This window comes from Microtus oregoni, unplaced genomic scaffold (assembly GCF_018167655.1).
Source record: "Microtus oregoni isolate MIOR12 unplaced genomic scaffold, Mior012 000001F_ref0000356, whole genome shotgun sequence".
Classification (NCBI taxonomy): Eukaryota; Metazoa; Chordata; class Mammalia; order Rodentia; family Cricetidae; genus Microtus; species Microtus oregoni.
Genome location: NW_024543060.1, coordinates 12649269 through 12721357, shown reverse-complemented (window position 1 = coordinate 12721357; position 72089 = coordinate 12649269). Strand labels below are relative to the sequence as shown.

General features: G+C 43.3%; 1 protein-coding gene across 1 annotated transcript; it reads right to left on the bottom strand.

The window, feature by feature from the left end:
* Positions 1-24192: 24192 nt before the first annotated feature.
* On the bottom strand, positions 24193-59680 carry Sucla2 (succinate-CoA ligase ADP-forming subunit beta). The gene is made up of 11 exons (XM_041677646.1): positions 59536-59680; positions 52628-52808; positions 48641-48740; positions 48347-48509; positions 43722-43850; positions 41424-41562; positions 29289-29450; positions 29055-29197; positions 28263-28383; positions 26631-26719; positions 24193-24976 (listed from the first exon to the last, which is right to left on the bottom strand). Exons 1-11 carry the CDS (start codon positions 59623-59625, stop codon positions 24902-24904), a joined length of 1392 nt encoding a protein of 463 aa, XP_041533580.1. The 5' UTR covers positions 59626-59680; the 3' UTR covers positions 24193-24901.
* Positions 59681-72089: the final 12409 nt, after the last annotated feature.

Sequence of the window (72089 nt, the reverse complement as noted above, 5' to 3'; positions counted from 1 at the left end):
ACTTCCTCCTCACTCTAAGTCATCTTTAACCCCAGAAGTTCCAAAGTCCTAACCTCACTCATTTCCTCCATCACCTCCTTGCGCCCAGCCTTCCGAGGGCATTTCCTATGCCTACTCGACTAGAGAAGGAGTCTGTGGGAAAGTGTTGTTAGTTCCCTAAAGCCTGTCTGAATGTATCAGACTCCAGTTGCTTTAAAGAGACCCTCTAAGTGGGGAAGGAGTCTAGAGTCCACAGATCACCCGGAAGTCCGGTGTTCTGCTCTTAGACGCTGTTTGCTCTGGGTTTCAACACATTTTTCTCTCTAAGTTAACAAGAAATTTCAGAAGGATAACTGGTATAGGTGAAAGGATTAGAAAGCATCAAGAAAGCACTCTTGAATGATGGGCAGGCGGAGGGATGGTGAGAGAGCATCAGTCTGAATCGTTTCAAACCTCCGTGGATGAGCTAAGGTAGCAGCGCCAGACCTCTGTGGATGAGCTAAGGTAGCAGCGCCAGACCTCGGTGGATGAGCTAAGGTAGCAGCGCCAGACTTCCGTGGATGAGCTAAAGTAGCAGCGCCAGACCTCCGTGGATGAGCTAAGGTAGCAGCGCCAGACCTCCATGGATGAGCTAATGCAGCAGCAGCGCTGCAAACGGAGAGGGTGGCTACTGCTGATGTCGATTAGAGCCCTGGTTCACTGCATTTCGGGTCTTCCCACTAGCTAATAAGGAGGCAAGAAAAGGCCAGTGTTTGTTCGCTGTGCTCCACGGGAGACTGCAGAGGATGTTCTGACGAGAATACAGACCTTAAGGGAACATGGAGGGACAGCCACAACTTTGCAGCTGGGTCACAAAATGTACCACTCCCTGACTGGTCACTGAGGCCAGGCCACAGCAGGGACACACAGAACCTGAAACACTAGACCAGCTGGGGCTTGAGCTGTGCTAGCTGCCAAGGAAGGGGGGATGCTGACAATTTTGAACAAGCCCTTAGGATTATTGAGAGTTCTGTAAAATTAGCTGTTTAGAACGCATGCAGACAGCAGACCATAGCTCCCAAGTCAATCGGAAGAGCATCTTCTATACTTTTTTTCTTTTCTTGGTTTCCCATGAGTTTTGGAGTTAACCATTGGATGATTACATTTTCGCCAGGACTGAATGGAATAAAAAGTCCCCAAATAAGAGCCAACAGATTCCATACGGGCGGAGCTGTAAACGCTCCCCCTGCTAGTCCTGTGACTGCAGGCTAACAGTTCTCTCAAGTGCCCACAAGAAACGTTTAAATTAAATGTGTAAAACAACCACTTATATATAACTAACCAAAAGTGAATTTGGAAAGAAAGAGAGATTCCTGGCCACAAAAAGCAGAGCAACTTAGGGAACGCTTCGTACCACTTCCGGGGATAGCATATCTGGGTGGGTTTGGATCAAATCCTGTCTGGGGATGCCTCTGGAGCCCATTTTCAGGATATTTCTTTCCTGACTCCCGAGAACGATGGGGCTAAGAAGTAGATGGAAGTCTCTCAGCCTTTGATTCACTTCACACTGCCGCACACTGAGACACACACCTCACAGCCTGGGCCCCGCAAAGCGCTTGCAGGGTCTGTGGACTTAAACTGGGGAACCGTGATGTGAACCAATGTCGGCAGTAATTAACAAAGTCATGAAAGGAAAAAGCACTTATCAGACCACAGAGGGTCTTCTAGTTTCATAAAAGGCAGTGAGAAACTTCTCTGATTTCTTTCTATTCATAATAGGAAAAGAAAAGGGGGCTGGAGAGATGGCTCAGCAGTTAAGAGCATTGCTTACTCTTCCAAAGGTCCTGAGTTCAATTCCCAGCAACCACATGGTGGCTCACAACCATCTATAATGAGGTCTGGTGCCCTCTTCTGGCCTACAGGCACACATGTGGACAGAATATTGTATACATAATAAATAAATAAATATTTTTTTTAAAAAAGGAAAAGAAAAATGTTTTTCACATTATTGCTATGTTACAAAATCCTGAACAATCCCAAACACACAACTTTAAAGGGATGACGTAACACCTTGAGTGAACTGACCTCACGTCACCCTTATCAAGGTGGCGTTTCCAAAAAACAAAGGCAAGAGATGTTTGTGTTGAACGCAGCAGTCAAGAATTTCCAAAAGTGTCTTAATAAGTCTACCCTTCTGCTGATTCTGGGCTCAGGATCCCAGTGCTGATCATTTACATCTGGATCTCCAATAATTCCCGTTCTCTGGGACTCCATGAAAGCCCCTGGGCTTGATGGAACTGACCACATGTGTGTTAATAAGCCTCAAATTTTTGGATCATTGTCTTGGGCCTAGCAGTGTTGGTTGGGTGCAATCCTTCTGCCTAAGCCTCCCGAAAGATGGGATCGCAGGCTCACCGTCCATGCCTGGCTGGGACACTTAGATGGAGGGCAGCATTTTTTGTGTATGTGAACATTCATAAACTACATAACAGTCAATGTTTATTTTTTTTCTCTTTTTTAAATATTTATTTATTTAACAGTCAATGTTTAATATGGGAAATTGTTCTTCTGTAAATGAAGGACTTATCCGCAACCTAAAATTTTAGCCTACATTTTACAGTGTGTTGACAAGACTCGGGGCTTCTTTAAATTAAGCCAGTGGTTAAGAGCACTGGTTGCTTTTCCAGAGGACCTGGGTTTGATTCCCAACACTCATATGGTGTTCACAGAACAATTTGTAACTCCAGTCCCAGAGGCCCAACACACTCTTCTGCCTTCTAAGGTCACATGCATAAAATAAAATAACATAGAACCCCCCCCCACACACACACACACTTTACATAGGTCCTGTGAATGGTCACCCACCATCCCTACATCTTAGGAAGCAACCCAGCAGCTCCTGGGGTCCTGACCAGGACTTCCCTTATGGCTGTATCCATGGATACACATTTTGCTTATGAAGCAAACAGAACAAGCCCACCTGCCTTTTTAACAATTTCGCCTTTCACACGTGACAATGGCCACTGTGTCTGCCATGCCTTCATTACCACTGGGTAACTTTTGTCATACGCCAAGAGACACTTTTTCCTTGTGCATCTTTTTTCCCTGCATCGGTGTTCATCCCTCTTGTCAGGTCAGATTGGGAATGAACTGGATCCAGAGCAAACAATGGAGCAGCTTTGTGGTGTGTGTGGGGGGGGGGGGGGGGGATATAGCTTTTTGAAACCAAACCACACAAGCTGGGCATGGTGACATACTGGTCATCTTGGCAGTTGAGGGTAAAAGACAAGAGGATCAGAGTTTCAAGGCCAGTTTGACTGAGCTGCATAAGATACTGTCCCAAAGAGGGGAGAGAAAGAGAGAATGGTTAGTACTTCAAAACATCAGAAATAGACTTTCTATAACATGATATTTCATTCATGATAGCAAACATTATTTTTATTTTTTTCTCTAAAGTTAGATGCCTTCAAGTATTGGCCAACACCAACCTTAGAGGGAATCGATTGCAAAGGTGCTGATCGCTGCTGCTGGTCAGGAAATGGTTCTTTTGTTGGCAAAAGAGAGGTCCCCAGAGGGCTTCTGTAGGAGCAAACTAAAGAAAACGGCTTTTAAATTGGACGTTTTTCTCGAGAAAGAGGGTGAATAGGAAACGATGTGGACGGCAGCTTCCTACACTGGAGGGAGAATAATGAGACATGAAGAAGGAAAGTCACAGAAAATTACGCTGGTGTTAATTAGTGACAGCACAGAGGACTGAACAAGAGAAAAGAAAAGCACGCATTAAATCTCTTCTGTCCCTTTAGCTCTGCCTGCTCGTGGGGTCCACCGTGATAACCTGATGCATGTCTGTGATGTGCAACGACCTAATCGCAGTAACCAGTATCTTGACCTCCATCAACTTAAAACAAACCACAGCTGCTCTCGTCTCCTGACTTTAGGGTCAGAGACAGCCCATGAAATCCTAGCCAGAGGGTGGCTTCAAAGAAAGAGGGGAACCGTATGGGCTGGTTCTCTCTTATTCTCAACTTGAGTATATGGGGGGGGGGGGTGTATATGTGCACATGTGTGCACACCCGTGTGCGCGTGCTTAGAGGCCTGAGGTCAAGGTCAGCTGTGTTCTTCTGCTCCTCCAGAGTTAGACAGAAAGCTCTGGGGCTCCTCCTGCCTCTGCCTCCCCAATACTACAGACTCGCACCACTAGGCCCAGCTTTTCTGTTAGCGCTGGGGATCCAACTCATGGCCTTGTGCTTAGGTCGCAAATGCTTAGACCACGGAGCCACCTCTCCAGCCCAGCTTTGAGTATTTTGATTGTTATACTCATATATATAATATACTTCATTGTTCCAACATTGTTATACCAATATATATATAATATGCTTAAATCGTGGCAACACTTGCACCTACACACACTGACCTCTCTTGTGTCCCAGGCCCTCCTGCCAGCCCCCTTCTTCTTCTCAAACAATCATCTACACTCATGAGAGACTGGTTGCCTGACTTTTCAGACAAGGAGTCCCACAAAATCCTGCAAAATATTTACTGAAAATTATGTTCCTCGGACCATCTCTTAATTAACAAAAAGAACAGAAATTTTCAAAGTGTTTTCATTTCTTTCCTTCTCTTTCTCCCTAACTGCATCTCAGTTATAACTGGCAAAATTGTAGATAAAAAGGATATGGACTGCTCATTGAAGAAGAACACAGCACGAAAATCTGAATGATGGTTCATATCCATTGGCAGGCACATGGACTTTCAGTGATGCTAGCCTAGAATGCTATTAAAAAAAAGTTCCAGAAGTAAACCCAGAGGCGTGGATTCGCACCACGGCCATACTCCTCCAAATTCTTGTATCTTGAGAGTAATTCACGGGTAGTATAGTGTTGTGCGACTCCTGAATCCTGTTATCATTTGGTAAATAACTTGCTCTCTCCCAGCACACACGTGAAAGCATGTTAGCACAGCAAATATTGGAAGTTCAAGAAAGTGACGTGTGTGCCGAATGATTCTGCGAATGGAGCAAGCTGGCTGGCAAACACTGTGGTGCAAAGATGATGTTCTATCCCTGCTGGGAATTCTCGCGTCCCCTTGGCAGCCAGCATCCTCTGTGGCAGAATGGAAAGAGGAGGAAGCGTGGGGCAGAGAAGGGCAGTGAGCCCCGCCTTTGCCAGCTGAGCATGGAGAGAATCTCATCAACTGATTTGGAACCATGTTAGGTCAGAGCAGACACTATGGGTTCCTCGTGTATGTGTGCTGAGGATTCGGAACCACGTTACAGCCACAGCACATGCCTTGGCTTCCTCATGTATGTGTGCTAACCACGTTACAGTCAGAGCACATGCCTTGGCTTCCTCATGGCTAAGGACGCCTCTCATTTTTAACTTGTTTGAAATCTTATCAGCCTGTTAACCTGCATAGGGTAGCCACCCCATGGCCTCATTTACTTTTAAAAAGTTCCTTAGAAGAAATATCATGTGTACTCACTCATAAGTCGTTTTTAGATGTAAAGAAAAAAAAAACAACAGCCTACAAATCACAATCCCAGAGAACCTAGACAACAATGGGGACCCTAAGAGAGATATCCATGGATCTAATCTACATGGGGAGTAGAAAAAGACAAGATATCCTGAAAAAGTTGGGGAGCATGGGGACCGTGGGAGAGGGTTGAAGGGGAGGGGAGAGAACAGGAGAGGAGCAGAGAAAAATGTATACTTCAATAAAATCAATAACATTTTTAAAAAAGAAAAAAATTAGAGAGGGAGAGGAAGGGGAGGGAGAGATGGGGTAGAAAGAGGGAGAGGCAGAGGGACAAGGAAGTTAGTGGGTATTTGGGGAAAGGAATCTACACAGATATTCTCTGTTATGGAAAGAAAATAAAGAGCTGATGTATTAAAAAAAAAAAAAAGTTCCTTAGAAGCACACCAAAACATTTTACTTTGAAGAGAGTAACTTCCTAAGCCACCAAATTACTGTAACTCTAGCAATTCCTGAGACACCTAAATGTGACCTCTTCCTGGTTTACCGGTGCCAACTCCAGGCATCTCCTGCGTCCTTCTTACCTCTCTCCCGCCCCATCTCAATGCCTGTGGTCCAATCTATACTAGACGCTCTCCCTAAGGACCTCCAGTTTTGTATTGACTCATCTTGAAATTCTTCTCTGTGATCTAAGAATCCTTCCGGCCTTCGCCTGAGTAGAGGTCTCTGAAAAGAACTCCTTGGGCTGCTGCAGGCAGCAACATCCGTCCTCTCGGGCTGTGGCTGACGCTTCCACTGTCATGATTCCCCTCCCAAACACCACCCCGTCACAGTCACATCCGCTAACCACGCGCCACCTCCACTCTCCACGGCCCAGCTGTTGTAAAGGGCAACGGTGAGATTCCAGGGAGCGAATCCATCCAGCACTGGGATTTCTGGCTCGGATCGCTACACAGTATAACCGCTTGGAGAGGCGCTTAGAATGCAAATGCCTAAGGCTTGGGACCGCCAAGGAGGAGGGGGTGGAAGGATGGCAAAAGCCAGAGCGTGGAGAAGGTTCTACTGCCAGCAGAGAAATGACCACGAGAGGCAAAAAGGAAACTCGGCTCCCCACAACTTACCCAGGCTGGTTCAAAATCCTGGAGTCTGACACCAGGCAGTTTATTTTAGATAGAATTAAATACAGTGCAACTGGGGGTGGAGGGACTGTCCTGGTAGCAATTCTTTCAATCCCATGTGCACCATAAAGCTTAAGGCTACATCGAAACCCTTTGCAAAGTACATGTGACCTCTTCCATGAAGATGGGTCTGGGATCTGCTGTGGACTCTGACCCAAGATATCGTAGAGGTCACCAGGCTAAAGGTACCAATGACATCTTCCCTACTGACCGAGAAACAAAGATAATAAAGGCCTAGAGAGGGAGAGACTAAAATAAACATTCTGGGGGATTTGGGTGTGGCCTGACCCTACAGATAGCAAAGGTCACCAGGTTATTAACTACGTCCACACTCCCAACCTTCTGGTGGGAAAACAGGTCTACACATCTCTTTCTTTGAAGAGATAAACACAAGAATGCCATGCCCTCTACACAGGAGGACTAGAAGTCTAGTGGACAAGTGTGTCTTTTAGATATGACAGGGGAGTTGCCCCTATGAAATCTCAACAGTATGGTTGGCTAAACAAGACCTGAACATTTCCAGTGCCAACTGGAATTGGGAGATCTTGAGGGGCCCCACTCTTGAATGAAGAGCTACAGATAACTGACAACGGCTAAGGGAGAATGAGCCCCCTGATTGGTTATCTAGTACCAACTGGTCAGCCCTACAAATACGTCCACATAAGCAACACTAAGTGGAGTAAGCAGGTCACATATATGACAAAAAATAATAATAATTTGATTAATGAGAATGGGGGTTAGGAATCGTTGCTCTGAGGCCCAACTTTCTGAATGATGCCATACATCATTCCCATCACTGTAGCTATCTATCTATGTCCTACTGCAGAGGGGACAGGAGTACAGAGACTCATGGCTTCTTCACAAGCACCCTGTCCTCGGGGCTAACTGCAATCAAGACCCAAATGATAAAAGATGATCCTAGGGAGAGCTTTGCCTAACAGGCATGGAGTCCTGAGTTGACCCCTCAGTACTGCATAGAAGGGAGAGGCTGGAGAATCAGCAGGTCAAAGTCATCCTTGGTTGCATAGCCGATTCCCATGGAGGCTGGGATACGTGAAATCCTGTCTCCAAATAAACAGATAAGGAGCGGGGGAATGGCTCAGAGGCTAAGAGTACCTGCTACTCTTCCAAAGGACCTGTGTTTGTGTCCCAGCAACCACACAGTGACTCACTACCACTGAGAATTCCTATTCAAGAGCATCCAACAACCTCTTGCGGTCCCTCTAAGCATCAGGCAAACACTAGGACACAGACATACATGCAGGTAAAAGATGCATACACATAAAATTTAAAAATAAATAAAACACAAACATACAAAAGTGATTAGGAAAACACCAAAAGAGAAGCACTGAGGAGAACTAGTCCAACCAGACACCAAAGCACATTACAAAGTCTCTATAACACACAGGCGTAGACAACCAGATCACTAAAGAAGCGGGGAAGTCCCCAAACAGAGCCAATGACACAAGACGATGGAAATAGCGCTATACTGACACTTGTAATAAACAGTGTTGGGACAATCGGGTTGGTAGGAGAGGGGAGAAATTTAACCCATTCTTCATACAGTTAAGTTCCTTTATGCTTTGAGCCCTCTTGACTGCTGGGAGCTTAGGAAAGCCTGAAGGAACACAGTTCCTCCACTTCCCCCACCAGCCCCCTGGTTCCACTCACCCCTTCTTGACTGTGCCCTACTGGTTCACAGCTTGGTGTACTTGGGACCTACCCACGTGCATCCGGGCCACTCCTTACCGGGAAGCCTTCTCGCCTAGCTCCCCCGCCCCCCACCCTTACGTTCGTTCTTCCAGATCTGGCTTTGAAATCCTCCCCCTGATCTTCAGCATGGTGAAGCGCTGCTCCCACTTCTTGGGGCTTCTATGTCTGTAGAAACCACCGTCTGGTAAAAGCAGAAGGTATTCACCCACTTTGGGCTCTAAACCCCTAAAGGGCAGAGGTGCCGCTTCTGTCATTTTTATCTTCCCAGTTCCCTCTGGTATCTAAGCACTTGGTTGGCCACTTTGTTCTGCAGAAGGGATCAGAGTTTTCTTGCGAGCCACGAGAGGTCCCAGTGCTGAAAGAAGAGTCTAGGAAACCCTGGAGTAGAAGCTACAGTGGATGGGAGGCAGGGGCTTTACCATTCAGAAAGGAATCCCCTGCAAGCATCCTCTCTCTAGCCAGATGGTGTCACACCAGGAAGCCAGGAGGCATCTTTAGCTGAATACCATGGACTGACAAAGAAAAGAATCTCTGGCACTGTCTTAAAGGTGGCTGAGATCTTATGAGATGACAGCAGATCATCACTGGGTGCTTAACTGGAACACTGTCTTGAGTAGAAGTGAGGAAAACATATTGAGCAGTGTTGACCCAAGGCGCTAACTAATAGTAACATGGAAGTGGATTTTAGCCATCCTCCCCAGGCACTGCCCTTTACTGATGGCAGGTGGGACAGAGGTGAACTCCTTGTCACTCATGGACAAAACGGTTATCTGATTTTGTCACCTCTAGGGAGTCGGTCACATCCCTCCCTCTGAGGTCTGTGCCTACTCCTGTGCTGCACTGACAGCCTTTCTGGAATGTACTCATGAAAAAGCACCCTTTCGTTATAAATGCGATGTCTGTTCTGTGTCCTTAACCAATGCTCTCACTCGGCAGCGATCTGCAAAGTAGCATACTGCCTTTGTGTGCTTTTGCACTGCCTCCCCACCTGGGGCACAGAATCTCTCGCTGGAGCGATGTACTTTACAGTCTGGATACCTACCAGTCGGGTTAGCATTTAACTCCCTATTCCACCCTTGTGGATTCAGAGGCACTGAAAGTCTAACCTCTGCTCCTGACAGGGACCGACAATGTGTCAGCTCTGAGGTCACAGTATCCTCTCATCCCTAAGATTAAAGCCCATGAACCAGAAGGGAAACAAAGCCAAACTTAAAAACAGAGAGCAGAAAGGAGGGCCAACAGAATGGAGGAGGGGGAAAGACCAGGGAACAAAGAACTGGGGTGTTATGAATACTGCCAGGAGCAGCTCACTGTTGTCCTGCTAACACTTGGAAAAAGACCCTTCCGGATTGAGTTCACGGTTCTTTCAGCAATGACTACAAAGGACAGAAAGATTTTAAAGCCTAACATCACGTCTCCACTAAAGCCAGCACAGTGAAGGAAGAGCCAAGGCAGAAAGGCTGGCCCAGGTCGTGGCACTGAGAACCCCTGAGTGAGTCACTTAGCCTTTGCTTCTCAGGGTCGAGTCCTGCCACAAAGTGCTGCTGTGACTGTGCGCAGGACAGGGTTAGTGGGTGGAAAGAGCGTGCCACGCCGGTGCTTCAGGGGACTCTAAGAACTGCAGCCTGAAGATCTCCATGCAAAGCCCAGGTGCAACTGCCCCAGCAGTGTCTCCTGTGTTCACGTGTATTTCTACACACAACTGCCCCAGCAGTGTCTCCTGTGTTCACGTGTGTTTCTACACACAAAATGGCAAGGGGGGAGCTGAAAGGAACAAAGATATTTCCACCATATGAAACAAGAGTTAACTCTATACATAGCTGACTGAAGACAGAAGCACCTCGGTCAAACATGCGAATCAACGCTACAGGCAGAGAGGTTTGACATTCTCTAACTAGGAATCTTTCCAATGCTCAGAGCTGTTTGAGGACAGGAAACTCTGATTAGCAGGGAGCCCCTTAGAGGGAAAATAATTCTCAAGAGACATTCAGATATTGAGTCAGGTCCCAAGCTGCCTGAGGGCAGGCACGCGCGTGTGCCTGTTGTGTTCGCTGGTGCAACTCTGCGTCTGAAAAGTGCAGCTGGCACATAGGAGACCCCCAGATACAGTGATAAGGGGATAATGGGGATAGGCAAACCCTGTCTGCGATCACTTTGATTCAAATAATGTGATTTCCTGACAGATGTTCAACAGCAGCTGGAGTTCTGCTGGGTTGGTGCCAGCTCAGCCATTTGGTTGGGGACTCAATGACCTGGCCTCCTCTCATTCTACCACCGTGACAAAAACACTCTGACCAAAGCAACTTGAGGAGGAAGGAAAGGGTTTTCCTGGCTTACACTTGCAGGTCAGAATCCACTAACGATGGGAGTGAGGGCGGACGCTGGAAAAAGAGCCCCTGAGGGAAGGCTGCTTGTTCACTCTTATACCCTCCAGGACCAGCTGTGCAGCAAATGACACTGCCCACACTGCCCACACTGCCTTGGCCCTCCTACACTAATACACCCAAGACAGTCCCTCACAAACATGCCCACAGGCCAGTCTGATCTAGACAATTTTTCAGGTAAGGCGATATCACATTGACCACCAGAGCTAACCAGGACAAGCCAAAAGCATTTTAACAGACCTTTCGATTCAAATTCCCTTCACCCTGGGATGTCCGCCTGGTTGCTACACTCAAAGAATATAGGAGGAACAGCGGTTAAAATTGCCAAACCTGGACAAATCAACCACAACATCAAATGAGAACTGAGGAGAGAGACCAGATCCAAGTAGTTTCTGTCTTGAATACTTAGCGCGACACCTGGTACCAAGTCAGTACTCAGAACAGTTTGCTGGCCCACACCATCATGGCCACTGCTCCCACACTGGCCACCCCTGCATCCTCTGCAGGATGAAAGGGACAGCGGTTAGGGGTGGGGACGAGCTAGAGGACAACAGTGGACAGCTCGAGGACACCGTGGAAGGACTCTGGACCTGACGACGGTACCGCCGGAGCCACTTTTGATCTCTCCCACTTTATGACCCAAAAGATGCATATTTCTCCACTGCAGCATTGTGAACGAGGCCACTTCGTTTATGATCCTGGCTCTTCCCATCTTTGAGACGGAGAAGTTACTAAAGCAGCAGCAGCAGCCTTGGGAGCCTGACACAGGACTGCCAGGAAAGCCAGGGCTCTGTCTTCTCTTCTAGGAAACATCTGGATTGCTACTGCTATAGCTGAGGTAACTTGGAAACATCTGGATTGCTACTGCTATAGTTGAAGTGTCTTGGAAACATCTGGATTGCCACTGTTATAATCAAGCTATGGAAACATCTGGACTGCTACTGTTATAGTTGAGCTAGCCTGGAAACACCTGGACTGCTACTGTTATAGTTGAGCTATCTTGGAAGAACTTTAAAATTCAGCTCACATTGAGTGATTATTTGGATTTCCCACCACCACCACCACCCTCACTTTTTAAAAATTTGTCTCACTGATCTATTTAAATCTGGTGGGGAGAGCTTATCCCCCACTGTCTCACAGAGACATCTGTCCTCACTTGTCACCTCTGTCCTGCTCTGAGTGTGCCCATTTGGACCGCTGTCCCAGCTCCACCTGCTTGAGTGAATTGGTCTGAGCTGGGAGTTCTCCCTGTCACTGTGGGTAGAAACACTAACGCCAGTGGAAGGGAGCGAGCACAAATGACCTTTAACCACTTCTTTGTTTGTCTGTCTGTTTTTTAAAGGAAGGAAATGTCAGGAGAGCAGGAGCACCGTGTAAAACTGACACAGGACCTCATAGCTGTCATGTAAACGAGCAGGAGCCCCGGCTGCTTCCAGGGAAGGGAGCTGCAGCTTCGGCTGCAAGATGGAGGCAATGGGAAGCTCATTTCGTTGTACATTTTGCCTAAGTGTGTGGAACAAAAGGTCAGTACTCGCTGTAGTTAGATATCAAAATGATTCCAACTGAAAAAAATAAGCATTTGCCAGATTTGATTAGACTGAAACTCATACCTCATGATTATCAAAGCAGTTGCCTCTCATCAGTGGGTTCTCAGCTCGTGGTTATGTATTCGGTGGATGCTGTGTTGGAGTTAGCTGCTTATGTGAGGGATTATGTGTCATTCATTGATCGGGCCCTATAGTGCCTGCACTATGGGGTGGTACACGAGCTGGGGAAAGGACTGGAGATTTAAAAACACACGCACACAGACAGAGACACGGGGACTCGGGTCATCCTTGAAACAAGAATCCTAACTTTACTGTGCTCCAGGGAAGCTTATGTAGGGATCCTTATCTGATAGCCATGCCCCAGCTCTTGGGATTTTCAGCTGGAAAACCCACCAGAAACCACTCCCCTGCCATTAGGAACTCACGAGGGTCTTGTGCTCAGAGCAGCTGCAGGCACAGAAAAACAAGTTGTTTCACTATAGCAGACAAAGGGTCTGAAGCAAGCAAAGAAACTCAGGGGGTCAGGAGTCTACAGGCCCCAACATGGCCCTGGGTGGTACATAAGAGATCCTCAGTGTGTACTGAGTGAATTGAATGAATACTGGACGCTGTTTCTTGAAATTACTGTATCCTTGAATTCAAGGGTCACAGACGGTTTCATTAAAAGAGACCTCTCTGTCTTGGTCATCATTGTCAAGTATGGGCATTGGGATGAACAAGTTAAGAACGGAGAATCTAATCCCTGGAGGTGCAATAGCAAGTATAGGATGATTCTGAACCACTGCCAATCATCTTCACCAAAGCACTGGAAAGATGACTCAGAGGAGAACATTGTGCCCTGCTCTTGTAGAGCAGCACCCATGGCCTCCTGTAACTACAGCTCAAATGAATATCTAATGTCTCTGGTTGCTACAGGCACCTGAACACACACACACACACACACACACACACACACACACACACACACACCTTAAAAATAAAATCTTAAAAATATAAAACCAAAGTGCTCACCAGACTCAGCTCCCACTTCTTTGGGGAAGACATTGCCTTATCCACCACTCTTCCCTTAATCCAGAAGCCACTGGCTGACGAGTTAGCACGTTCTCCAAATGTTCTAACTGCATTTTCTTTCATTGGCATTTCCACAGTTGGACAGCGTAGATTGAGCCAAGGAACCAAGTCAAACCATAGGAATTCCAGCCAGTTACCTGAAGTCAAGTCTGGTGAGCAGAGCTGGTCTGTGGTGGTCTTGTCTCTTTTACTTCTCCCACCCAGGGTCACAGAGAAAGGTGCTCCTCTAACACCAAATGCTGTGTGCACACTCTGTGGCTCAAATATTAGTCAAGTTGGTACTGAATCTACTTGCCCCCAGCCTGATCCCTCTGCTGTGCTCAGCAATATAACTGACATTCTGGTAAAAAAGAATCCTTAGCCTGGTTACAAAGCAGGGGCATGCAGCCTCAGACTGACACCTGAAGTGACCTTAGGATACAAGGCTGAAAAATGATGACTTCTGCTGTCCAGTGAGGGGCAGAGTGATAACTTGGTGATGAAGAATGCCCACTGCTCTTGGAGACGACCAGAGTTTAGTTGCCAGCACCTCACAGCCTCCTGTAGAGTTCATAGCAGTTCACGGCCTCCTGTAGCTACCGTTCCAGGGATCCAGTGCATTCTTCTAGCCTCCGGGGTACTCACACACATACGGTATACATTCCAAAAGACACATACACATAAATAAAAATAAGGGGCAATGCTAGGCCTTGGCCCCTAAATGTGACTTCTCACAACATACATGCAAAACGCTGTGTCTGGAGCAGGTGGACATAATATTTGAGATCTGGAAGGAATCCACCAAAATGAGGTCCTGTCATGATCATGAATGGTGCCTTAAACGATACCAATTCTCTTCTATCCCGTCTTAATCTTGTTTTTCAAGTGATAGTCTATATTAGAATCACCTGAGGCATGCATTAAGTATTCACGGTAGACACCTAACTCAACCAGAATCTCTGGGTATGGGCTGGAGGAACTGCAAGCTTCCCAGACATCCAAAGATACGTATGTACCTGAATCTGCAGCTCAGCCCCCAGAAAAGTTTTCCTTTTTAGATTCTTTGCTGTCACAAAAGAAACAAAAACTAAAAGTCCAAAGCAACAGTTGAGGGCACCTGTCCCTGCCGTAAACATTTCCAAAAGCCAAAAGCCTAGTGAACACGTGTTGCTGACCAGCTGATGCAAACACCATTTACAACGAGGCTCTGCCACACAGTGTCTACTGATCAGTGTTTGAGTGAACCAAATGAACTGCAACACCTAGGTCTGCGTTTCAGGGCCCTTGACCCCGTGGGTTTCTTGTTGCTGGGTAACCCATTTCTCAAGGAGACTAGGTATTTCATGGGGCTGAATTAAGGAACAATGAATCCTTGGATATTTCTCTATGATTTTAATAAAATTTCTTCACCTCAGAGATAGCACAAGTTTCAATTTGCTTTCTTCTCAATGGGACATTTCGAAACAGCCGACTTCTTCAGTGTGCCCTTTTACTCACTGGCCACCTAGATGACTGGCTTGCCAGACACTGCTCACATGAGTAGGCTACGTCACGGACAAACGTAGCCGTGCCGTTGTAGTGACCACACAAGACAGTGTGTAGGTGTCTTTAAACCCCTTACCATTCATTCATTCTGCCTTGACCGCAATGAAAACTACAAAACAAGCTCCAGGCAAGGTGCTGACGTCTGCCTGCTGTGTTAGCAATGTTCGTGAAGCACTTGGTCTTGGACAGTGGAGTATATGAGGAGCCCCAAAGGGCAGAATCTGACAGGGGAGGACAGCAAGGGGAGGAGTCACAGAAGGTCCTGGGGGTCACGCTGGAAGAGGAGTCAAAAGTGGCTCCATAACTGTCACATGGTCTCGGAAAAGGCTGATGAGGTCCAGATATTTTACATAGATGCATGATGTCACACACACACGAGAATCAACAGCCTGATAAATTCAATGGTGGTGATTTAAGAGGAGACCTCTAACGAAAGAGCTCTCACATGCTCAGAAATGGTCTGTAACATTACTGACTCGTAACATTTATCAAAGTCATGACCAGTTTACTTTCCCTGGGGCTCTCTGAGCTTTGCCAGAGAAAGAAAAAGCATTAAGGAAGATTCAGACTGGGCGGGGTGCAGCTCAGCAGCCCAGCACTTGCTTAGCGTGTGAAAGGCCTGGGCTCAGTGCCTGGCACTCTGCCCTGCTTTCAACACATTTGTGTTGCCTCTCAAGAGCCGTAGCCCACCAGATCCGAGTAGTGAATCACTAGACAAACGAGCGCTCCAATTTCACAGCAGCTCAAATTGTTTAATAGACTGGAGCTCAAACAGTATAGCCTAGATCACTTTCCTAAGTCTCCCTGTAAACCAAGCGCCTCAGGTCTGTAATCCTAGCACTGAAGTGAAGCTAAGGCTGGAGGATCACAAGCTTGAGGGTAACTGAGACTGCACAGCAGAGCCCAAGGCCAACCTGGGGTTCACGGCAAGAAAAGCAAACACTAAAGTCGCCCTGTAAATGTTTCCTACACACTCAAGAACACACAATGATTTAGTAATGGGAGATACATGACATTTCAGAAACAGATAATGTAGCCCGAAGAAGACTCATGTCTGAGAGTTGGCTGTCAGCTGATGGGCTTTGGGGAGTAGCTAGAGTTTAGGGGCTCTGATGTCGACAGAGGATTAGTCCACTCATGGATTCATAGCTTGATGGCCCTGGGGAGTGATGAAATCTGGGCGATGGGGACTTGAAGTAGGCCAATGGGTGCGCGCCCTGGCCACTAGTGCATGTCTGTATGCGACGACCGTCTTTGGCAGGTGGGCACAGAGGCACTCATAGACTGCGGCTCTGTAGTTCCCCAGCACAGCACTGTGCTTCTGCAGAGACCAGCAGAATGCTAGCCCGGCAGCACACGTGGTTCTCATTTGGTTTTATGGGGTTTTTTTTTATAGCTTCCTAGTAGGTTTTCAGTTTTTTAATCTCATTTACCAAAACAGCTATATTTTTCTGAAATGATGCTTGCTTCCCTCAACACTATGTAACACAAATTGGAGAGAGAGAGGGGGGAGGGAGGGAGGAAGGTGTTTATGCTTCGGAACTAATCAGGAACAGCCATAGTTTGCCTCTGGTTTCATTTCCACGAGTTCATCCTGCCGTCCTGGAGCGATCATCCTCAACCACTCGACTAGTCTCAGAGACCCATTCCTACTGGGCATCTGGGAAGTGGACGGGAAGCCATACTTAAGCTGTCTACAAGGTTGACTGATTAGAGTGTCATGATTGCTGTGTAGTTGGGACGCTACAGATCCATAGCCAAGTTATCTTTATTTCAAGCCCGTTAAAGCCCTTCACTGCTCACCCTCACGTCTGACGTAACACCCTTGGACTACCAGGTAAACTCTTTTTGGAAGGCATTAACAGGCCACTCACTTCCACCAACCCAAACTAACCCAGCCCCTCCCACCAACGCATCTGAGAAGTGTCTAGTGACTATTGTGTAACTATATGATGAACTTGAATCCACATCAGAACATGGAAAAACCTGAATTTGTGGGCTACGACCACTCATCATTTAGCCCAAAAATAAACCATCTCTTCCCCTCGGAGACTAGGGCCGTTTTACACAGACAGGTGAATGAATGTGTTCACTCCCCAGCTTATGTTACTGACTTGCCACTGTGCTGGGGGTGATGAGACTCCAGGGCTTTGTGACTAAAGTGACCGCTATGGAGATTCACAAACCCCGAGTCACATGAGGCTGAGCGGCCGCTCTCCGCTCCTGAGGATTTTCTTACAGCTGACTTGCACTTCCAGTGTTGACACGCTTCACCAACAGGGACGGAGCTATTCTTGGCTCTCGGGAAAACATGATCCATGGACTGGTGATGGCCGTGAATAGCTGAGCACTTGTAACAATCTAAAAGGGCATTTTACAGTGTTGCATCAAAATTAATTAAAGGGGAACTGATTACTTTGCGTGACTTTTAACACTTCATTTTCCGGTAACAACTTTTATTTTACCAAAGAATGAGGTCACGACATTAAAATTTTAAGTTCTACATTTTTGAAAAGTTATCATTCAAATTGGTTAATAAAACTTACACAGAGCACCACTGGGTGTGATGGTATACTGTTTCGTGTAAAACGTCAGCATGTTTTTCAGCCTGAAACATGAAAGTCCTCACGAATGCTGTGTTCCATGATTGCCAGAGAAACACAAAAGTCTACTCACCGCGGCTTCCAAGCTGATAACATCACAGTGAGGACACCACCCAAATTCAACTTGGCAAACAAATGAGTCTTATTGGGGTCAATTAATGGGACCAGAAATGACTCAAACACAGGTGCGTCACCAAAAGCTCACCCCAGCAATGGGTGCTGGCTCACAAAAGCTGGACACCTACGATGCATCACACAGCCTGAGGCAGCTCACATGTGGGAGGGTGTCCTGGCTCCGCTGGTCTGAGCCTCTTCTAGGCAGCTTGGCTGATCTGAGGGCCTCTCAGCAGTCATTACAGGTTACACACATTTGGGGAGGAGAGAGGAGCCGAGGCGGTCAGTTTCATGAGGGCACTTCGGGTTATTTACTTCCGGAGCTTAAGGAGCTTCCCTGCAGAATGTTTCACCTCCCCTTAGAACCCCAGTTCTCAACCTTCCTAACCTGCGACCCTCATGCTGTGGTGACCTCCAACCCTAATTATTTTCATTGCTACTTCATAACTGTAGTTTTGCTACTGTTGTGAATCGTAATGTAAATATCTGTTTTCTGACAGTCTTAGGCGACCCCTGTGAAAGGGTCATTCAAGGCTCACCAAGGAGTTGTGACCCATAGGTTGAGAAGCAACAGCTTAAACCATCCTGTGTCTTAGCAAGCTTCTCTGAAGGGTTTTGTCTCAGAAGAAAATTGCTCCACAATCTGAATGGGTGTGGCTGGCTTCTCTTCTTGCAGTCTCATTGGCTAGCTATGCTCTCATCAGGACACTGAGAATTCCCACAGAGAAACAGCAATATTAAAACATAGTGGAATGCTGGGAGGAGATGCCAGTCCAGACATTAGGACACCACGCAGACCAGGCCCCTTTTCCCTATCCCAGTCAAAGCACTAAGTGCACAGAGCGATGGGTGCGTACTGAGAGCTGCAAGAGAAACGCCAAATCGCAAATAAAGGCAGGGCTATCAGAATAACGGCCTATTCCTCAACAGAAACTGTAAAAACACTCTAAAGACAACAGCTGCCAACCCAGACTGCTATGCCCAGCAAAGCCATCGGTCAGAACTGAAGGAAAGATAAAAGCTTTTCATGATAAAAACACTAGAGGAATTATGACCACTAAGCCAGCTCTACAGAAGGTATTTGAAGGAATCTTTGAGGTTGAAAAACAAAAAGCAAAAACCATCCACAAGGCCACAAGAAATAATAAACAATGCTAAAATAGTCAAGTGAGAGAGGAAAGAATAAAATGATAGGAACTGAATATATTGTTCAGGGACAACTCTGAGTATTAACGGCCTCAATATCCCCAATCAAAAGGTGGCTGATCTTGGTGGCCAACTTGTCTATGAAATAATCCAGGAGAGACACTGAGACCCCATCAGCATAGTGAGCCAGTGCAGAGTGTAAGAGCAATGACCTGCTCTTGGCCAGTGTCTCGGAAAGACTCTTGGCGCCAAAGTCAGGGGTACAGCTTTTTTAAAGACAAAAACCACACAGACCACGACTGTATCAATGCATGATCTGTTTCAGCAGAACAGAGCAGTTACTCCACACAACAAAACAATTCACTTTGATTTACACTTTTATCAGTTATTTTAGTTTATGTTTCATTGATACAAACATTATTTTGGTTAATACATCTGGACCTTGGTCAGGGTCACAGAAATCCCAAATATGTTGCCGAGGTGAATGTGGCTGTTGGGGATAGAGGGCTGAGAAAGAGACCTTAGCTCCTTCAGCTACACCTGGAGTCAATAACATGCAACTAGCCGGGCACACCAAATATCAAAGAAGGAATCAATTTGGGATTTTTGGTTTTTTAGGGGTTTTGTTTTGTTTCTTTCTGCCTGCTTGCCCTCACTCTCGCTGGCAACTTCATCTAGCCCACTGCTGGGACATTCCTTCGCTGCTATTGGAACCAATTTTTCAGCACTCCAACATAGGCCAAAGAGCAGCTGAGACATCCAGCCTCATGGACAGAACAACTACCCCACCCCGCCCCCCCAAGATAGGGTTTCTCTGTGTAAAAGCGCTAGATGTCCTAGAACTAGCTCTGTAGACCAGGCTGGCCTTGAACACAGTGAGATCCACCTGCCTCTGCCTCCCAAGTCCTGGGATGAAAGGCGTGCACCACCACTGCCCAGCCAACTACTGTATTCTTGACTTTTGTTAGGAGACAGCCATTATTGGACTAGCCGGACCACAGCTTGTAAGCCACTCTAATAAATCCCATATATATGTTCATTCCAGAGAACCCCAATACAAGTCGGAAGATAAAAAAGCAAGAACTCTTTGTTGCCTCCACGAAACACATCTTACCACAAAAGACATAAAAAAGGTGTTCTAACCAGCAGACCTAGGGAACAAGCCAGTGTCACTGTTCAATATCTGAAAAAAGATTATAAACTAAAGCTAGGGAGAAAAGATAATTGATGGAGGAAGGTCATTGGTTAAGTAATAAAGAAACCGCTTGGCCTCATAGGTTAAAACATACGTGGGAGGAGTAAACAGAACAGAATGCTGGGAGGAAGAGGAAGTGAGCTCAGACTAGACAGCTCTGCTCTCTGGAGCAGAGGCCATGCTCCCCGCTCCCGGGCAGACACGATGAACCAAGCCGCCAGGTCAGACATACTGACTCTTTCCCGGTAAGACAGGTGCTACACAGTTTATTAGTGATGGGTTGATCGGGATATCAGAATTAGCCAGTAAGGGCTAGAGCTAGTGGGCCAAGCAGTGTTTAAATGAATACAATTTGTGTGTTGTTATTTTGGGGCATAAGCTAGCAAGGCGGCCGGGGTGCTGGGGACGCAGCCCCCCCCCCCCGCCGCTCCTATTACTACAGATAATGAAGGCTACTTCATACCAATGAAAGGCACAATCCATCAAGATGACATTAAAATCCTAAACATAAACAGACCAAACGCAGATATATCCAATTTCATAAAGCACACACTACAAGACTTAAAGCAGCAGATTCACCCCAGCACAGAAACAGTGACTTCAGTATAATATACCACTCTCACCAACAGATAGGTCATCCTCACAAAAAAGAAAACTACCTGAAATTACATCACAGATCAAATGGATCTAACAGATTTCGACAGAACATCCCATCCAAATATGAAGAATTTTCCTCAACAGCTCACAAAACTCTCTATAAAATAGATCACATATGAGGAAACAAAGCAAGTCTTAACAAATAATAAGAAAAGCAAAACAATTCCTTGTAATCTATCTGATCACAATGGAGTAAGACTTCAAAGCAAAAGCAAGAGAAACCTTAATGTACACACAAAGCCATGGAGATTGAACAACACACTACTGAACAGTGGATGGGCCCTTAAAGAAACCAAGAAGAAAATAAAAACATTCCTAAACTCACATGAAAATGAAAACACAAAATAACCTCCGAGATACACTGAAAGCAGTCCTGGATGATTTTTATTTGGGCTCTAAGTGTACATTAAGAAATCACAGAGCTCCCAAACAAATAACTGAATGACTGTAGCAGCTGGAATGAGAAATGTCCCTCATAAACTCAAGTATTTCAACACTTGGTCTGCACCTGGTAGCACTGTTTGGGGAAGTTAGGGAAGCGTTAGGATGCAGAGCCTTGTATGTCAGTTCGGGTGGGCTTGGGGAGCGGGGGTGGGGGGGTGGGGGGTTACTGCCCTGTTCTACTTCTTGTTCTTTGTGATCTGTCAGCTTCCTGCTCCAGCTACCTGCTGCCATGCCGTATTACCAACACGTCCGGACCGGTAAGCCAAAGCTGCTTTTGGTCATATCTTATTACAGCAACAGAAAAGAGTAACTAATATAATGGCTAACCTTCAGGGTCTGGAAAAACAACAAGAAAGAGAAAGAGCTTCCTAGGACCAGAGTAAGGATGAATGATATGGAAACAAAGTAACAAGGCAAAAAGAATCAATGAAATAAAGAAGTCTTTGAAAAGGTAAATAAGATGGACTCTTAGCCAAACTAAACACATTGAATTTACTGGAAAAAACTGGGGTCATACAAGATACCAATGAAATTCAAAAACCATCCGATTTTTTTAAGGTTTTTTTTTAATATAAAGATTTACTTATTATGTATATAACATTCTGCCTGTATGCATATCTGCAGGCCAGATGACAGCACCAGATCTCATTATGGATGGTTGTGAGACACCATGTGGTTGCTGGGAATCAAACTCAGGACCTCTGGAAGAGCAGCCAGTGCTCTTAACTCCTGAGTCATCCCCATTATCTGATTCCAGATCTACTACAGAGTCATACTAAACAAACAGACAAAAAAACCAGCATGGTACTGTCACAAAAACAGACATGAAGATCAGTGGAATAGAGCTGAGGGCCCAGAGAGAAGCCCATGAACCTACAGCCTCCTGATTTTTTACTAAGATGCCAAAAATACACACTGGAGAAACCAGCATCCGCCACAAATGGTGCTGGGGAAACTGGTTCTCTACATGTAGAATGAAAGTAGATCCTAATCTCTCAACCTCCACAATGGATTAGGAGCCTCAACATAAGACCCTTTACCCCGCAACTGATAGAAGCACAGGCATTCACTTCAAGTCTAGGCACAGGGAAGGTAAGATCTTTCTGAAGAAGACTGATCACACAGAGAACACAGCCAATAGTCAACAAACGAGACCCGATGAAACTGTAACGCAGCCAATAAATGAAGAGGCAGCCCAGAGAATGTGAGAAAATCCTTGACAGCTATACACCAATATGCAAATAGCTTAAAGAATTAAAAATATAGAAAATAACCCAATTTTAAGGGGTAGGGAGTAGGGAAATGAACAGATTCTCAAAAGAAATAAAAATGGCTAACAGGATTTTTTTTTTCTTTCTAATGCTAAGCAATGATTTAAATATTCAGCCATCAGGGAAATGCCAACTAAAACTATCTTGACCTCACGCCCATCAGAATGGCAATCAAATGCTAGTCAAGATATGGGAAAGGAAACACATGGCCTTTGTTGATGGGAGTGTAAATTAATACTATAGCCAGTAGAACAGTGTGGAGGCTCCTCAAGAGGCTAACACAAGAACATCCAGCTACACCATTTCTGAGCATGTATCCAAAGGACTCCGCGTCCTGCTTGTACACAGATACTGCACGGCCACGCTCACTGCTGTGCTACTAAGTGGACAGGAAACTGAACTGGCCGAGACATCCACCAACCGGTGTATAGTAAAGTATGGTGCACGGAGAGGGCAGAGTCATCATCAGCTGCAGGAAAAATGAAACTGGGAAATTTTCAGGAAAATGAAATAAACTGGAAAATCCACTAAATAAGAACTAAACAAGGCCTAGCTTTGACATTTTAGACTTGTGGGTTTAATGGGGAGTGTCTGGAGGGTCAGGAAACGGGGTGGGAGGGGCATCAATGGAGGAGAAAGCGGAATCCATGCAATAGGAAACCGGGTATATAGAGCTTTAAGCGGGGATTAGGCAGGGTCGGGGAAGGGAGTGGTGAGGGCTTTTTTTTTTTTTTAAACCAAGACTAAGGATGTATTTAAAAGCCTTACAGAAGCCCACTACTTATACACTAATTAAAAAATAAAGTTTAAAAAACAAAAGGATTGTTTTTCCCTTGAGAGAAGGTCTTTCTAGGTAATTCTGGTACTGATCATGTAGACCATAATGAATGATCTGGCTCCACCAGACAGAGATCCTCCTATATGAGCACAAATGTTAGTCAGCGAAGCACCCCTGATTTCCAGGAACGCCTGGCTTCCTTATCTCAGCCCCTCCATGCCACTGTGGACACACTGAGTGGACCCGATCCTGGCACTCGGGCACACAACTTTAGAATCCCAGCTCTTCGGAGTCACTTTAGACACCAATTTCTAAGTCAACACCACTTACTGTCTGTTGTTTCCAACTCTTTAAACTCAAACCTTAAGTTTTATATTTTACACTACAAATCACTGACACCTGAAAACTGACTTCCACACTTCTCTCACTCCTGTCCGCACAGAAGCGCCCATGGTTCTCACTGCAATCCTCTACACTTGGCCCCCACATAACATTTATAGTTGGTATTTAAATTTTCTTCCAAATACAATTCTTTGCCAGATAGAAATATGTCACCAAAACATCAACAGCTTCAGCACGTTGCCTGAGCACTGATTTTGTTTTTGCTTTTCCCTCCTGGCTATGTGCATATGCTAAAAGTAATATCATCGAGGAGATTTAGGTATCTACCAATAAAGAGGCAAAATTAGGATTAGTGATGTAACTCGGTGGCCAAGTGTTTGCCTGACACAGGAGGCCACAAATTCAAACCTCAAATTCATCCATGTAAACCACACGAACACTTAAAATTTGTCTCCACAGAAACTACTGTAGTGTGCATGACTATAACTTAACTATTACTAGAGATTTTCAGTGTTAAAATAGGCTTTTTAAGTAAGAGGTAGAGAGGGCTATAAAGAGAAAGACATCCCCACATACCCGCCCCAAATTCAAAGATACAAACATACACATAAATAGTAACGATATGTACTAGAAAGTATGCCTGTGAACAGAATTCTACTGAATCCTCTACAGAAAGCTTTAGACATGTGTGTACTGTCATATCCAGCTGTACAATCTACAAACGGGCTCCTTACTTACTAACAAGATCACCTACAACTGCTATTTCAAAAGAAAGAAACAATACACTACTCCAAATTACATTGGGAAACTTTTATTAACTTAAATTGGCAATCTTAATTTTGCCCACCAAGTTCTTTATATATGTCTTAAGATTTAGGTTGATGACCCTGCAGGAGTTTTTACCTGCAGAAACATGAAGACTTGCAGTTATCACTGTCCTGTAATGATTAAAACGACGTTCAAATAATCAACAGCCTACTTCTCTAAAATACTTAGAAGATATTCTGAGGAGTGCTTCAAAGTTCTGTGTATAAATAATGATTGATACATTTAAGATATTGATGCTGAAGATAAATATTTCTTATATAAAACATTGTTTTCACATACCACTGTTCTAATGAGGCAGTTATTAGATATATTTTCATACTAAAGAATAAAGCTTTATCTTTGTAGTTAGTTATTTTATTTATGGGACTCTTAGCAATGAAGAACTTTGTATCCAACAACAGAAAATAGGCATACTGCAAGTGATGTTCTATAGAGGAAGCAAAAAAGATGGCTGAAACAAAAGAAACCAGCAATTTGTATCATACATTCTTTATATAAACAGTCCATTCTGAGCAGCAGACTCAAACACAGACCAAATGCTTTCAAAGGTTCGTGAGGTGCTACGTGGGCAGTGACATTCCCCACACACTGAAAAGGAAAGGGACAATAGCAGAGACCACAGTATAATAAAGAGCTACAGCACATTAACACAGTCAGCCAGCCTCCAAGTTCTCACTCAGATAGGCAACTGAAACTTCACATCCACGTGGGCTTCTTTAGCTAAGGTCACAATTTCAGAGAGCTTCACAACCTGGAAGAGAACAGGGCATCTATGAATCTATGTTCATAAAAGGTGAACACACATTATAAACCAAGGCAAAATGAATATAGAACCTTTTTCACCTAAAACACTAGGGATATTCTGACATTGCTGTAAGTCACACAACTGCCTTTTAGGAACTGACACTTGCAAGATTGTCATGTCTGACATTCTTCATAACCTACGGTCAACTAAATATGTCTGATAAAGATCAATACTAGATATGTCTTACCTAAATTTTATCTTGAAGACAAAAACAGTAAATATCCTTGTAAGATATTCCACAATTCAAAGCACAACTAAATAAAACAAAACCTACTTTGAAAAAGCTTACAAGCTTAATTGATAATATTAGGGTAGGAGTTTGGATATAAGAATTGCTGGTATATTTTCTGTGAGGTAACACTAACCAACAAAAATTCTAATGCCCTGCAAGATATGAGACTATCTATTTCTATACAAAATGTCATACAAATTAAACATCTAAAACCAAAACTCAGCTTTTCTCCTAGTAGAGTAGTTAGAAAAAAAAGAGTCTGGAGTTAGAGAAATATGAGCTGAAATAAGTGAATTTATATAAGGTATTTCTTCATCTATATACATGGAAATTTTACCACCAGGAGAATTCCTGCGAGTGGGGTGGGGAGGATTGTCAATCATAGTCAATACTACAAACTGAACGTCCAGTTTAGGAGAAAAATACAGAGAACAGAAGAACATAATAAATAGATGATACTCAGGGTTACAACTATTAAATCCAGACCAAGAGAGACTCTACAGGACTACAACAAAGTATTTAGCAGATAAACTCCAGAGGAGGATTACTTTAAAACATGAGGGCTACAGATTAAGACGTGCACTTATATATTACCCAGCCGCAGGACAAACAGTCTGACCCTGAGTCTAACAGAAGAGCCTAGATGGTATGAGATAACTGCTCAACTTTCACAGCGGAATGCCACATCCTGTTTAGATAACAGGAATTCCTTTTCGTCAGCACACTACTTCACCTTCATATACATGATTTGGATGTATAAAATGATGCACATGGGGATTTACTAACTAATAATGAACGAGAGAAGAAATAGCTAAGAACTTAGATTAGACCAGATTGGGTATAAATTGGTCACTGTTTAAGATGGATAATAGATATAAGGTATGAGAGGTTCTGAAAAACAATTTTTAAATTCTCATTGCCTTCAAACTCTTCTGCATTATACAATTTGAATAAGAATTTCCCCTCACTTATGTTGATTTCTTCTAATAATCTCCTACTTGCTCACCACCTGACTGGATCCTTAGACAGAAATTCCCGCCTTTCCTGCTGCATTTGAGGCTGAGCACAATCTTTATCCCCCACTGCCATACACACATAAACATATCCATACATATATATATATACACACACACATAAACATATATATACACACACACACATAAACATATATACACACACACACATATATGTGTGTGTCTATGTGTGTATGTGTGTCACTCCCCAGAATTAAGTTTGTTTTTCCATACAACTAGATTAAGCACTAATATTAGCAGTAATAATATAGCAGTACTAATATTAGCAGTATTAGCTGGTTCATTTCAGAATCTAAAGGTCTATAGATTCTTTCCATCATCAGAGCCCACTTACCATTTTAGCAGCTTCATCCAAATCATCACAAGCAAGAATTTTAAGTCCACTGTCTGCTATTAGTACCTTCGCATCATCAACTTGTGTACCTAGAAATGATTTATGCAAATATAAGTAAATGAGTTAAATATGTGTATACATATATGCATAAATATATGTGTATATATATATGCAAACAGGCATGCACACACATAATACGTACAATCTTTTTCACACTATATGTATTTCAGCACAGGAGTTTCTATTATTTAACACAAATGTTTAAGAAAAATATCCTAAGAACTTGGAACTACCTTGTGAAATACTTCATTTTACCATATCCATAGTAATAAAAGCAAAGCCAGAATCTCAGAAAAAAAAATCACTGTTATGGTATATTATTTTAACTAAGTAAAGATACGTTACATTTAAGTTGTGGAATACCACTTTAACTGTGTAAAGGTAAAGTTACATTTGTTTATGGTGCACTTGCTTAATGATGTAAGGATGTGTGTTTAATTATGTAAAGATGTGTTGCATCTGTTTCACCCTGCCTGCCCAAGGCACCTGATTGGTCTAATATAAAGCTGAACTGCCAATAGTTAGGCAGGAGAAGGAAAGGAGGGGCTGGTGGGCAGAGAGAATAAGAAGAAGAAATCTAGGCAAAGGAGAAAGAGGAGGAGAGCACCAGGGGGAAAGAGAGGGACACGGCCCCAGGCCCCGTGGAGACAGCGGGGAAAGTAAGATAAACAGAAAAAAGGAAAGGTAAACAAGCCCCGAGGAAAAACATACAGACAGATTAAAATAAGTGATAAGGCTGAGCATCCATAACTAATAATAAGTCTCTCTGCCATGACTTAGGAGCTGATTGGTAGTCCAGAAGAAAAAGTCTAACATATCACATTACACAGAGCAAAACTTTGAGCATTTTTGCCCAATGTAGTAAATTAAAAAAAAAAAAGTCACATTGGGTGTCTGAGAGACTGAGAGAGAGATGTCCCTAACAAGTTCATGTATCTGAACATCAGTGCCCAGCTGGCGCTGTTTGGGAAGGCTACAGAGCTCCTAGGGTAGAGGGCCTTGGTGGAGGAAGTGCATCACTAGAGATGGTTTGTAGCCTCATCCTACTTTACTGTGTGTGTGACTGAGATGTGATCTCAGCTTCCTCTCCTGCACAGTGCCCGTTCCACATCATGCCAATTTGCCCAATGTAGTAAATTAAAAAAAAAAAAAAGTCACATTGGGTGTCTGTAAGGCAAAATAAATTCTTCCTTAGGTTGGCCTTTTTGTTTTTGTGGGGTTTTTTGGGTTTTTCTTTTTTGTTTTGTTTTGTTTTTTTTGAGACAGAGTTTCTCTGTGTAACCCCAGCTTTTCTGGAACTCCCTTTGTAGACCAGGCTGACCTTAAACTCAGAGATCTGCCTGCTTCTGCCTCCTGAGTGCTGGGATTAAAGGTGTGCCCCACCCACACCTTAAGCTGCATTTGATCATGGTATTTTATCACAGCAAGAGAAAAATAACTAACAGTTTCCAAGTTTTATATTTAATGCTTTCAATGAAAGGATATAGCTATTTGTAAAATTATACTTTAAATTAGCTGTGCTCCTTACAATTACAGCATTTAAACGACTGGAAACAAACTTTTAACACTCACCTTGTAACCGTACCACAACAGGTATTTTAATTTCTAAATCTTTAACTGCCATAACTATTCCTTTTGCAATAACATCACATCTCATAATTCCTCCAAAAATGTTGACCAGAATAGCCTGCACCTATCAATAAAGTAAATATTAAAGGAATAAGTATTTGTACTTTTCTTCCAAAACAGCAGGATATGTGTCTTATAAAAACAAGTTCCATGGAAACATTTTCAAATAAAACCATCATTTCCTTTTCTATCTTTCAGTTCACTACCAACCAAAACTTACTTCCACTAATTTCAATATTTGCTTAGATTTGTTTTCTACTACATCCCTTACAACAAAACCTTGTGATTCAGTCTTCTTCCTATTTACCAACACAACATTGCAGGTCATATCCTACAGCAATGTCACAGAGAGCATCTTTATTAGTATCCATCACCTACTACTGTCTGCATTCAGCTGTAGTGATATTTCATTTGCATTTTAATAAATAAAGCTTGCCTGAAGATCAGAGAGTAAAACAGCCACACTAGTTAGCCTTACAGACTGGGCAGTGGTGACACACACCTTTAATCCCAGCCCAAGGGAGGAATATAAAAAGGGAGGAGACAGGTCTCAGCTCAGTCTCATTCTGAGATTACTGGAGGCAGGATCGCCATTTCGGTCTGAGGTAGAGGTGAGTCAGTGGCTGGCTGCTTTGCTTTTCTGACCTTCAGGTTGAACCGCAGCATAATGACATCTCCCAATTAACTAAGTCACTTCTCACAACTCCAGTTCTAACCTGTAAGCCCCATTCTTACCTTTTTATCTGAAGTGATAAGCTTAAATGCTTCTGTTACTTGGTGGACTGTGGCGCCTCCACCAACATCAAGAAAATTGGCTGGAGTCCCTCCATGTAGTTTTATTATATCCATTGTGGCCATAGCCAACCCAGCACCATTTACTATCAAGAGGGAAAGATGATTCGGATAAGGAACAGAGAAAATACATGAAGTTGTGCAAAACCAACTCTAACAGGAAAACCCAGTAGGTACCTAGGCAGCCTATGTTCCCATCCAGGCCAATGTAGTTAAGATCTGCATTAGCTGCCTGTTTGTCCCTTTCGTCTTCCTGGGTCCAGTCCTGGAGATCAAAGATCTTCTTTTGGCGATATGCTGAATTTGAATCAAAATTGATCTTTGCGTCCATACATAACACTTTGAGAGGAAAATGAAGAAAGTAATCTTAATTTTATGACAGAAACAAAGAACTATCCAATATTATACATGGTTTAGTTTAAGAGGAAAGAGCACATTTTAATTTGTTACTGACTCAAAGTACTTCAATTCATGTTCATAATGAATTCAAACTCTTTCTCAAAGAAAAATAGGAATTTAAAATACCCCACTTACTTTTCCTACAACTATCCCAGCATCAAAGAACAAAAAGAAGAAAACTTTCCTAAACAATATTACACATGTGTAACCCTTCCAAGAATTAACTGGCTGTGTTCTTAGCTAAAACCTTTCCCTTGGACCGAGACACCACACCTTCTTACCACTGAAGGATACTGTTTGCTGAAAAATCCTAAATCCACTCCCGCTTTTATAATGGCTAAATCTCCCAACTTGCAAAACAGTGTTAACACTGATGCAAATGTCCCTCAAGTCCTCCTCCTCCTTACTCTTCCTTGTTAACACTGATGCAAATGTCCCTCAAGTACTCCTCCTCCTTGCCCTTCCTTGGTAGCAGAGGTCCTAAAACTTGAATGCCTATTTCTTTGTATTTCTGAACTGAGAATGTGAATCACGGCACATATGAGGTACATAGATATACTTTCAGGCAAGCACTTACAAATAAAAATGAATCTCAAAAAAAGAAACAAGAAACCTAAAAACTACATTTCCCACAATAAGTGTCCTTGTACTGCTGTCTCTGAACCTATTGGGGGCACAAGTGTCTTGTACTATTCACACGTAACACTGGAATGGCTACTAAACCACTATATTTGCTACTAATGTAGTTAGCTTTCCTTCTGAATATAAAGTCAAGTGAAGGCAACTCACCTAAAGACTCACATGAAACAAAACAAACAAAAACAGTGGGAAAGGGTGGAAAATATAGCTGGAAGACACAGTCATCCCCACAGAAGTATAAAACACAAAGAAAGGCAGCAGCGTAAGAAAATAATCTACCATAAATTAAGGTCCTTTAGGCTTCACCACATTCCTTTAGTCTTTGGGTTGCAGATGTGTCCTTAGGCAGTTTATTATTGCAGTATTTAGAATATCTTTGTTTGTTTCAAGACAGGGTTTCTCTGTGTAACAGACCTGGCTGTCCTAGAGCTCACTCTATAGACCAGAAAGGCCTTGAACTCACAGAGATCCACCTAACTCTGCCTCCCAAATGCTGGGATTACAGGCACGCATAACCACAGCCTGGCTAGAATATCTTTATTCCCTAATTTAACATCACTGCAGGAACTCCTGATATTGTAAACAAAATAATTAAATATAATTAACTATGGGAAAAGAAGATACTTTTTCAGGATTCATCTAACACTTTCTTCTAGCTGTAATGAGTGTATTATTTACTAGAAACTTCAGGGAGCAAATACCTGAGCTTGCCACAAGTGTACCCAGAGACTAGCCAAAGGTTAGCAAGTTAAGACTGGGAAGAGTGGCCTCTGAGTCCAAGTGGGATAGCCCAAATAGAAAGTGAATATCTTCTTGTTCAGAGCTCTATGTCTACGTCGATATATCAGAGTTGAGGTAAGGTCAAGAAAACAAGGATTCACTATTAACATGATTTCTGGCCTATTTCCTCCTCTTTATATTCACTTCTTCCCAGAAGATGAATAACAAATTATCTATCTAATGAAAGCAAATATCATAAATATATGTTATCTTGGAGTGAGCTGCCCAGGAAAACAAGTTCTCTGCTAATCAAGGACAAATTCTGTCCTACTATGGACTAGTATTTGAGTAGGCAGATTATCTAATTCTGTAATTAATCTGTCATATTCATTTTGATTGAAATTCTGGCAGGGAATGGAAGTAATCACTGGAGGACCTCTAAGAGATCTAATGATGATGGATGATAAGCTATTTAAGCAAATCCATACAGTTTTGTTTTGTTTTGTTTTTTTAAAGATAGGATCTCACTATGTGGTCTTAGTTGACCTAGAACTCACTATGTAAGCCAGGTTACCCTCAGTCTCATAGAGGTATGCCTGCCTATGCCTTCCAAGTGGTAGGATTAAAGGCATGTACTACTATGGCCAACTCATAATTTTTTATATTATCCTGATTTTAGACCTTGTTTTGCCTTTACTTAAAAAACAGTCTCTTAAGTCTCCATCTTTCCATTATTCAGACAACTTCACTGAATACATTAAGATGTGTACTTCATCCTACCCAGTAGATATGCTCCCACAAAACTACACAGAACAGCAAGTCTAAATTTAGTTACCAAACATGTCTTTAAACTACCACTTTAAAGACTGCTATGGAAATGTCTCCACATTTATACTATATATTATGTTTTATGACAACAGTTTACAAAAAGATATATATTTTAACGAATACTTTTGAAACTAAACATGTACCATCTGTCAATCTGTAATGCTTATAACTAGACCCTACAATCCAGCTTTCTAAAGGCTACCCCTGCTCCCAGCATAGCGGTATCCATGTCCCTAACAGAAGCTGTGCTGGGATGAGGAGCTCAAGTCCTGTAGGTCATTGATCTGAGGCAGACAGCACATCTTTACAGGTAGTCACAATTCTTCAGGCAAGCTTGATATCTTGATTCCCAATTTTATAATCTATAAAATAAAGACAGCAGTAACACCTACCTCACAGAAGTATCTGTCAATGTTAAAGAACTAAAGAGGGAGAGCCACATTTGGACTTAGAGCAGAAGCTGGCATTAGTACACTCTCGTTAATGAAAAATACATAGTTTCTTTTTAATTTACTATAAATATACTATACTTAGAATGAATGTTTGTGAAGTGAGAATTCAAAACTGTTTAATACAAATAGAAGATAAAAAACATGGAGGGCAAGCTGAGATGCACAGAAGGCGTTCTGTTTTAACTAAGAAAAATAAAAACAGTAAGGCAGAATTAAAATCTATAGTAAACACTATAAAGTCTTGCTCTAGAAGAAATGGTGGCAACCAGTGGCTAGAAAGATGACTCTATGCGTAAGAGTGCTTGGTGTTAGTATGAGACCTGAGTTAGTATTCAAAGTATGACATGATTTCCAAGAGTCCCCAAAGGTCCTGCAGTTTAGAGGGTCAGTCCTATGATATGCAGGACATGCTGGAACCTTTAGGAGGAAAGGCTAGTACAGCCAACCATTAGAGGGTGCTGCTCTCTGAATGGGATAACGTGGTTCTTTTGACATTGGCTAGTTTATATGAAAGCAAGCTATAATTAAAGAGCAAGCTTGAACCCAGGATCTTCTTGGTTTCCTGCCCCCATGGTGGGGCTTTTCAATATGTTTCCATCCCTGTAAACCCATCACCGAGAGAGGCTCGCATCAGAAACCCAGTAGTTCGGCCTAGTCAAACTATGACCTCTCGCCTTCATTCTAATGCTCTGTGCATCACCTGCCACAGTTAGGCCTTAGAGATACTCATAGTTGAAAGTTAATATTCTGACCAAGGTATCTTCTCATTTCCCCACACCAGACACCTGGAAACCACCTTTACTCTGCCTAAGAGCTGAACATTTTAAAATTTCTTATCTAGTGGCACCACCCATTTTCTGTGTATGACTTTTTCACATACTATAGTGTACATCACAAAAATGGACAGATTCAGATGCTTGGATGTGAACAGTCAAGGTACAAAAAAAACTGAAAAAGTTTATTTAACAATATTAGAAAAAATGCATCCTTAGAAAGAAGAAATAGAACCCAAGTAAAATCATAATTAACTCTAAAAACTTAAAGGGTTTTTGGTTGTTTGTTTGTTTTTTTTTCAGAACAGGGTTTCTCTGTGTATCCCTGGCTGTCCTAGAACTCACTCTGTAGTCAAGGCTGGCCTTGAACTCACAGAGATCCACCCGCCTCTGCCTCCAAAGAGCTGGGATTTTTTTAAACTTAGAAGTTATTAAATCAAACAATAGCAAAAGAACACATTACATATGAATAGTTACTAATATTGAGGTAGGTAGAAATAATCTCATCTTGAAAATAAACAAAGTCAGACTTGTAGTAATATTTCATTTGTATTTTAATAAAGAAAGCTTGCCCGAAGATCAGAGGCAAAACAGCCACACTAGTCAGACCAGTGTGGTGACACACACCTTTAATCCCAGTAGCCACATTAGTTTGCCGTAGAAACCAGGTAGTAGTGGTTCAGGCCTTTAATCCCAGTCCTAGAGAGGAATATAAGACGGGAGGAGACAGCTCTCAGTAAGTCTCATTCTGAGATTCCTGAGGCAGTATCGCTATTTCTGAGTAAGGTAGAAATATGAGCCGGTGGCTATCTGTTTTACTTTTCTGACCTTCAGGTTGAACCCCACTATCTGTCTCTGAGTTTTTACTAATTGTGCTATACGATTGAAAGCTGTGGTGGTTTGAATAGGAATGACCTCCACAGACTCATGTGTTTGAATACTTGGCCCATAAGAAGCAGCACTATTAGGAGGTATAGCCTTGCTGGAGGAAGTGTGTCACTGCAGAGGAAGGTTTTGAGCTCTCATATGCTCAAGCTATGCCCAATGTGGTACACAGTCTCCTTATGCTGCCTGTGGATCAAGACATAGAACTCCAAATCCCTTCTTCAGCATGCTGCTATGTTTCCTTTTTTTTTTTTTTTTTTTTTTTTTTGGTTTTTCGAGACAGGGTTTCTCTGTGGCTTTGGAGCCTGTCCTGGAACTAGCTCTTGTAGACCAGGCTGGTCTCGAACTCACAGAGATCTGCCTGCCTCTGCCTCCCGAGTGCTGGGATTAAAGGTGTGCGCCACCACTGCCCGGCTGCTGCTATGTTTCCTGTCAGGAAGATAATGGACTAAACCTCTGAAACTGTAAACCACCCCCAATTAAATGTTTTCCTCTATAAAAGTTGCCACAGTCATGGCTGTCTCTTCAAAACAGTAGAAATCCTAAGAAGCTAGTACCAGGAGTGGGGAATCTCTGTGATAGGACTGACCAGGCTTTTGTTTGGAGGAATGTGGATTTGGGGACTTTGGATTAGGAAACAGGGGAATTCTTGAAGGGCGTTACTATTAGTCTGGACATGGGAGACTGGTGCTGAGGGTAATTTGAACTGTGCAGGCCTGGCTCATGTGGTTTCAGAGGAGAAATTTAGTACGTGGCCTAGAGACTGTTTTTGTCATACTTTGGCTAAGAATGTGGCTTCTTTTCGCCCTTGTCCAAAAAGTCTGCCTGAGGCGGAAGTGAAGAGCTTTTTGAATTAAAATGGAAAAGGAAATCTCAAAACAGCCTAGTATAGACTCTGTTTTTTGGTTACCAATGTTCCCTCTTATGAACATTATATAACACTTTATAATGAAAAGGAGCAAGCTGAGCAAGTAAATACAAAATGTACAGAATGAGGTAAAAAGGGGCACCAGAAGGTAGAATGGAGTTAAGTCCTATGTTCAGGGAATAAACAGATTAAAGAAGAGTTGGATATTAAATGAAATAAAGGGAGTGGTGACCTCAGGGTAAGTCTCCAATCAGCTAAGTTTCTAACCTGTGAAAAGAAACTAAAAGGAAAGCTCAGAGCTAGGTTTGGTGGTGCATGCCTTTAATCCCAGCCTGGTCTACAGAGCGAGTTCCAGGATAGACAAGTTTAGACAGTGAAGGAAACCACTGAAAACAGAAAGCAAATGAAATGTAACTGAATAAGGGGCCATGTTCCAGCACAAGTAAGCAACAGAACTTGGCAGCTTCAGCCCACAGTTCTGGCTATAGGGTCAGGGATAGAGAAAGGGATTATGGACTCTTCTCCACGTCTAAGGAAAGTCAGACGCAAGTCATGTGTCAGCAGAGTCCCTGCACGAGGCCCAAAGAGGTGTGAAGCTGTGAAAGCGAAGCCTGGACTGCCTTGGAAACCCTAAAACGATGAAGATGACAGAGCCACGGGAGACCTGCTGAGGAGAGCTGCTAACAGGGAGTGAAACCAGCCCAAGAGAGAGAAGCATGTTGAGGTCAACAAAGACAAAAAGAGTTGGAGATCTGAAGAGCACTTTGCCATCAGACATGGAGATGCAGGGTCTGGAGTTTGCCCAGCAGGGGGTTGGCCTTGCTTTGGTCCTCACTATGCTCCTTGGCCTCCACTTTGGAACAATAATGTATATACTGTGCCATTATATGTTGGAAGTTTGTGATCTGCTTTTTGATTTTGATTTTACAGGGGATTACAATTAAAAGATTGCATGAATCTCAGAAGAAACTTTGAACTTTGGATTTTTTTTTAACAGTTATTCAACATTTTTTTACTAATATTTATAGAGCTATACATTTCTCTCTGCTTCCCTCCCTGCCTCTCCCCTCCCACTTCAACCCTCTCCCAAGGTCCCCATGCTCCCAATTTACTCAGGAAATCTTGTCTTTTTCTACTTTCTACTTCCCATATAGATTATATCTATGTAAGTCTCTCTTAGTGTCCTCACTGTTGTCTAAGTTCTCTGGGATTGTGGTTTGTAGGCTGAACTTTGAATTTTTAATACAAGTTTTAGACTGTTATAGACTATAAGAACTTTTGTAAAGTTGGGTCCAATGCATTTCTGCATTATGTTATGGCTATCATCTACTGAGGCCAGGGAGTGGAATGAGGTAGTTTAAATAAAAATGGCCCCCATAGACCAATGTGCTTGTTTGGCCTGTAGAGAGAGCTGGTATTAGGAGGTGTGGTCTCATTGGAGGAAGTATGTTGCTGTGAAGGCAGGCTTTGAGGTCTCATATGCTCAAGCTATGCCCAGGGTGAGAGAGTCTTCTTCCTGTGGCCTGTGTATAAGATACAGAACTCTTAGCTCCTCTCCAGCACCACGTCTGCCTGCGTGCTCTCATGCTGCCTGCCATGATGAATGGACTAAACCTGTGAAACTGTAAGCCAGCCCCAATTAAATGTTTTCCTTCCTAAGAGTTGCCATGGTCATGGTGTTCTTCACAGCAGTAGAAACCTTAACTAAAACAAAAATTAAAAGCTTAAATAAGTTTCCCTGAGGTGAGCAAAATTAAACAATAAAATTAAGAAAAACATACCGATCAAATGTCAAAGAAGTTAGCATCTTTAATAAACAAAAAGCCTGTATACTTGGAGATATCAACAGGATACATTACTAAGTGAATAAGACAAGATGCAAAATGCATATAGCTTACAATGTTTAAGGAAATAATTAAGGTTGAGTAAACATACTTAATTACATTGTTTTAATTTTGAGTAATATGAAACTAATATGAAAATATCTAGATGTCACCAAAGTAGTAAGAAAAACTCAACAAATTTGTGTTCTACAGCAAGCAAGTCACTAACGCACAGAAACTGTAATACTTGATATAATGGGGTTTCTACAGATGTGGTTAAGATAAGGACACTGACATTAGATATTACCCTGGATTACAGCAACCAAAAGCATCCTTACAAGAGAAAGCAAGGAGACAAGGGAGACACACATAGAAGAGAAAGAACCAATGCAGAGACTGAAATGAAGCACCTACAGACCAAGGAGTACTAGCAGGAAGGGGTGAACTTAAGGAAAAGACACTTCACTACAGCCTCTGAAAACATGCACCCCTGCTAACACTGGAATTTGTAGGAGAGACCCAGCCAATCAACTTGCTAGCAGGGGGCGGGGTCCCCCGAGGATATTTTTTACTTATAAAGATTGCAGGAGTGCTCCCAACCACCCCTTCTGCTTTCCTGTTCTCCACTGGAACCTGTGGTTCTGTAAGTCTATTTCCCCATTAAAGCTGTATATATTATTACAATCTGTCTGAATTCATTTACACCGATACAGGAATTTATGTGAAAATGAGCTTGGACTTCTAGCCTACAACTACGAAGGGAAAGAACTAGTTCTAAGTCACTTCGAGCTATGAATTATTTTATCAGACACAGAAAACTGACACTGATGAACAAAGAGCATCAACAGAAAACATATTCAACAAACATGGAAAACACACACACGCACACATTAGTAGAAATCAAAGAACTGACCAAATTAGACAAAACACCATTTCTTCACAGTAGGTTTAAAGATAAAGCCCAGAATGTTAACATTTCACGACTCTGAGGACACATGAGAATGACGGGCTAGGAGGGACAGGAGACTGACTCTAAAGATATATAACAATGACAGAAAGGGACAGGAGAGAAGACATGAAGAGAAACCTGCCAGGGAAAAAGATCTCATAAAGCCTTATTAATGAAAGATCAAAACATACCTTAAAAGTACTATTTGACCCACAAATTTTCTAAAATATGTATGAAACACAATCACAGATGTAGTAAAGATATAACTAGAAAAGGTTCTTCTACGTAATTTTAAGGCTAAGATGTGCAAGGCACCAACAGAGCGCAGTGTGGCCTAGTAGGCTCTGCACAGACAGACAGTCCTGGCCATGGCACTTCCCCTGGGCACTGACATTTTTAATAAGCACACAATGTCCCAAACACACACATAAGAAAACTAAGAAAAGCCAAGCTGAAAACAAGCACACCCAGTCAAGAGCACAACAGCATTCCACAACAGCATTCCACAGCAGCAGTCCACAACAGCAGCTCACATCAGCAGCTCACAACAGCAGCTCACAACAGCATTCCACAGCAGCAGTCCACAACAGCAGCTCACAACAGCAGCTCACAACAGCAGCCCAAAACAGCAGTCCACAACAGCATTCCACAGCAGCAGTCCACAACAGCATTCCACAGCAGCAGTCCACAACAGCATTCCACAACAGCAGTCCACAACAGCAGCTCACAACAGCAGTCCACAACAGCAGCTCACAACAGCAGCTCACAACAGCAGCTCACAACAGCAGTCCACAACAGCAGCTCACAACAGCTGCCCACAACAGCAGCTCACAACAGCAGCTCACAACAGCATTCCACAACAGCAGCTCACAACAGCAGCTCACAACAGCAGCTCACAACAGCAGCTCACAACAGCAGCTCACAACAGCAGTCCACAACAGCAGCTCACAACAGCAGCTCACAACAGCAGCTCACAACAGCAGCTCACAACAGCAGTCCACAACAGCAGCTCACAACAGCAGCTCACAACAGCATTCCACAACAGCAGCTCACAACAGCAGCTCACAACAGCAGCTCACAACAGCTCACAACAGCAGCTCACAACAGCATTCCACAACAGCAGCTCACAACAGCAGCTCACAACAGCAGTCCACAACAGCAGCTCACAACAGCAGCTCACAACAGCATTCCACAACAGCAGCTCACAACAGCAGCTCACAACAGCAGCCCAAAACAGCATTCCACAGCAGCAGTCCACAACAGCAGCTCACAACAGCAGCTCACAACAGCAGCTCACAACAGCATTCCACAACAGCAGCTCACAACAGCAGCCCACAACAGCAGCTCACAACAGCAGCCCACAACAGCAGCTCACAACAGCAGCTCACAACAGCATTCCACAACAGCAGCTCACAACAGCAGCTCACAACAGCAGCTCACAACAGCAGCTCACAACAGCATTCCACAACAGCAGCTCACAACAGCAGCCCACAACAGCAGCTCACAACAGCAGCTCACAACAGCATTCCACAACAGCAGCTCACAACAGCAGCCCACAACAGCAGCTCACAACAGCAGCCCACAACAGCAGCTCACAACAGCAGCTCACAACAGCATTCCACAACAGCAGCTCACAACAGCAGCTCACAACAGCAGCTCACAACAGCAGCTCACAACAGCATTCCACAACAGCAGCTCACAACAGCAGCCCACAACAGCAGCTCACAACAGCAGCCCACAACAGCAGCTCACAACAGCAGCTCACAACAGCATTCCACAACAGCAGCTCACAACAGCAGCTCACAACAGCAGCTCACAACAGCAGCTCACAACAGCATTCCACAACAGCAGCTCACAACAGCAGCCCACAACAGCAGCTCACAACAGCAGCCCACAACAGCAGCTCACAACAGCAGCTCACAACAGCATTCCACAACAGCAGCTCACAACAGCAGCTCACAACAGCAGCTCACAACAGCAGCTCACAACAGCATTCCACAACAGCAGCTCACAACAGCAGCTCACAACAGCAGCCCAAAACAGCATTCCACAGCAGCAGTCCACAACGGCAGCTCACAACAGCATTCCACAACAGCAGCTCACAACAGCAGCCCACAACAGCAGCTCACAACAGCAGCCCACAACAGCAGCTCACAACAGCAGCTCACAACAGCATTCCACAACAGCAGCTCACAACAGCAGCTCACAACAGCAGCTCACAACAGCAGCTCACAACAGCATTCCACAACAGCAGCTCACAACAGCAGCCCACAACAGCAGCTCACAACAGCAGCCCACAACAGCAGCTCACAACAGCAGCTCACAACAGCATTCCACAACAGCAGCTCACAACAGCAGCTCACAACAGCAGCTCACAACAGCAGCTCACAACAGCATTCCACAACAGCAGCTCACAACAGCAGCTCACAACAGCAGCCCAAAACAGCATTCCACAGCAGCAGTCCACAACGGCAGCTCACAACAGCAGTCCACAACAGCAGCTCACAACAGCATTCCACAGCAGCAGCTCACAACAGCATTCCACAACAGCAGCTCACAACAGTAGTCCACAACAGCAGCTCACAACAGCAGCTCACAACAGCAGCTCACAACAGCAGCTCACAACAGCAGCTCACAACAGCAGCTCACAACAGCAGCTCACAACAGTAGTCCACAACAGCAGCTCACAACAGCAGCTCACAACAGCATTCCACAGCAGCAGCTCACAACAGCATTCCACAGCAGCATTCCACAGCAGCAGTCCACAACAGCAGCTCACAACAGCAGCCCAAAACAGCAGTCCACAACAGCATTCCACAGCAGCAGTCCACAACAGCAGTCCACAACAGCAGCTCACAACAGCATTCCACAACAGCAGTCCACAACAGCAGTCCACAACAGCAGCTCACAACAGCAGCTCACAACAGCAGCTCACAACAGCAGCTCACAACAGCAGTCCACAACAGCAGTCCACAACAGCAGCTCACAACAGCAGCTCACAACTGCATTCCACAACAGCAGCTCACAACAGCAGTCCACAGCAGCGCGTAGCTGCTGTAATTCAGCTGCAGCGAGTCCAAGGGCTTGTTTTCAGTGTTGACTGACCTCTCTCAACAGCATCATCAGAACAGCAATACCAGATGTTTTACATGGGAATCCCTCACTCCTCAGAAATGTTTCATTATATTGTTTACAAACTGGGCTATTACAAGACAATTTATTCATTTTTTACATTATCATATAAATGACTAAATAAAATTTGTTTCTTTGATAAAGAACAGAAAAAAACATAGGTAAAAAAGTGAAAACAGGACTACAAATCCTTAAAGAGAGCTAAATGTCCAAAAAGCCTATAAACAAAACCAAAGAAATTTCAGCAGTAGAAGCAGTTAATACAAAATTAAGGTAGGGAAAAAAAATAACTTACATAAAAAAAAAAAGACAAAAACTGGCTACATGGAAGGCACAGTGATTTAAATGATGTGCCAGTCACACATACGCTAAAGAGAGCCCAGACAAGCTACTCTTCTCCAGTGGTTCCAAATAATGAAACGACTTCATGCCTGAGCATATTCTTTCATACAAAAGATCCAAGCATGCAGGCCCAGATCACAACTAACTCTTGCCACAGCCCTCATTACTCCAACCTGGCACTGCCCCTCAGGCCCCTCTTGCCCAGGTGGAAATGCTCCACTTCTGTCCCTTCTGACACGATGACCCCTGGATGTGACTGCCATGACTACTCACCTGGACTCTCATTACCGTTTTCATTAATTTATCTAGACACCCATCACTGTGACTGACTGGCGGTCACCATAGGAGACAGTGCAACTCAATTTGCATTTCAGTGGGTGTTCTTCACATCTGCTTACATCAATTCATGAGAACACAAACAGCTACACAGGAATGAGTCCTGCCTGCTTAGTGGCACTAACAACAGCTGACACACAGCACCCGACAGAAGAAGATACGTTACCCTGTCCGTCGGAATCTTCTACCAATGGGTTTATTTCTACCATAGTCGCATCATACTTCAGAAAAAGGTTATACAGCTTGACCATGTTTTCTGCTGCAGAATCCACAGCGTTCGCTGGAAATCCCATCTTCTGTGCAAGCTGAAAGTAATTTGCCGTTTTTAGTAGCAATTTACACATGTCCAATCAGCATTAAACTACTGCAAACAAAAACTAACATTTCAAAAGATGAGCATGAGTTGTAGTTAACACTCACTAAAGAGCCACCACTAAAGGTTTAAACAACAAAACTTGTTTCAAAATCCTCACAGGGTATGTTTTACGCCCATTTTACAAATCAAAAAATGACTCAGAGGTCAAGTGCTGGCCATTATCCTGGATTACAGTCCCAGCATTCATTCCAAAGCTTCCCAACTGCCCAATTGCTTTATTCTAAACTGGAATAAAGACTTACATGCTCACTTTAGCATGATTAGATTACATTAGAACGATAAAGAGAAGAGAGACTTACATTTTGTTAAAACTACATCTAAAAAGTGGGCTGATAATCTCAATGGTCCAAACACTGATCAAAGTTATGAAAGCATCCTACTTTCCCTTTAAGGTAACACCAAGGCATGTCTACTGGGCCAATAGAACAGATATAGATAAAGGACACCAGCTCATCCATTCAAAACCCAACTCTGGCATGCCCTGGAGATTAGGTATCTATTAAGAGCTACAGAATTGAGCAGAAACCTGAATCAGAGACTAGATATCTAGGAGCATGTTAAACAACAAATATCGAAGTCACAAGCCATCAGTTCTCGTTCACAGTTTCTATGACGAAGAGAGTATACATCTCTTTTGCTGGGTTCCTGCCAGGAACAGCACCTAGGACCTCTTACGTGCATGCCAAGTGCTCTACCACCGAGCTATTTTCCCAGCTAGAACAATTATCAGTTTCAAAGTTCCATGAGAAATTTTAAACGGGGATACACAGGACAGTAGTCTGCTCAGAAACACTACAGAGAATTCTTTTCTGTTTCAACCTTCAAAGGGTGCAACACATTCTTGATTTTCAGTAACAGAAGAACCTTAAATCCTTTGAGGGCAAATATGATTCATGTATTCAATAAAAATAAAGTAGCAAAAAAAGTAGCCAACAAAAAGTCATTTGGTGAAGAGATTTTTTAAATTAAAAATAATACTATATAAGCACCATTTCACTATACAGATTTTCATTAGTTTTATATATAATTAAATATCAGAGAAGTGCAAAATGGTTCTCATTAATCCAATATGCCATATATTGCCAAGCACTGAGAGATGCGCCCATTCCTGCTGCTCTCAAAATGCTTCATCTTAGCTCTTACACATATATGCTTCCTCATCTGAACTTCACTCTCTAGTCATCACCCTCACATAACTCCTAATGAGTCAAGTCTGCCTTTTGCCTATTTATGCCACTCACCAGTTTAAGCCATGGTCTCACTAGAGAAAGCCCCTCTGTTCTGGGAGCCCCGTGCCAGTCAAATTCTGCTGTTGCTAGGCTTCAATTTTAACAATGTTGTATTCACAGCAACTGCTGAGCCTTGTGTTTATATCCACAGCAAACTATTTAACTTACTTTTATACATAAACCAAATAATCGAATTTAGCAACATCAATAAAATATCAAGCAATCCTCAAGGATACCACCTTTTGTTTGGAAGGATGTATAGAGGCTGGGTGGAGGGGAGGAAAGAACAGAAAACCAGAGGAACAGTAAACAAATGTGACTCTGTGTGCTTTAAGATAGCCTCTCTGCCACTGTTCACAATTTACAGGGAAAAAATGGGGACAGGGAACATTTAAAATGACTTACACTATGAAAACAATGATCGATAATCATCCGATTCTTCAACAAATAAACTGAAATTCAAAAGTGAGGAAAAGGAGACCTATACATAAGAAAAAAAGTGCTGTACGACTTATTAATAAGTCACAGTGAAGGGCCTTTTATGGTCTTGACTTCTCTAAGAAGCAATACTGAGATCGTAAGGGAGCTGACAATGACTGGGTATATGAAAACATTAAGGAATTAGTGCTAGTGTTACTGATACAGCAATGGCACGGTGGACAATTAAAAGCAGCCCTGTTTTTAAAGAAAAAACAGAAACATTTATGAAGCCTACAAAGAAAAATACTGTAGGTACTTTCAAAAACTGTAATTTCAAAATACAAACTGCTTTGTTTAGTGTTTTACAAAGTTAACTATATTTTCTTAAGTATTATAATTATCTCACTAAAAACTAAAGATGTTTCAGAACACAACATACTGTCACAGCTTGTTCCTTTCTGATGCCTTCTATTATATCAACAGGTTCTTTAATAATGGCGTCAGGATTCTCAGCAGCCACATCTTCAATGTTAACGCCACCTTGTGCACTTCCTATCAATACAGGGCCCTGGAGAGGAAGAAGACAAAGTATCAAATTTTACTGTAGACTCAATACAATTTTAAAATTAACCAATGCACTATCAGATTTCTATCTACTGTTCCCACATCATATTTAAATTTTCTTTACAATGTAGCATATCTCCAACAAGTAACCACTATAAATATTTAACTGAGAGAAATGTAAAAGAAGCAGAAAAAGAAAAAATTGATACCTAGCCTGTAAGAGAAAAAGATTTAAAAACACACTTATTTCAAATATATATAATCAAATATATGAAATATAACATGCATTTTTCACACATAAAACAAGGGGCATTAAAGTACTACTTAAGTGAAAACAAGAAAGCATCTAAGGAAAAATTTGCAGGTTTTCTGAGCTCTTAGTCCTCCTACAAGTAAATAAAAAGAAAACAAACCACCTTGCAATAACAGCCCTGGTATTGCTACAAAAAGCATGAAGAAAATAAGGCATAAGCACAATGATTAAATCAGCAGGGGCTTCACTGTCAGGAGAAAAGTCCACAAGGCCTTTTTAAGCTGCCAGACTTGTCTTTGGTCAGAAGAAAGAAGAAAAAGCTATCTTGGAAGTTCACCACCTTTATTCCTAGTCATGGCTCCTCTCCCTGTCTGTCTATCAGGGAATCTGTCTATCTCCTAGCCCTCCATTGTCCACTCTCAGAGGTCACCTTAAATATTATTAGGGGTTATGAGGTGCATATTGCCTGTGGTGGTTTGAAAGAAAATGGCTCCCAACAGGAAGTGGTACTACTGAGATGTGTGGCCTTGTTGGAGTAGGCATGGTCTCATTGGAGGAAGTATGTCACTGTGGAGGTGGGCTGTGAGGGCTCACATATGCTCACAGACCACTTCCTATTGTAAGATGTAAGAACTCTCAGCTCCTTCTCTAGCACCATGACTGTTTGCATGCTGCCTTGCTTTCCACCATGAAGAAAATGAACCAAACCTCTGAACTGAAAGCAAGCCACCACAATTAAATGTTTTCCTTTATAATAGTTGCCATGGTCATGGTGTCTCTTCACAGAAATAGAAACCCTAGTAAAACACTGCTCTTAACTGCTTCCAGACGACAAGGGAGGGGTAGCAGTCAGAGTACCTCAGAAGAGGAGTGATTTAAGCAGCCATCACAAAACTTAATCAATGGTAACATACTAGAACATAGGATAGCCATTTGGTGATAATATGACATGAATTTAAAAACAATTAACAAAACTAAGAATTAGCCAGCTAAAAAAGATCAACATTAATAAACTGTCAAATAGAGCAAGATTCAAATAACAAAGAAATCAGTAGAAAGTAAGAGAGGAAAAGAAGGAAAGAAGGGAGGGAAGGGAGGGAGGGAGGAAAAAGAAGGAAGAGGAAACTTAGTCTATGATATCTTTTACAAGTTAATAAAGATTTGTTCATTCTCTACAGGCATTTGAAAAGTACTTCAAAATGAGTTTTTAGTTCTTTGGGTTTGTTTTTTTTTTTTTTTTTTTGGTTTTTGGTTTGGTTTGGTTTGGTTTTTCAAGACAGGGTTTCTCTGTAGCTTTGATGCCTGTACTGGAATTAGCTCTTGTAGACCACGCTGGCCTCAAACACAAGAGATCCTCCTGCCTCTGCCTCCAAGTGCTGGGATTAAAGGTGTGCACCACCACTGGCTAGTTTTAATTTTCAAATCCATCATAATATTTCAAAACAATTTAGCTTCTAGGAATTAGATAGCTCTAAGTTCAAATATATTTACACTAATAATGTTATTTTCACGTTCATAACCTATGCTCTTTGTTGTTGTTGTTGTTGTTTTGTCTTTCAAGAATCCTTCCCTTAAAATAAGTTTGAATTTAAAGTTTATAGTAGCCACTCACTATAGTAAAGTATAGTAAAGATCTATTTAAGAAAATTTTTATGGAATTGTTTTAGTACTTTTTACAAAAGCCAAAATCTGGCAGTCAAGTGAACCACTTATTTAACAGATTATCAAGTTTACTAGAAAAATAAAGTAGCAAAGTCCATTTGATGAATTCGATTTTTTCAGAACAAAGGCAATGCAAAGACAGTAGGCAAACATCAGTAACTCACTTAACAAAGCACTAGAGAGGTTACTCCATGTCTGTTGGTCTGCACACCAACCCACAGAAATACCTGCTCAAGTATTCTCATGTGTTACTACTACCAAAGACCAGAGGAATCTCCAACTAAAGTATAGAAGAGAGAGGCGCGCTGGCTGGCCTGGTACTCCCTAGGAAGCTCAAGTAGTCTCAAACTCAAGAGTCTTCTGCTTCCTGCATCAGTTTCCTCAGTGCTGGGATTATACGCAGGCATAACCATACCTAGCCGTGTGAACAATTGTAATTCAATCAATAAATACCTTTTGCTTTCTAGCTATAATTGTTGACTGACTTTTAAGATGGTTGGTTCTAAAACCTAGGGCCTATTCATGCTATTTGAGTGCTGAGCCATGTACCCAGCTGCTGCCTGATTTGTTTGGTTAACTAAAACATATGCATGGGATTTTTCCAGAGTTGATCATACTCTAGAAAGCACAACCAATTCTGCATCAATCTAAGATGATAGTATCAAAGAACTTTATAATTGGCCATCCTGGGATGTAGAGAAAAGCTCTGTCTCAAACAAAATGAGCATAGTGCTTTTGGCAAAACGATTTCACTATTACAGTATTCTGATTCTGAATTAATACACATACTTTTACAATGGAAATAAAAATATGTTTCCATTAATAAGACCCAAATACTTCTCTGAATATTCAAGTTCTTAAAATGAACTCAAATTTGATCCTTCTCCCAGATCTTTAATAACATATTCAGTTTCCTTAACAATAAAACATTCAATTTGCTGCTTTCATTATGCTCAAGGTAAGATATTCTGGCCAGAAGTCATAATCCTAGCACCCAGGAAGTGAAGGCAAAAGAATCCCTACAAGTCTGAGGCCAGTATGGGCTTCAGAGTAAGACTGTCTCAAAACAAACCTTTAAAAAAGACAGAAATCTGGGCACAACACAGTACCCCATAATCCTCTGCAGATGGAGACAGGTGGGTCCCTGGGAGCTTGCTGATCTCCATACAGCCCCAAGGCACATACCTATGCATGGCTGTACACTCGCACACATGAACATACACATACACACTCACTAGCAAAACAAAACCTAAAGTCTCCCTTGGTTTGTCCAGGTATTTACAAACACAACAATAGGTACTCACGTATACCAAGTAGGAAAAGAATGTGTAAAGAAAGGAAGTGATAAAACTTCTGCAAATCTGTGTGATGAGATTAGTGCCTTGTAATTTCTGAAATAACTTACAAAATTAAATTATACCACACAGAGCAATCTTTTCCCTCCACTGAAAAGTGAAAGAATGCTTTTTAAAATCACATTAAGTAGGATCTCTGTGAGTTCGAGACCAGCCTGGTCTACAAGAGCTAGTTCCAGGACAGGCTCCAAAACCACAGAGAAACCCTGTCTCAAAAAACCAAAAAAAAAAAAAAAAAAAAAATCACATTAAGTGGGTTCTTACTACCACCTAGTGTTATACCTCAAGAAATACCGCTTATAAAAATTAAAAATTTTAACATGCTTGTATTAACTAAACATTACTAGTTAACACACCAAGTAGTCTATAAAAACTTACTGAGCTCAAAAGGCCAGTATAGGATACAGTATAGGATATCCACCACGCGTCTTGTCTGGAAAAGGGTGTAACTCAAGTTAATGCCTCCCATGTTCAATGCTTGAGCGTTAGGCTCCATAGAGGCAGTAGTACTAATGCTCCTTAAATGGCCATGTTCCCTCAAAACTCCATCACTCACTATTTAATGTACCCTTCAACTCATACCAAATGACCTAGTCAAACAGAAAAACCGAACCAAGAGGAAAGCAGAATAACCAAGAGGAAAGCAGAATATACCCAGAAGTGGAAAAAGAACACGATGACAAGAGATAGACGTTTTTTGTTTATTCTGACTTTTGTTTTGATAAGACTATATTGCCACACAAGAAACTAATTTTCTCAGTTCATTAACTCAATTATGATCTCCAGAGACTTAAGCTATTATAAATGGACATTAACAACTTGAAAACCCAAAGTATTAAGTTATTACAGTGGGATCTTTTCGATAGTTTTTTTTTTTTTGTCTTTGTTTTTTGTTTTGTTTTTGTTTTTGTTTTTCAAGATAGGGCTTCTCTGGGGCTTTGGAGCCTATCCGGGAACTAGCTCTTGTAAACCAGGCTGGCCTCGAACTCACAGAAATCTGACTGCCTCTGCTTCCCAAGTGCTGGGATTAAAGGCATGAGCCACCACTAGCCAGCTCAGTTTTTAAAAAATTGTATTACATGTCAAATTTTACCACACTGTTTTTCAAAAATGATAAATTCTCTGTGTGCGTTATGGATAATACTTCTTATTCCTCATATACATAATGTTCAACTTCTGAAACTGAATGTCATAAATAACTCCTCATGTGTCTTGTCTACAAGTACTCACTTGAAAGGATCGCTCCATTGTTATTGCAAAGTAATATTCTCTCCTTGGATATTTCCGCTCACAGACCAAAACTTGATTGCATATTCTGCCCTTCGCTCCCGTCTGCTTGGTGATCAATTTTTTCCCAATCATCTGGGAGGAAACAGCTTTTGCTTCTTCTGGACTATAATAAGAAAAAGAATTCAAATCCTTCTGTTTTCCATGTGAAAAAAATCTGTACCACAAGTAAAGCTCAGTGTTTTCAACAATGTGGTGATTTAAATAAAGACTTTTCTTTTAAAAACTGTGACTTACGAGAAGACTATCTTCACTCCTCCTTTGAGGCCACTTGTAAACGTTCCTTTTCCTCTGCCGCCAGCTAAAACCTGTGCCTTTATCACAACATCCTTTGACCCTAGAAGAAAAATACTTTTTATTACACAGAAAGTGGGGAATCATGTGCAAGACAATATTTTATTGAACACTCACACTAATAGGTGTTATTAAACGAAGTCCCATTAATCTGCCATGTCAGACTGAGGCATTCCATGTAAGATTTTCCATATTTGAAAAGTAGAACATTCACCATCTTAAAGATGTATGCCATTAAAAGATTAGACAAACATGATATGGACTAAGTCATAAGTAGATATTAGCTGTAAAATAAAGGATAATCCACAGACCTAGAGATCCTAAGTAACAAGCAGGCAGGGCTCAAAGCTGGAGGGAGATCTCCCTGGAGCAGGGAAATAGAACAGACTTCGTGGGTGAACTTGGGACAGGTGGGGATTGAAACAAGAGGAATCAGGTGGGGGTGGAGGGAATGAGGGAGAGTACTGGGAGAGAAGACTGGAACTGAGGGGACATTTGGGGGGCAAGGTAGAAACCTAGGGCAATAGGAGCTCCTTGGAACTTACAAGGGCGACCCTAGCAAAGACTCCTTAGTAATGAAAAATACTAAGCCTCAACTGGCCATCTTCTGTAACCAGGCAAGGCTTCCAGTGGAGGGAATAGGACACTAATTCAGCAACAAAACCTTCTACCTAAATGTGTCCTGCCTACAAGATGTGCTGAGGTCCAGGTGGCACAGAACGTGCAGGAGTAACAACCAACGACTGGTCCAATTTGAGACCCATGCCAAAAGAGAGAGTCTACGCCTCACACTGTCTGGAGGGCCAGGAACCAGAGGCAGGATATCCCTGAGGCCTAGAAAAGAACAAAATGTGACTAGCAAAAAAAAGAAGAGAGAGAGAGAGAGAATAAAATGAATCATAGGATACTCTGCTATGCTCATAGAACAGAGCCTAGCACAATCATCAATCAGAGAGGCCTCATCCACCAACTAATAGGAACAGTTGTAGAGACCCACAGTCAAACATTAGGCTGAGTTTAGAGAATTCCACAGAAGAGGAGCCACAGAAGCTAAGGACAACATAAGAACACAACTCATAGAATCACCTAACCAGGGTTCATAGGGGCTCAAACTGAAGTACTGAAGTGACAATCAGGGAGCCTTTATGGGTTTCACCTAGGTCATCTGCATAAATGGTATGGTTGTATAGCTTGGTATTCTTATGGAACTCCTAACAGAAGGAGCAGGGGCTGCCTCTGACTCTTTTGCCTGCTCCTGGGACCCTTTTCCTCCTACTGGGTTGCCTTGTCCAGTCTTGATATAAGAGCATGGATCTAGTCTTACTGTAACTTGTTATGCCATATTTGTTTGATATCCCAGGAAGATTGCCCTTTTCTAAAAGGAAATGGAGGAGGAGTGGATCTGGGGGAGAGGCAGGATGAGGGACTGGGAGGAAAGGAGAGAGGGGAAACAGTGGTTGGGATGTAAATATGAGAGAAGAATAAATAAATAAATTTAAAAACCTCTGCCTTTCAAAGATTAGGCACTCACATTTCTGCAATAGTATACTAAAAGTATTTGAGCAATTCTCAGACTAAAGCTTTGGAAGGCATTAAAAGCACAACATTGAGACTAAAACGTTTTCTTAAAACTTGGCATGACTGGAGAGCCTAGACAGTGCCCTTCCACTGGCCTCAAGGGCAGAGCTCCCAAGGCTGGAGAGATGACCTGGTGATCTTGCAGAAGACCCACAGCAAAGCAGGTTCACAACCACCTGGAACTCCAGTTCCAGGGAAGTCCCACACCGTCTTCTGGGCCCTGTGGGCAACTGTATACATGTGGTACACATGTACTCACACAGGCACACACACTACACACAAATAATTTTTTTAAAAGTATCATATTTTTTAAAAAGTCAGAGTTTCCATCTGCCCTTCACAGGTCTAAGTCCTAATCCATAAAAGTTGTCACAAATATAAAAGTATCAAAATAATTGTCTTGTCTTTTTTAATATTTATTTATTTATTATGTATACAATGTTCTGTCTGTGTGTATGCCTGCAGGCCAGAAGAGGGCACCAGACCTCATTACAGATGGTTGTGAGCCACCATGTGGTTGCTGGGAATTGAACTCAGGACCTTTGGAAGAGCAGGCAATGCTCTTAACCGCTGAGCCATCTCTCCAGCCCGTCTTGTCTTTTTTAAAAAGTTTTTCAATTATTGTTTCAGGGAAAAAAACTCAACTAAGTGAAGAAAGTAATATTTTGGAAATAGGTACAGTTTTACTGACGTCATTAATAAACAAATCAGGACCTGCTAACATTGACCATACACAAATTCAAACCCTACTGCATTTATAATTAACAAGCATTTCACTAAAATTAGTATTTCACAAAACTTTTATTGAATAATCTGAAAAAAATTTATTATAACAATAAAAACTATAAAGTCATACTCTCAAGTCAGGAAAAGAGTAGCCATCGAACTGAAAAGAATTTATATAGTAACATTCTCATTTTTAAAAAGTGTTCTTGCTTTTACAGCTAAAGTAAGCATAAGTTTAAACACTTCTTAGTAGTCTAGGTTTAACACTTAGACTAACTGCTCTGTAGTCTGTGTGAAAAGCTAATTAGCACAAAGTTCACTGAACACATCTAAAGTCATAGTAAGCACAAGCCCACCCAAGATGATCGCCTACTCCCCACATAAACACGGCTCATACTTCAAACACAGGAAACGATGTGCAGACACTACACTATTCCATTGTGTTTTCATGCTAAACCTTTTAAAATGTAAATTAGACTTATTTCCTAAAATCAAAACTCGTTTAAGATACAAATTAATGGAAGTTATTAAGGATTCTCTCAATAAAAGAATGTAATAGTAAATATGGGCAACTCCAGAACCTGTTTAACAAACTCTAATACATACCGATTACCTAACTGGTGTGGGATTCCCCTCTGTATGCTGTGAATATCTTTGGTTAATAAAGGAACTGCTTTGGGCCTATAGCAGAGCTATGGGGAACAGAGCTAGGCAGGGAAAACTAAATGAAATGCTGGGAGAAAGGAGGCGGAGTAAGAGAGAAGCCTAGGAGCCACCACTGGACATAGACGTGCTGAAACTTTGCTGGTAGACCACGACCTCATGGGGATGCACAGATTAACGGAGATGGGTTAAATTAAGATGTAAGAATTAGCCAATAAGAAGCTAGAGCTAATGGGCCAAGAGGTGATTTAAATAATATGGTTTCTGTGTGATTATTTCGGGGCTGAGCAGCCAGGAACCAACAAGCAGCCTCCTCCTACACCTATCAGGCATCCTTCTAAGCCTTTGGGATGGTTGGGTGAGCAGGTCCTTGCTCCTACGGAGCTTAGCCTAGCTCAGCTTCTTTATCCCTACTCATCTGTTTCCCACATGGGAAGCAAAGACGTCCGTGCCCCCTCTCCACAACCACACATGAACAGTTAAGATTCCCCACCAAAATTTTTCTAAAACATAACAAAATAACCTCGCCACAGCCACCATCCTTCAAACTACAAAGTAGAAAGACTCACTTTCCCCATAAGTCTGTTCTAGCTAAGAAGAGGGTTTCAAACCACATCCTATCACCAATATAAGTGGTTCCTAAGACACTACACTACAGCTCAAAATTATCTTATAACAACTGCAAATTTTCAACAATTGTAAAATCCTACCTTCTCAAAAAAATTAAAAAAAAAAAAAAGGCCAAGTCAAATGTGGTAGCATGCACCTAATCACTAATCCCAGCATTTTTTAAGAGGTAAAAATAGGAGAATCTTAGTTCAAAGATATTCTTGGCAATGTAGAACCTACCTCCCAAAATAAACAAATGTCAAAAGTTATCAAACCACAAGTAAAGCTTCCATCTTATTCAAGTTTGTGACAAGATGACTAAGCGTTTTTATTTGTTTGTTTGTTTTTAAATACCTAATTTTTTGGCGATTGCATAAACTTCATCTGATGACTTTGCCACAAAGCCTTTGGGAACACAGACTCCAGCTTCCCTCAATAAATCCATACTCAAGTATTCATGCAGTGAGAGATTCCTTTGTTGCTGCTGCTGCATTTGGAGTCCATGCTTGTTAAACAATCCAGAATTTCCCAGAACCTGAAAAAAGAATGGAGGCATATTTAAGAATGACAGTGGTCTGGCAGTTGTTTTACAAGAAAGAAAGAACAATGAACCGCCTCTTCATATTGGGTTATAGAGTGATACATTAAATCACCCAAACATGATACAGTACCTGAATTGCGATGTAAAACTAAAAGCAGGCCTACCAGTTAAATATCAGGTGTTACCTTGTAACTTTTTACCTGCTTCCTCATCACCCATCCCTAGTCCTTACCTGACATCTGAGCTCCACCACCTATCTCCACTAGCCTACAGGAAATGGCTAGTTGAATGATAAATTCAGAGGCTCTAAGGTCAATCTCATCTTTTTCCACAAAATTAAACTGTTTCCCACGTTGTTTTCTGTACCCTTCTCTGGGATCTACACTACCTGGCATTAGATAATGTGAAAGCAGAATGACTTGGGGAACATGCAACTACAAACCCCTCCCCTTTCCAATCCATGCTAAATGTTCATTCACTCTTATTAAACATTTAAAGCACACAGGAATTAGAAATAGAAGAGTGCAGTTATCCTTAAGGTAAAGTCTAGTGTGTATCTGTGCACAAGGACAGTTAGGAAACAAACATGCCAGCTGGCAATAAGAATGAGAAAGAACGCTCATACAGAGAGAAAATTACAACGACCCACCAAAAAGGCCAAAGGGGTGGCTCAGAGAGAATGTTTGCAGTACAGGCCTCGTGAACTAAGTTTAACCCTCAGATCCCTTGCAAAAGTGAGTATCCACACATTGCTGGGAACACTCACACATTCTCTGTCTCTCTCTCCCTCTCTCTCCCTCTCTCTCTCTCTCTCTCTCTCTCTCTCACACACACACACACACACACACATTTTTTCTTATTAAACAGAATGTCAAAAAGAAATCTTTAACTTATATCTTCCTGCTGAATGAGAGAGAAAGAGGCAGCTAGCTTTGCAGCTTCCTGTACCAAGGCCGCTGCTCAGAAAGCACACTCATCAGTTAGATCTCTAACATCTATCAGTCCCAACACCTGAAGTCAGTCTAAGCTAAACCTAGTAAGATGATGAAAACCCTGCCTTTCCTCATTTTAAAACCCTCAATTCCTACAACCCTCCAAGGCAATATACAGAACAGATTAGCCACAAAAATCTTCCAAGACTGCACTGAAATCAGACTCTTACGCTTTAGCTGTACACTCCCATTACTTCCGCATGAAATCAAACACACAAAAACATAATTCCCATAAAAAAAACAGTAACATAAGACTTAAAGACCTTTACATAAAGTCTGTTTCTTGAAATGAAAGAAATTTATTTTTGAACTATCGCATCAAAACTAAGACTGTTTCTTAAGATGGGATTCTCTATAAAACCAGAATATCTGAACTGGACTCAAAGAAATTAGAACTGGTAATAAATCACTTAGTTGGTTCTTTTTTTTTTTTTTTTTTTTTTTTTTTTGGTTTTTCGAGACAGGGTTTCTCTGTGGCTTTGGAGCCTGTCCTGGAACCTCTAGACCAGGCTGGTCTCGAACTCACAGAGATCCGCCTGCCTCTGCCTCCCGAGTGCTGGGATTAAAGGCGTGCGCCACCATCGCCCGGCGATTTAGTTGGTTCTTATGGACCCTAGTTTGAGCACCTCTAACCTAACAAGTCAATCACATATAACAGCAATGTATTGCTAATTCATCTAGTTAAAAGCCTGGCTAAGGTTGACAACATGGTTCAGTGGGTAAAAGTGGCTTGCCATACAAGCCTAGTGACCCTAAGTTCAAGCCCCAAAACCAGTAAGTTGTCCTCTGTACTCCATGTGCACAAAGAGTTCACACACACACAAACACACACACACACACACACACACACACACACACACACGGGAAGGGGATGAGGAAGAAGAAACAGTAAGAGGAGGAGGAGGACAAGGAGCCCTCTGTGAGCTGACAATCCAGCTACCTACCTATCTTATCTCAGTGGAGATTTCAGAGTTGTACAGAAACATAAAAACCAATATAGCCATTGAATCGAACCGTAGATTTTATTGCACATAAACTAGACCTCAAAAATAAAAGTGAAGGGAAGAACCTAGACAAACCTAGTGAAGGTGGTCACACTCATTTTTTTTTTTTAATGTTTCTCTAGGAGACAGTGTGCCACTAATGCTGCAAACTTCAGTGCTGGGGCTAGAGGGTTAGGAGCACAGACTGTTGTTCTTTCGAGGACCCAAGTTCTGCTCCCAACACCCACGCTGAATGGCTCACAGATGCATGTAACTGCAGCTTTGGGGGGATCAGATTCTATGGCCACCCACACACGTACACATACCCATGCAAAGTCACACATCACATAATTAAAAATAAATCTTTAAAAAAAAAGTCAATCACACACACACACACACACACACACACACACAAAGTTTCTAACTGGGTGGTGGCACAAGCCTTTAATCCCAGCACTCCAGAGGCAGAGGTAGGTGAATCTCTATGAGTCAAGGCCAGGCTAGTCTAGAAGAGCTAGTTCCACGACAGCTAGGGCTGTTACACAAAGAAACCTTGTCTCCAAAAAAAACCCAAAAGCAAAAAAAAAAAGAGTCACTCAGCAGTCTATGTCACTGGATGGCACCTCCTTAGCTGCACACATCAAAGAGAAATGCCACAGAAAAGGATGCTACTTTCTAAAACATAAACTCTAAAGGGTACTGCCAAACTGCACATCATTCACTTTAACTCAGTGATGAAATTCCTGTGCACAGGAGTGCACTGTGGTTACCTGGAAAAGGTCTTAGTCCTCGAAGACTGGGGTGTGTTTGTCTTGGTCTGGTTTATTTTGAGATGGCCTAGCTGGTCTAGAACTCTAGGAATTAAGTGATCCTGACATCTCAGTCCCCAGGTAGCTGGTACTGCACATACTAAGGGTTCCAAAATGTTTATCTTTTTATTTGGTTTTGGTTTTGTTTTATTTTGCTTTTTAAGACAGGGTTCCTCTGTGTAGCCCTGGTTATCCTGAAGCTCACACTGTAGACCAGGCTGGCCTTGAACTCACAGAGATCTGCCTGCTTCTGCCTACGAGTGCTGGGATTAGATGTGTGGGCCATCACACCTGGCTAAAAGTTTTATTCTTAAAGAATACATACATACATATATATATATATATATATATATGTATGTATGTATATATTCTTAAATGTATACATTCCTAGAGAATATATATGTGTATGTATATATGTATGTATGTATAAGTATCTAGGGGTGAAGGGCCATGATACTTGCAACTTACTCTCAGGTAGCTGAGCAAAATGAAACAGTGTCATTTTATATGTGTGTGTGTGTGTGTGTGTGTGTGTGTGTATAATTTTTGAGATTAAAATTTAATTACAACATTTATTCCTTACCTTTCCCGTCCTCCCTCCAAACTCTCCCATACACCCCTCTCTTCTCTCCTTTATATTCATGGCTTTTTCACTAGTTGTTATTGCATGTATATATGTATTCACATATACATATATAGTCCTAAATATATCCCTATATGTATGTATGTTTTCAGGGATGGTCGTTCAGCACTGAGCAACTAATTGATGTGCTCTCCCACTTCCAGCTTTCTCTTAGTTGCCTATAGTTCTTGGTATAAGGTGGAGGCCTCGTGGGCTTTTCTTCATCCAGTTTGGCATGCCCATTGGTGTCATCCTTGTTCAACTCACATTTGGGCAGTCATGTTGGTGAGACCTCATGGGTATAGCCTCTGGTGTTACTAAAAGACACAATCTCAGAACAAACTTCCTGATCCTGACTCTCTGGCTCTTACAATCATTATGGCCCCTCTTCATCAATGTCCCCTGAGACTCAGGTATGAGAATGTTCTGTAGATGTATCCATTGGGACTGGACTCCACAACTCTGCATTTTGATTGGTTGTGGTTTTCTGTAGTGGTCTCTGTCTGTTGCCAAGAGAAGTTTCCTTGATGAGGGGAGAAGACTACACTTATCTGTGGGTACAAGGAAAATGTTCATAGACTGTTGTAGGAATGTGCTGGTTTAATATATTAGTGGTTGTTGATTCTCCTCCAATAACCGTGACTTCAGTAGCACTGAGTGGTAGCTAGGTTTCTAGTACACAGCATGGTCTCCCTCTTCATTACCATCAAGTTCTGTGAGCCCCGACTGTGCATGCCCTCAGAGTACCACGCTGTCAGTGTGGTTCACAGACAACACAGCAGGGTAGAACTCTTGGTTGTCTCCCTCCTTTGGGAAGATTTCAGGGTGCCTTTTGGTACCATGAGAGCCAGTCTTCAGGGAGGGGGCATTTGGAGCAGTTCCAGATCAGGGATGTCTGGGCCATGTTTCTGAAGCACATGGTGTCTTCAGGAACCGAGACTTACCTTCCACTTCTTTGAGGTAACCAAGGGCAACAACAGTAACAGGGCATACATTTTGGGAGTTTCTTGGGCTAACAACAAAAGAGGGCTTCTCATGTGTAGTACTTAGATTTTTGTTAGGTGATTTTGGCTCTTATGGAGCCAGGTGGTGGCAGCATCAGTGGCAGCATCAGAGGCACACGCCTTTAATCCCAGCACTCGGCAGGCAGAGACGAGGGCAAACAGATGTCTGTGAGTTGAGGCCAGCATCATCTAGTGGAGTTCCAGGACAGGCAGGACTATACAGGGCAACTTGGGGCGCGCGGGGGGGGGGGGGGGGATATGGATGCTCAATTAGGTGAAAGCATCACAGTACCTACTGCACTACTGTTGGAACACTTTCACTAATTTGAGTTTGATTTGGTTGGTTTTATTTGGGAGGGAGATGGGTTTTGAGACAGGGTTTCTCTTTGTAGCCCTGCCTATCCTCATTCTATAGACCAGCTGACCTGGAACTCAGCCATCCACCTGCCTCTGCCTCCCAGAAGCTTGGGATTAAAGTCATGTAACACCATGCCCAGCTCTTTAAAAGAGTTTTAACATCTGAAGTATTTAGATAAATTGTGTCCTTGCAGCACCAACTGCTATAACTTCCAATTTCCTTAGTTTTAAATTCTATTAGTAATACAATCCCTGCGCAATCCCAAGGACGGGCAGCATCAGAAGTTACAGTTGGATAGGAGGAGGGGGTTTAGGTGCTCTACTGCAGTGGCTGTGGGAAACACTAATGTACTTCTTTTTTAAAATCAACCGGAAAGGTGGCTATGTATGTTCTCATCACAAAGAAATGACAACTATTTCAGGTAACAAAATACTAATTACCCTGATTTGATCATAAGTATACATGAATTAAAACATTATGTATCAAATAAAAAAGGAAACTTAAGGAAAAAGAAAAATGAACAATTCCTAGACAAACCCACAATTTCTTTTTACAGAACTGTATTGCTAAATTTAATGTGTGACCTTGAACAAGTTTCATCCTAAGAGAACGTGTCCACATCAAGAGCAAGATGTCAGACTCCTGGCAAACTTCAAAGATATATGCAGGAAAAGAGCACTAACAAAGACGGCGCATTACACATCCCATAGGAAGATGCAAAGGCATTTTTAACAGAGTTTCCAAACGGATAAACTATTACAATAAAACGAAATCCACCTGTTGATGAAACCCTTACTCTCTAAACTCGGCAGCATTACTTAAGGAAGTGCCGTGGAGGGCCTAAATCTTTTCAACTAAGACATGCCTGAAGTTACCTCAGAACATAACCAAAAACTCTGGAACTATCTTAGGAAGCTGATCTTGCTCTTGCAGTTTTAAGGTATCAACACTGACGACCAATTTTTATAGGGCTGGTTGTTGTTTAAGTAGTTTGTTTTTGTTCTTTTGAGACAGGGTCTCCTGCAGCCTAGGCTGGCCTTGAACTCTAAGTAGAAAATGATGACCTTCAATGACCTGATCCTTTTGCCTACCTGAGTGCTAGGATTTTAGGGATGCTGGGGCTGGAACCCAGGGCTTCTTATATGCTGGGCAGGCACTCTACCAAATGCACAGCACCCCCAGCCTCCGTTCTTCTGTCCTTGAGTTGTAGAGCGGACACAAGCTAGCAGTTTCAGAAAGGGACAGCTGTGGAATTAAACCTCAGCCATCATCTCAGCTGCTGTCTCTTAGGCCAAAGTTCTTCTCTCTGCCACAAGATCGTCATCAATGGCAATTGGTCTTAATGACAACCCCAGGGCTGCTGACAAGCCTGACGACCTTAGGTCAACATCTGCCACACTCTAAATGTCAAGAAGCAAAGCAACAAACAGAAGTCGGTACTACCACTTCAGCCTGTCCAGAAACGGAGCGCTCCGAAAGAGCCCTTCCCTACTCTCCCGGCTCATCAGCTGAAAACTCAAACTCGTTACCTGCACTCACTACCCGGGCTGGCCGATCACGGCTATTTGGGGAGGGTGGGCAGGCCGACTCGGCTGGAGCTCCGAAGCCCTTCCCACCGGACGACAGCTCCCCTGAGGAGAAGGTACACTTGAAGGGCATCCCCCTTACCCAAAAGGAGCCCGGAAGCGTCGACCCTCGGCCAGGACGGCACCGGGCTGCTCTCGGCGAGCCCCGCCACGCTCCCGGAGCCGAAGCGGGCAGCCAGGACGCCGGACCGGGCCTCCCGAGGACTCGGGCCGGAGCGGAACGGAGCTGCCGGAGAGCCGGCTCGCACTCCTGGCTCGCAGCCTCGCCGCTGCGCCCCGCAAGGCACCCGGGATGTGCCAGCGCCGCGGACAGCCCCGCCGCCCGGCCGCCGACCCCCCGAGGCTGAAGCGGGCCAGGCGGACCTACCTGGGCGGCGGCCCGCAGCGTAGGCTGCGGCCGGTGGCTCCTCAGGGCGGCCGCGGCCAACTGCCGGCCATAGAACATGGACGCCGCCATTGCTGAGTCCGACCCGTCCCCTCAGCAGCGCGCAGGCGCACAGACGCCGCCACCGCAGCCGCGCACCGGGCCCTCGACCCCTGGACAATCCAGGGGGCGGAGCCTTGGGTTAACCCTGTCGCTACGGTACTGGCCTGGTTAGGCAAGCACAGATCTGACTTTGACCCTCAGAACTTTCACCTAGGCCTCAAAGGTTGCCCCAGAACATTTCCTAGAGGACTGCAGCGTTGCCATATCTTCCCTGAGCCCTAGTGACCTCAACTAAAAATGGGGTTAATTCGTGATGGTGAATGTAGGTTTGTTTTGAGTCTTTTGGATACTAAAGCTTAAATAAAACAGACAGCGCCCTGATGCTCGGAAGTTTGTCAATCACTAAAGCCGACTACACTCTGAAAACATTAGCAAAATGTCTTTGAAAGGGGTGGCTTAGTGGTTAAGCGGGTACTGCTGTTGCAGAAGACGTAAGCTCAATTCCCAGCACCCACGTCAGGAAGGGCGCTATTGTCAACCCTGTCTCGAAAAAACAAAAAGAAAAAAAGAGATCTAAAACCCTCTTCTGGCCTCCCTAGGCACCTACACCCCCGTGCACATCCATACAACACCACACACATACAATTAGAAAATACTACCACTTTTGAACCGGAAAATATATTAAGTGAGGTAAGCCAGGACCCAGAAAGACATATGTTCTTTCTCATTTAAAGATCTTATCTTTAAATTGTTATAAGTATTCATTTGTGAGCAAAGGTTAGAGTCCAGGAAACTACAGAGGAGCCTGCGGGAGAGGAGAAACTAATATTCCTGGGGACACAGGTGAGAAGGGACAGGGAGGTAAAGGAGAGGAGGAAGGGGATCAATCAAACCCACATATAAAAATGTCATAAGGAAACCTGTTAGCTATATGCTAATTTAAAAAATATACCCACCCCCCCCAACAAATGCCTGGTGATGTTTACCCACAATCCTAGCACACTGGAAGCTGTGGCAGGATGTCTGTCAGCAAGACCCTGTCTTAGGAAGAAAGAAAGAAAGAAAGAAAGAAAGAAAGAAAGAAAGAAAGAAAGAAAGGTGGAGGAAGGAAGGGAGGGAAGAGGAGGGGAGAAGGAGGAGAAGGGAGGGGAAGGAGAGGGGAAGAAAAGAAGGTGGAGAAATACCCCACTATACATGAGACCCATCAGCATCCTGTCATGGAGGCCCCACCCCTCCCTGAGGATTAATTGACAGTCAGTGGTTGATGGTGGAGAGCCAGTTTCTTCAGTGGAGTAGCCAACACTCCTGTAAGCAAGCCTACCAAAACTCATTCAGTCCTCAGAGAAAAGACATCAAAGTGAAGAGAGGTTAATTGGGAGGGGGAAGGGGATCTGCAGAATTGGGAGGGAAACAAAAGAAGACAACGGTTGAATATGACCAAAATACATCCTAGATTGGGGCTAGAGAGATGGCTTGGCAGTCACGAGCATTCAGATGTGATTCCCAGCACATACATGGCTGCTCATACCATCTGGAAGTCCAGTCCCGCAGGATCTGATGCCCTCTTCTGGCTTCCAAGGGCACCGGGTATGCAAGCGGTACACAAAACACCCATATGCATAAAATGAAATTTTTAAATGTATTCAATACAAGTATGCAATGCTATAATTAAAGTGTTATTATGTGTAGTTGATATATGCTAATTAAAATAGTTTAAGTAAACAAACAAAGTAAGAAAACACCCAGCCCCACCCAAGGGAAATTAGGGCGTTTTTATTAGAGTCCTTAGGTAGAGCAGACACACATCACCTTAATTTCGCTTCCTGGCTCTGTGATCAAACACCCTGACAAAAGCAAGTTAAGACAGGAAAGGGTTACTTGACTCCCAGTTCCAGGTCCAACCTTGTGAGAGAACAAGATGACAGGAAACAGCTAGGCACATCACTAGCACAGTCAAGAGCAGAAACCAATGGCTTACTGCCTACCCGCAAGTGCTCCGCTGCTTTCTCTTCTCCCATATAATCCAGATTCCTCAGCCAGGAAACAGTGCCACCTGCAGTGAGTGGGTCTTCCCACAAGAATCCCGCATAGACATGCCCACAAGTCAGCCCAATCTAGACAGTCCCTCACTGAGACTCAATTCCCAAGTGATTCTAAATCGTGTCCGAGTCAAGATTAAAGCCAGCCATCATGAAAACATGTGCTGGGCCATAAAATCCCGTGCCAGACCAGTGACTGGGTCTGCTCCCGTTCCCAGGACCACTGAGTTTTAACATGTGTGAAAGAAGTGCCGGGATGTAGCTCGGTTGACAGAGTGCCTAACTGGCACACGAGAAGCCACGGCTTCAACCTCCAGCACCACAAAAACTGGGCACAGTGGCACATATCTGTAATGTCAGCATTTCACGTGTTGGAAGCAAGAGGATCGGGAGTCCAAAGGTAATCCTTGGCCACATAGTAAGTTCCATGGCATGGTGATAACATTTTGTGTGGAAAAGCCCTCCTGCCTGCAAAGAGACTGAACCTTTTCTAGATGTAGCAGCTGAGTTAATGATATTCCTTGAGTGCATTTAAGACTGTGTATCCTACTTGCTGTCCTTCTGTGTTCTCGGCCTGTTTGACTTTAACCTGTCTTTAGGAGTACAACATACCAGCCTTACTATGTTGTGGGTGTCCAGCACAATCAGCTTTTACAACCTGAGTGAAATGCTCGGCTTTACTCTTTTTTTTTTTGTTTTTTTTTTTTTTTGTTTTTTTTTTGTTTTTCGAGACAGGGTTTCTCTGTGGTTTTGGAGCCTGTCCTGGAACTAGCTCTTGTAGACCAGGCTTTACTCTTAAGTTACATACTCTTCCATGCTGGGACCCAGAACAATGGATGTGGGGATGTGTGTTGTGGAGTGACATCATTTGCTGAAAGCAGACAGACGTTGGAAGCAACCTTAAAACCAAAACCCCATAAATACCGGAAGCAACAGCTGGATATAGGTTGATAACATCTGTTTACAGGGTTTTCTTTGTTTGTTTTGGGTTTTTGAGACAGGGTTTCTATGTGTAGCCCTTACTGTCCTGAAATTCACTCAGCAGACCAAGGTGAACCTGAACTCAGAAATCTGCCTGCCTTTGCCTCCCTAATGTTACCCAGTCTGGTCTACAGAATAAGTTCGAGGGCTACACAGAGAAATTGTCTCAAAAACGCCAAAACAAAAACGAGAATTAAAAAAAAAGCACAATTAGCCATGTGAGTCCAAGTCCTTTTAAGGACACGTAGGTAAACCTAGACACTCTGGGTACCCAAATACCCCATTTAAAAAATTTTGGAAGGTAAAGAATGACTACTCCTCCCCCACCGGCTAACTTTGTTTTATGAGTAGGCAAACCGTCTTAAAACAGGGAACTGAAGCTGGGCAGGGTGACACACATCTTTAATCCAAGCACAAAGGAGGCAGAGGCAGGTGGATCTCTGAGTTCGAGTCCAGCCTGGTCTCCAGCCTGGTCTGCTGAGTGAGTTCCACGACAGCCAGGACTACACAGAGAAACCCTGGTGAGTAACCGGGAGAGAGAGCCCCTGCTAGACAGGCGGATGGGGAGAGAGGCCACAACTAGGTAATAGAGATGACAGACTTCCAAGGTGACTGGCTTTCTCCTTATCCTCTTGACCTGAGAAAAAGCCTGACAGCTAAAAACAAATGCCTTGTGTGTTTTTTCTTCTGCCAATGGAGACTCCCTAATGACAAGTGGTTCCACTAGGGCAAAGGGAACCAGGAAATGATTATGTGACCTTTGTAGGCCAATCAGCCATCCTGTCTTTCTTCAAACCGACCAACTCTCAATTAGGGGAGGAAGACCCTTCCGAGACTTAAAACCCCCAGCCCTAGAGAGTTACCTAAATTTTCACCCCCCTGAGTACTGTCTGCTTGGTGGACGGTCTCTTTCTCTCTGTGCCTGCTATATGTGTGTTTCCTTACCCCTAAGAAAAGTCTTTCTGCAGCTGCTTGATGTGGGATTCCCCTCTGTATGCTGTGAATATGTTTTATTACCATTGCCTAATAAAGAAACTGCTTTGGCCTATTCTAAGGCAGGGCAGATATAGCCAGGCTGGAAGAGATCTAGAGAGAGAGTAGGCAGAGTCAAGAAGATGCCATGTAACTGACAAAGGAGACAGACTCCAGAACCTTACTGGTAGGCCACACCCTCATGGTGATACACAGATTAATAAAAATGGATTAATTTCAAATGTAAAAGCTAGCTAAAAATATGCCTGGGCCATCAGCCAAACAGTGTCGTAATTAATACAGTTTCTGTGTGATTATTCGGGTCTGGGCAGCTGGGAAATGAGGGAGCAGCCTCCCTTTAAAGTTGCTGATTCTGTCCACTCTGTTTCCTAGGTTCAAGATTTCTCTGCTGTTACCTATAACGCTCCCACTTTTTCCTGCCTTTTAATTCTTTAACTGGCAGAGCAAACAAACCAAATGGAGACCCCCTAGACGGTAACATAAAGACATTATGTTAACAGAAATAAGCCAGATACTGGAAGATACATACCAAATGTTCTGTTTCACATGTGACACTTTGTTATGGGGAGCCCAACAGAGATGAGCACTCAGACATAGATTATGGTCAATTGAAAGTCTTTATTCTAGCTGGCTGGGACTACACTCAGGTATTCAAGACCCAAGTGTAGCATTGGATGTTTAGGGGATGGGATTTGTTTGTTTGTTTTTGCTATAGGTTTATTTACACTCTCACTCTGTTAATTCAATGTAGATTTGAGGTACATACAAAGTTGTAGGAACAAAATAAGACAGATCAACCACCAACCCTAGATACTTTAAGATAGTTAGAGATTGTTATGTATCAACAAATATAATCTTGACCCAAACTCAAAGCATGTTCACAGTCTACGTTCAGAAGACCCCATCAGTGTCTGGGGTTTAAAGCATTTGCAAATGTTTTAACCAAGAAAAGCAAAGAAATAATTTTCAAAATAGTCCTGGCTCCCCCTGGTGCAAAAAAGGGCGCGAGCTAGAGATGGTTTCTAGAGCCTTAGAAATGAGTGCTTCTTGGCTTAGGCTACACTCACCCTGCTGCTTCCTTGGCTCATCTATTTAATTATATGTATATGACCTACATATTTCTGTTCACATACTATTTATGCTTATCTTGCTATTTCCTTTATTCGCAAACACATATGCATAGGGGAAGGGGTTTTTAAAAACAAAGCCCATGTTCTAGTATCTCACTTTAGGGCTGCAGGGGGAGGTTTTATGCAGGCAATCATTTTAAAGAAGCTAAGATATATTATCTGGGGTATCTTGACCTTGGATTCCTAGAATAGAGTTGGGTGATTTTCTATGTGGTTGTCCATCAAGTAGAGCAAATTCTAGTCAAACCTAAAGTGGCTTCAGTAAGAATATAAGATGGAGGAACCTCTGTATTAATCTTGCCCTCTCACAGATTAAGAAAGGACTTGAAGGTAAAATAGAAGCTAGGAAGGACTGGGGTAGAGAGAGTAAAAAGGGAGATCTCATTTGCTCTGTACACAAATGTAGTGTAGAAACACCACACAGAAAAACACTACTATGTGTTAGTAGATATTAGTGATGCAACCAGCAGATACTAGTAATTTTTTAAGGCTGAAGTTGCTCTACCCAAAAGATTCTTTTCACGGCAAAAATGTTTGCAAGCCTTATTTATTCAAGGGTCTTAGAAACTCGAGTGGACAGCACAGGGCAGCAGAATAAGAACCAGAACAGAAACGGAGTAGGGTTTACAGGAAGGAAGAAAAGGAAAAGTATCTGCCAAGTGCAACCGAGTTCCGCCTTTGGCTTCTGTACTTCTCCACTGGGATGGTAAGAGTAACAGGATGGGGAGAAAATGCACAGTCTGCAGGGGAGAAGGCTTTACTCTTCCTAATCATTCCAGGGTTGTTCTCTTCACCTTCCAGTGCCCACGCCCTCCCAGCTGAGCCTCACTGCTAACTTCAACATTACCCACAGTCAGTATAGGGAGGCAGAGGCAGGACCGCAGGCAAACACTGGGCGGAGTTCGGGGGTCCTATAGAAGAGGAGGGGAAAGGAGTGGAAGAGCCAGAAGGGTCGAGGACACCAAGGGAAGCATCACACAATCAACTAACCTGGGCTCATAGGGGCTCACAGAGACTGAACCAGCAATCAGGGAGCCTGCATGGGACTGACTTGGGCACTCTGCATGTATGTTACAGTTGTATAGTTTGGTCCTCTTGCGGGACTCCTAACAGTGGGAACCGGAGCAATCTCTGATTCTTTTACAGGCCTTTGGGAGCCTATTTCTCAAACTGGGTCGCCTTGCCCAGCTTTAATTCATGGGGAGGTACTTAATCTTACTGCAACTTAATATGCCTTGTTTTGTTGATACTCTTGGGAGACTTACCCTTTCTGGACAGAAAGGAAGGAGGAGGAGGGCATTGGGAGGTAAGAACGAGTTTGGGGGTGGGGCTGAGAGGGGAGGCTGCAGCCAGGATGTAAAATAATAATGAATAAAAAAACCAACAGTAAAAAGTGCTGTGGAGAAAACTCCATCATCCCTACTCACTCTAAACCTTTCCCCGGGGCCGACATGAATAAGAGCCGTGTAAAGGATGGGAAGCTTACATTTACTTTCTTAGGAGTCGTCCAATCCAAGCCTGCATTTCACAGAGGGAGAGTGGAAGCTGAGAAACTATGTGTAAGTCATCCAGCATCACAGGTTCTATGTAGCTGTCCCCAGCTCTGGTGGAGAATGAGAATTAGGATACAGTTGAGATCCATAACCCTTCCATCAGTTGATTGAATCCCTCTTATCTTTTGTTGAGATGGATTTTTTCTGTGCAGCACTGGTGGTCCTAGAACTCACTATGTAGGCCTCTACCTTACAGAAATCCACCAGCATGTTCTGGGATTAAAGGCATGCATCACCGTGCCCAGCCTCTCACCCTGTCATTTTTAATCTCTTACCTTTCATTTCATCTAATTAGTCAATGCATTGATTGGGTTCAGCTTTTAAGGAATACATGTTAGCAAAAGGCAGGTTTTAAGACACAAAGAAATGCATGGGCTTTAACCGGAAACAAACTGGATTTGGGCTTCTGAAAACCGAAGTTCAAAAGAACTCATGAGATTCCATGCACCAGAAAAGCAATTGAAAGCTCTGTAGTGACAGGGAGGCCAAAAGTAGAAACCAGAGTTCCCACGCTTGATTTCAATCAGACCTTGGCTGTTTGGAGCCTGACCCAGTGACCTGTATTGTCTAACTATAAGGTAAGAAGTCTGAGCTCACTTCCTAGTTCTGAAAACTCACCAATCCCTAAACTCAAAACCCTACCAATCCCTGAGTTCAGAATCCTACTAATCCCTGAGCTTGCCCACGGCTCTGGACTCAAAATCCCACCAATCCCCAGCCTGTGAATCTCACCCTGGAAAAACTCTGCCCCCAAAATACCCTATATAAGCCTACCTCCACTCCGTTCTCTGCTGTTTCTCACCTGAACAGAGGCAGCCACCCTCTTGTGTCTTTTCCAATAAAGCTCTTGTGTGAGGTTTGTTGTGCGGTGTGACTTTGTGATAGTCCTTGTCTCCCAACTGCCAGGAAACCTTTCCCCTCAGAGCTGTAACACTTACACAACAAGTATACTCTCACCCCAAATGGCCACGCTCAGGAAAGACAAATGGCATTATAAAATTTGTAAGAGCTGGGCATGAGAGTGCACACCTTTAATCACACCAATACCAAGGCAGAGACAAGATCTCTGTGAGTCCAAGGTCAGCCTGGTCTATGAAGAGAATTCCAGGACAGCCAAGGCTACATAGAGAGACTTGGTGTCAAAAATAGAATAAAACTTATAAAATAATGCACTGCCCACTTAAAACCATGTCACTTCTCTTCACTGCCATAAAAGGACACCATACTCCCTAGAGAGAGGGTGGATTTTTCTCTCTGAGAATTCTCTCATTTTGCTTTTATCCAAAGTGCCCCCTCCCCCCAGGCCTCACTGTCTTCAGGTATCCAGTGGTTTCCTTAATCACACTCTACTTTTTCATTGATGTTTTGGGGACAGGGCTTCTCACTGAACTGGGATCTTGCAGGTTTGACTGGGTTGGCTAGCCAACAAGCCCCAGGAAGCCTGCCTCAGTACTGAGATCAAAGGCATGGGAGGCTGGATTCAGTTCTTAAGCTTTTTCTGCAAGTATTTTACCAACTGAGCAATTGTCCTGGCCCCCACTAGGTATATTCTATTTATTCATTTATTTATTGTGGGGTTTTTGTTTTTTGTTTTTGTTTTGTTTTGAAACAGGGCTTTTCTGTGTAGCTTTGGAGCCTGTCCTGGAACTTGAGACCAGGTTGGCCTCGCCTCCCAAGTGCTGGGATTAAAGGCATGCAACAACACTACCCAGCTTTATTCTTTTTATTTTTAAAAAGTATTATTATTTTCTGTGTGTGAGTATTTTGCCTTCATGTATGTCTTCTGCGGACCATGTGCATGCCTGGTATACAGAAGATTCTCAGAACTGGAGTTACAAGGATGGTTGTGAGCCACCATGTGGGTGCCGAGAATTGAACACAAGTCTCTGCAAGAGCACCAAGTGCTCCTAACAGCTAAGCCATCTCTCCAATGTCATATTCCTTTTAGAAATCTTTAAATGAATTCTGATCTGGCAAACACTAACCCCCATACTTGGAGCTCCTTGTTCCTGGAATGACATTTTGGTGGCCTGGCTGGGAACTCTCCTTAAAGCTCTTGGCCTCTCCATTCTGTGCTCTAGTCGGTGGCCAACTGGCTCAAGGGTAACTAACGATGTCTGATTGGCACTGCTCTCCAGTAGGATGTGAAGGCCTCTGAGCTGGAATTCCAGACCACTTTGCCCCTCAGGTAAGGAATGTTCTTCAGTATATTGTAGAAAGCTTTACTTCCTATTGTAGCTGAAGGGCCCTGCGAGGCTGAAACGCTTTAGCGGGACCCGAAGACAACAGAAAAATAAGTTAGTCTACCATAGTCTGCAAAGGTAACTGCTACTTTTCTTCTTTCTGGGAGAGCCCCCACTCTCAACATGGGGGGAGTGTTGAAGAGGGCAGTTTGTCCAGGGCAGGTACACACAGTCTGTGAGAACTCCCTTAGTCCTGCGCCCCTCACTGTTTTTACCTTCAGTGTGGCAGGAAATGGGACATGTGGCTACTGTGTTCATATCTGCCATCTTCCTTCCTGGACAGGTCCCCTGGTCCAAGACGCCCACATGTTTTCCCTTTCTCCAGGATGGGCAGGTCCCCTGTCCCTCACAGCTAATCTGTGGCCAGTTTCAGCTTGTGACTATCCTCCCAGGGCTGGTCTGGCCTGACCAGTTGCACAGGTTTAGCTCCAGAGTGAAACCATCACAGGCTGGGAGGTGGCTGCTTCTCTTGCGTGTGTCTACAGGGACAGCACTGCTCAGGAGTCAGTTCAGTGAGACCAGAACTCATCCACGACACACAGAGAGGTCTGATACTCTCCGGGGCATTTCCAGGGGAAGGGCTCCATCTCTGATGGGACCCACAATAGGTGCCCCATCCTCTATTCCCTCTGACTCACTCTGATGAGATTTGCGCCTCTGATTCTCAAAAAGAGAATTCATTTTCCTTCTAACAAAATTTGGCCTTCCTACTCTGCCAGGTCAAAGAGCATAGCTTCCTGATGGCACAGTCAGCAGTGATATTCTATAGTTAGGCCTCTTGTGTTACAGTTTATGAAAGAACTCTGGCATTCCTCTGGCCAAGCTTTCACAGCCTTACAGAGGTCCCTTAGCTAGCGGGGGAGAGGCCATAAGTGCCTCACCAGATCCTCTTACACTAGTCTCTCTCCACAACACTCAGCCACAGAGGACATCCTTGGGGGCCCTTCCTTCGTGTTCATGCAGCCCCCGTTCAACCTCTGACTTCTCTACCAGTAGCCACTCCTTTGCTTGTGAGCTCTGTTTCCACCTCCTCTCCAAGAGCTCGCCATCCCTATCCAGTGAACTCTCTCACTCACACGCTCACTGCGAAACATCATACCGGGAACGACAAAAAGAAATAAAAGCCATTCCCTCTTCCCAGGAAAACATCTGCTTTACAAAGCGGCCAACCTTGTCATACTCTGAGCATTTCCTTCCCTGTGACTAACCTGTTCTGAGGACAATCCGGATCAGCGTCATTTAGCCAGAATCCTGCCGTCTTCATTAGAGAGTTCTAAAGTGTTACTATAGCTTTTGATATAACCTGACAAGATGCCTATGTCCTCAGGCCCCCTGCTGCATGCTTGTGCAAAAGAGGAAAAGTCCCAAACCTGCTCCTTCAGGGTCACACTCATCACCCAGATGCAGGCTTCACTGCTCAGGCTTCACTGCCATGCTCGACACAGACAGGGTCCCGCTGATCATATCAGACCAGCAATGTAAGGAATGAGTGGGGAAGGATTTGCTGAAACCATATGATTACATTTCTACTGGGGAGAAAGAAAAGGGCCATTATCTAGCCTGTTGACTCTAGCACGTTACGGGACATCACATGGGATCGTCTGAAGACCCTGGCCTCTTTCAGTCTAGAATAGCTGAAAGAATGCACTCCCCCAGAGACTCCCGAGGGCCAAGCTGACCTGGCTGCACATTTTATAAGCTAAGTGTCTCCGAATGTTAGACAAAGGCTTCAAAGACTAGACAAGAGTCCCCACATTCCATTCTCTACTTCATTAAACACAGTGTTTTAAAAGATCTTTAATGACTAGGAAGGGACTCAAAGGCCAGAATTGTCAAACCGTGGAAGAAAGGGAGAAAAGGACAGGTAACACCAACGCCAGAAGCCATTGCTTCCTCCTTGCCCATTTCTGAAAATCATGGATTTTCATCCAGCCCCCATTCAGTTCAGCCTAAGAAAACCAACCCAGACTTGAGTAAAAGGGCTTTTTCTTGATATCATGGTGGTCAACTAGGACAGTTGGGCTGGCTAATTTTATGTCAACTTGACCACAAGATAATTATATAAAAGGAGGGAACCTAAATTAAGAAAATGCCTCCATAAGATCTGGCTGTAAGTCATTTTCTTAAGTAGTAATTGAAGGGGAAGGGCCCAGCCCACTGTGGTGGTGCCATCCCTGAGCTAATGGTCCTGGGTTCTATAAGAAAGCAGGCTGATCAAACCATGAGGAACAAGCCAGTAAGCAGCGCCCCTCCATGACTTCTGCATCAGCTCCTGCCTCCAGGTTCCTGTCCTGCTTGAGTTCCTGCCCTCATTGCTTTGGATGATGAATGTTATGTGCAACTGGGAGTGAAATAATCCCTTTCCTCCCCCCACGTTGCTTTGGTTGTGGGGTTTCATTACAACAATACTAACCCTAAAACCCAAGGCCACAGGGCTATTAGGCTTTTCAAATGGCCAACCATGCCCAGTTTGCAAAGTGGGGGCTCACTAAAATGATAATGAACTATCTCCCCGCCCAGGCTTTCAAGAAAGTCCTTACTTCTTTGGACAGGCCCTAGCCAAAAACCTGCCATTCCTTAGTCTCCCCCTAGGAAGAGACTCCTTCAATATGTAGACAACTTGTTAACCTGAAGCCCAGACAGAGCCACTCCAGGTCAAAGCAGAGCTCTCTCTTCAAAAGCAAGCCTCGTGTAGATGTAAGGTTTCTCCTTCAAAAGCCCCCATTTTGTATCAAAAGATCCAGCCATTGGCATTTATAGTAATTCTCGTCACAAAGAGCCTTGGCGGTACCCATAAGGATTTCATTTTGACTATGTGGACCCCAGCCAGAAAACAATGACAATGGATTCTCTTGTTATGCTGAGATTTTGCAGAAATTGGATTCCCCAGTTTGGCTTTCCAGCTAAATCTCTTTCTGAAGCCTTAAGGAAGCCAGAAGGAGAGTGATTATAGTAAGCCCCTAAAAATAACATGGTCCCTAGACTTCCCTGAACAGCAGAGAATCTAAAAGAAACCCTAGGACTAAGTGTTGGACCCTAGAGTCCAATTACCGAGGAGGAGTCACCCCAAGAGACTACCCATAGTTGATGTAAAAGCATGAAGATTTTATTGATTCTGTCGCAACAGGGTCTTTCAGCATTCAAGAAGCCTGAAAGCCCCCTACTTTTAAAGCAAAAAGCCACAGAAACAAGGGGAGAGTCTGGGAGTTGTTCTTTAACTATTATGATTGGCTTATTTAAATGGCTATTAGCAATGATTGGTCTGAGCCACGACGAGAAAGTGGTTGCTAGATCAGGCAGGGTAAGGGGGAAACATCTGTGAGTCATCCTAACCTTATCTGAGGAACTGAGTCAATATCCCCTGACCAAGGCCGAGGAACTGAGTCAACATCTAAGGGTTATCTTGCCCCAATTCCAATAACTGAGTTCTATCTGGAGAACATCCACAAGGACACAGGGAGATGGAAAATCCCCAACATTCATTCCAGTACATGCATGTATAGTTGTTAGGTCCTTGGTTCCAGAGGAGGGGGGAGCACTACTGCTTAAAGTTCT

Excerpts from the sequence above, each read along its gene's own strand:
- Sucla2 (XM_041677646.1), bottom strand. The coding sequence starts at position 59,625 with ATGGCGGCGTCCATGTTCTATGGCCGGCAGTTGGCCGCGGCCGCCCTG. Across the intron at positions 29,451-41,423 it reads AGAAGATTCCGACGGACAGG|TGTTATGTATGGACGCAAAG; the intron begins GTAACGTATCTT and ends TTCCTCTCAAAG. Across the intron at positions 29,198-29,288 it reads TGGGAACATAGGCTGCCTAG|TAAATGGTGCTGGGTTGGCT; the intron begins GTACCTACTGGG and ends CCCTCTTGATAG.